Here is a 72,089-nt window from a genome sequence, read left to right as displayed (position 1 = left end):
ATAGGTAATAAACTAGCAAGTATTTTTTCAATTTATGGAATTGAATTGTCAATAATAGTTTGACGAGCAGCTACAAATAAACTTGATATTGTGGACTTATAAGATAGTAAAGAATCGGACAGAATTGAACGTTCCATAAGTGTTACCTAACCTATGCAGTCTCGGTATCAATGAATTGTTTTGTTGGTTGGAAGAAGTACTGGAGCAATGAAACAATAAAGTACTCCTAGTGTTGACAGCGGGTACTCTAAAATTAGTCAATTCAAGTATTTTTGGTAGTCAAAAAGAGAGTTTACAATTTTATACAGTACAATGAGATCATTAATAGCAATTTTATATGTATCTTATCTCAGTGATGTACAATGTACAAAAACATCAATAAACATATCTAACCAGCTCCAATAAATTTTTTATCTCTTTTACTTCATGGAATTTTACAAGGTTTAAAGAAATAATATGGAAATTCAAAGGGACAGATTGATCACTAAAACGAGGCAATCGTGGGTCGAATGCTCAGTAAATGTTGAGACATAAACCCTTCTATTTTGAAATATTATACTTTGCGCTTTTTACACTACAGCGTTCATTAATTGCTTAAGGAAATAAAAATATATGACAGACTATCGTGAAGATAAATCTGTTTTGAAATAATTTTCACTGATCAAGTTCAATCCTCGCGCTTCTAAATACCTTAAAATAATTTAAATTATGATTTAAATTTATTCAAACCATAAAGTTTATCAGCGGAGCCAAACAAACTGTTCTAATAAAACACTGATTAAGTGGTAGAAAGTTATATAAATTAAATTACCAGATACCTAATTTTCAACACAAGTTTTGGGAAAACTGAATTCAAGGCTAACATTTTAATCAGTAATGTATAAGTAATTTTAATAATTCATTAAATATTTTAATTGGGAGTCGTATAAGCAATTTTGTTTGTTATAAATTTGTAAATGAAGCACTAACTTGTGTGTGGTTTTTCATCGTTTACTTACATCAATTAATATAAAGATACTTTTTTAATCACTTATGTGACAACTTAAATAACTGAATTTGTTGTAACATAGGTGGGAAAAATATTTTTGAGATATTTATATGAAAATCTAGGCATTTACAAGGCTTTTGACCTATCATTGGCTCGGTTTGAGCGGCCACTTTACAGACGGTGTAACATTTATCATTTTGCTTATGTTTAAACATCCACATTTCCTTTATTATATCAAAATAATAATAAAAATATTGGCTTTTCGAGGGCGTTCAAAAAAATCTTATGATTTCCTTACTTTTATCAGACTTCAGCCTTAACCTATTCAGACCTGAAGTATTTTTAACTTATTCAACTTTTTGTACATAATGTTAATTGTACATTGGCGGGCTTATTGCCAAATGGCAATTTCTTCTAGCCAACCAATAAAATAAAATTTTCATTTTTATAATTACAGTTACGAAAAATTATCAATAGAAAATAAAAATAAAAAAGCTAAAGATACTCGTATATCAAAATAAAAATAAATGTATTTTGGTATAAATTATCTGAAATCAATACCATTACTCAATGGAAAAAGGAATAAAAGAGGAAACACGAAAGGAAGAGAGATAATGGAAGAGAAAGGAGATGTTTCTTCAAACGTAATTTAAATAGAGATACTGTAGTAACATCTTTGATGGTGGATATGAGATGATTCCACAGTTTGACCCTCATGGAAACAATATAAGTTAGAAAAGAAAGAGAAATTGTGGATGGGTATCAAGAGAGTGCTTTGAGAATTAGAACAAAGAGGTAAACCATTATTAAATGATAAGTGTTGAAATTTTTCACGGAGGCTTCATAGGATCGTTAGGACTATGAAGTACATTGAACAGGAGTGAGAGGGAGTGATAGTCTCTCCGCTGTCTAATTTTGAGCCATTTTAGTTGCCTACGATAATCAGAAATGAGGTAATATTTCCTAAGACCAAAAATATACCTTATACATGGATTCTGAAGTCATTTAAGTTTTTCGAGTTGCTCACAGCTTACATCAGTCATGGAAACATCAGCGTAATCTAGAATGGGTGGTGGTAATGCTTGGACGAGAGTGCATTTAGTACTAATGGGTGAGAATGTTTGCAACCTTCTACGTGAGTGTAGATTGAAAACTATTTTGCGGCTTTATTTATTGGTATGATCTCGCCAGCAAAGATGTTCATCCATTAGTATTCCTAATTTTTTTTATAGATTTCCTGTATTGGATATTGATACCGTTGACATTAAGTGGATTGAGTGAAGATACGTCTAACTTATTAAGCAATCTTTGACTACCCGCAAACAAAACTTGTGTTTATAAGTAAAACAAACCACTCCTGTGGATATGAAAAAAATCCGTGTGCACCAACGGATTTTTTTTTTATTTTCAATGTTTTATTTTCTTCAATAAATAAAATATTGTAAAAATTTATTTTTTATAAACAATGAGTCTCAAACTGATAATAGACCTACGCAATTAATTTAAAATTCGTTATTATCTTACAATATCTTAATTTGTAAAAAACTCTTAGTATAATTTAGCGTCATAACTTTCAATATATATATATACTTTTTTATCATGAATAAAACATATAATTCAAAAAGTACATATTATACACCCATGAGTTATTAGGGAAACTCACTTGGGACCGTACATAAGAAAATATTTTTTTTTGACAATACATAATATCATACATATTAACACATCCGAAATAGAAACAAAACATTATTACATTATTAATTATCACTATCAAAAAGATTAAAGAAATATTTTTAAATTGCGACATTTCTGGATTTTTTATTCAATTTTTCGTGTTTTAGCTCATTGGGCAGTTTATTATATTTGGAATGGTCAATATTTTCCAAAGACCTACTGCCGAACTTTGTTAAGCGAAACTTAGACGCATTAAGATTCCCTGAATAACGCGTATTGTATTTGTAAATATTATGACCAAATGTGTACTTTAAATTTGAGTGAGCAGAAAAGTTTATAATATTTAAAATAGTATTGAATAGAATTTAATTAAGCATGTCAATTTTAAGAAACGATTATCAATATAAACTTTTCTTTTACTTATTTGCGCGTGTTGTGTTCAGATATAATCGATGAACAATATCTAAACATATCAAATTGAAGACCTTGGCAGAAAAACAAGAAGTGATTAAAATTTTATCATACTGTTTAATTGCCTTAATATTATCTAGTGCCCACCCTCTTTCCGATACTAGTTTATAAATAAGGTCAAAACAACCAATACCCACTTAATCACCAGATAAAAATATCGTGTTTGTGGAAAAACTCACTCATTCTCATTTTATTAGTCCGGAAAAAAAAAATTCCCCGACAAATAACACTAAAGCCAGCACACACTGGCTTGGTACCTACGATAGCCGCCAATAAAACGATTTGATAAAATTGACAAAATATTTTATGAAAATTTAATAAGTGATAATGATGTGCAAGACGATATTGAAGTGGATAGTGAAGGTGTTAGCAATTTCAAATCTTTCGTTATACAATTTTTCTTTTTTCTCTTTTTTAATAATTTTGTTCTTTTAATAAATGTTCATCGTCCATGTAATACAAATCAATGTTTTATTCCTCCTCAATACATATCACAAGTAAAATGTAAATGCTTTATTAGATAAATTAAGCATTTTTCTAATTTTTTAACAAGATAAGGCATTTTTTATCCACCAATTTGGTGGAAAAACAACAAATGTGCCTAATTTTTGGAAAAAAACAAATGTCACACAATTATTTTCTTATGTATTTTAAATTTGAAAAGATATATTGATAAAATTGAAACTTTTTTTATGTTTTTATTGTGTTGCCTACATTTTACAATATCAACAGCAAAAAAAATCATGTGTCATTAGAAAATGAGAAGTTTTATTGCTATCCTGTAAAATTTTATGTATGTGACATTTGTCGTTTTTCCGCCAAAGTCTTCAATTGTAATTATTACACCAATGTCGTATTTATTATTTATAAACCATAATAAATTAAATAAATACATATTTACTCAATTAAATTAATAAAATTGTACTGAAATATGTTTAAAACATGCCATGCCATCATTTATACGGACGACAGGAGTTCGCTCCAAAACAAATAACCCAGCCAGCTGTCAAAGTTAAAAACGAACTTTTCTGTGTAATGCTGATTACCGACAAATACAAATAAAAAAGACGTACATAGGGGTTCCAGTAATCAAAAACTAAACTCACCACTGTTATTTTTTTTTTTGAAATTCGTGCTTATTTTTATTTACACTTGGGCTTAAAGAATTAACAACACTTCCAGAAAAAGGATAACTAGGTAAACCCTTTTATCAACCTTAAAACTTCGTGCCTAAGCAGTGTTGTCCCCTTTCTTAATATTTCATATTTATTTATTTATTATCATTATACTACATACACAAAATTATAATTTATGTAAAGTGGCTTTGACTGTCTAACTAGGGTTATTTACCCCGTTCTAAGGCAGTAAAAAAAATATAAAAAACAGAAATCAATTTATAGAAACAGTTATAAAGATACAGGATAAAGTGAAAAACAAAGTAAAAAATGGAGTAAAAACATGGTAAAAAATATAGTAAAAATATAGTAAAATGTAGTAAAAACATAGTAAAAATGTTGTAAAAAACGTAGCAAAAAAAACGAAATAATAAATGCAGTGAAAACATATATAAATACGTTTATAAAAATATTTTGAAATTCAGTAAAATGCGAAATAAAAACAGAATACATAGTAAGAAACATATTTAAAGTCATAATAAAAAAATGAATGTATGTTGTATAGCAAAAAGCATATTTAAATATTATTTTGTGGTTTGTGAAAACAATGAAATATATTTCATGTTTTTCCAAATAATCATCGTCATCTGCATCGTTTAACCAAATGCAGTGTATCCTGACCAACTGTTACGCGAAAATGAGGCGATCATTCTTCCGCTTGAGTACTCTTAAGTGGAACTATCAGGGCACCGTTTTCAGACATACTGTACCAACTTATCTGATTTTAAAATGGAATAAAGTCGCGAAGATAAATTTTATTCAAACCTATGCCAATACTTTTCCGGTTGCCGGGCAAGTGTTAAGTATTTACCAACTATTTTCACCTACGCGCTCTAATTTTTGCCCCTTTTTTCAGGGATGTAGCCTTAAACGCAACGATAAATTACATCCAACGGAAATGTTACTACACCCCTGGGATTCAAACCGGAAACACTGGATCTGTAAATTATCGGATCCCTCAGCTTAATCTTACTAGGGTTTTTTTTACCTGGATTTCAACCCCTACCAAAGATCCAGAACTAAGACCGCGGAATACGTATGTAGAAATACGAATAATATCTATTCCGAGCACATTAAAATAGCATATAAGGCTTGTCACGAATATTCGGCATTTATTTTTCTTATTCGGTCAAATTACGAAAAGTTAACATAAGTTGTGTTCGTTTTTTTTTCAAATTTATAAATGAGGACCAAAAGTAAAACAAAATGGTGAAGTAATAAAACAGTTTACATTTAAATGGTATGGAAATAAAAGAGTTTAAATTAAAATATAAAGTAATAACAAATGTATGAATTAAAGTATTGTTTTAATGTATGTAATAGAAAAAGACGTAAAATTCATATTTTATGAAGTTAAAAAACGGATAAATTATGATTTGTAGAGTTCCCTTTTATATGATTTATTATTTTATATTTGTATTTTAGTTTTTAAATCTCTTTCTTAATATAAAGTATAATAGAAAACTATCCAAATGGATACATTTTTTAGCGTAATTTCTATATTAGAACTTAAATATAACATAATTCAATTGAAATTCTACCGACTTTTAAACGTTTCCCCTTTTCCATAGAATAAATTGGTTGGTTGGAAGAAATTGCCATTTGGCAATAAGCCTGCCAATGTACCAATAACATTATGTACAAAAAGTTAAATAAATAAAATTCTTTCCCCCTATTTACGGGATTTGGTTGAATAATGTATCTTTTGAATATTTGTCGTACTAACTTAGTGAATCATCGTTATATTTTAGAGATATATAAATAAAAGTACTTTATTTAATGAATCACTTTTCACAATAAAATAAAAAGTGGTTCACAAAACGGAGTATTTTTTTTATACATCTCAAAAAAAGAACGAAAAAATGTATATGTATTATATATTAAGCCTACTGTATGATAATATGTTATAACAAAAAAACATAAATTGCTGTTAAACGATATAAGAATCAAGTAAATCAATAAATATGTGTAAAGCATGACGTAATGGATTCACATTGTCATTAAAATTAGTTATCATCCGCTATTGTTCTACAAAATATTTATTTAATAAGGTGTTTTAGCAGTAGGATATTTTGTAGTCCCTAGACTGGTACCTGGAGCGTAAAACTGATCCTTTTGCCTTTATGTGGCAAAAACGATCAAGATACACTGCGATTGGTGTACCAATGCAGTGCCCTGTGAACCATTAGGTGCGCAAAGGTAATGATGATGATTGTTTTTTATACATTGTAACAATGGTGATTGCACTCATTAAATTTCTTGTCTTTCTTTTTATCAGCCCCGTTTCCATTGCTGGATATAAGACTCTTCCAATTATTCCATGTTTTTCTGTCTTGGGTCCTCAGTTTCCACCCACGTCCCACGAGTTCGTCGATATCCTCAGGCTGTCTACTCTGTCGTCTCCCTACTTTCCTTTTATTTATGGTCTCCAATTTAGTATTCTGGGGGTCCACCTATCAAATTCTTATCATGCCACATGACCCGCTCTCTGCCATTTTTGTCTACCCACTCTTTCTGCAATAGAGGTCATCTTTGTACGGTGTCTTATCTCTTCTTTCCTTATTCGGTCTCTTAAGGAGACACCAACATTTGTCTTTCAAACAGCTCAGTGCACTTAATTTTGTGGCATTCAAATAGTAAAATTAATTAACCAAAATCAATCGCGATTTTTCCGGAGTACTATAGCCTTGAACATGACATGAATAGCTACTAACTACAGGAACCCATAACATATTTTTAAAAACAATAGGGTAACTATCTGATGGAAAATTGTAAGTTAAGGTAAGGACCAGAATTTGATAATGATGGTATTGAGATAAATATTTTTTTTTCTCATTTCTGATTTAACGGCGATTAAAATACAAAAGGTTTATATACAAGGCGGCGCTAAAGTTGTCACCCGATGTTATTTGACTGTATTGTTTTTTATTGATGAAAACAATTGATTCTGCTTTTGGAGTGTGTTTATTTTCAATCTTAACTTTTTTTCATTAAGTCCAGAAAATTACATCGGCTAAGGGGCCGCCGACAGAATCGGCCCAATTTATGGCATTTTTTTTCTCTCTTTCCTGAACTTCAAGCGCTTGGTTTTCGCATTTTTTACGTATATTCTCTTTGAGGGCTTCAAAAGTCTGAGATTTATTAACGTAGACTATTGACTTCAAGAAACCCCACCAAAAAAGTCACGAACGGTTAAATCGGGTGAAATTGCCGGCCAGTGCAAATCACTAAAACGAGAGATTAAGCGACCCGGAAATACAGCCATCAAAATATTGGTTGTGGCTCGTGCAGTATGTGCCATTGATCCATTTTGTTAGAACCACATGTTCTTCAATCCCGAAATTCTTTGTTAATACCGCTGATTGATGCCCAATTACGTGGCACGTCGTCTAGTTGATACTCCGGGATCCTCTGCGACATCTTCAGCCACAACCGGGATATTCTCAGCAGAACGACTGCTCCGGGGCCGGCCAGACCTGGCAGCGTCTCATGTTGTCCCATACACTTCTAGGCGAGTGGCTAAACGCCGTAGTTTTTATCAAATTGGTGTTTGACGACCGGGAAATCTGCGCTTAAATTCACGCTGCGCCAATACCACCGAAGAATTATTCCGCAAAAAAATCGAAACAATGTTTCCGCGTTCTTAGAGGAGTATAGCGATTCATGTCTTGTTGACATGTATTTTGCATCTGTTTACTTCACAAATGTCAAAGCAGAACTAACATTTGCCGCCATTTACAAAAGTTATGGCATTTTCCGTTAGGGCGATGACTTTTGCGCCACCTTATATATATATATATATATAGAGAATTTAATTATGTAAAAAAGTTATATCTTTAAAGTAATGTTTTAAAATTTCTTAATATCTTGAATCTGCAAAAAGTCGTAAAAGAATTTTCATTACCTCCGCTGAGAGGGAATTTCAATATATTAATCTTTTATATTAACCGTGGGTAGTCTCGTATACTGAACGGCACTTGCGGGACTTATTAAGGGATGATTGCCCCGTATAGAGGGGCAGTTGATTAAAGTCGAGCTAATACAGCATGTAACAGGGGTTGTTGGCCAAATACAATCAATAGCCTTGTGTTGTGTAGCGATTAGCCATAGTGGCAAAGTGTAAGAGAACGTTTAAATCAAGTGTGCTCATAGAAAAGTGTGTAAAAAAGTAGGTAAACTGTTATATTACCTACTTTAACTTTAAAACGAAGAATAATGTAAATTTATTTTATGTGTCATCGTTGAGCCGGCCATATATGTAAAATATTTTTTTTTTTTAATTAAAGAGATAATTTTTAAAATGTTCCTTTCTATGACAATTTTTAAAACATGTTTTTTACGAATAAAAAAATATCAAAATACTTGATTTTATTAAAAAAAATATTTTTTAAATTTAAAAAAAGAAATTTTGTCATCTTAATGAGAAATTAAAAACACATTTAAAAATAAAAATCCCTAAACAGGTATTGCCTGCGCAATGACGATATCCTAATTATCCTTAATTAAACTAAATTTAAAATTTACATATATGTATATATGCATGAATATGTAAATATGTATGTGTGTTTACATATGTTTATTTGTGTGAAAGTAAGTGTGCACACGTGTGTGTGTATGTATATGGAAATATATAAATAAACGTTTATGTTAGTCTGCCTCAGCACGGGTCTTCTCCTACTAGCCATTATTTTAAATATTATATTAATTATAATCTTTCTCTTACTGTCTCAAAAACATCCACGCGTTACAGTGGTGTGTTGCATTACACAAGCAAAGAATGAGATATTTGAAATCGGAAAAAATATAATATTCGTATGAAATGAATTAATTTATTTATAGTTAAAGTCAAAAGTGATAAAATATAATTTAATTGCTAAAAACATTGAAAATAATATTGTCTAAAGCTCGTAGCGCGGGCAAAAGAACCGCCCCTGACGAAAGTAGGATAGCTAATAACTAGCTCTGTGAGAAGTACTAGAAACTTCGCGCGTGTGACGCGTGAAATTATCTCCCTTGCTTGCGAATATACATGTATTATTGAGAGTGAGACAATTATATAAAATCAGGTTGTGGTCCCGTGGCTAGTGATCATGGATCAAAGATCTGAGGATCACACCCCACTCTACCATAACTTGATTTCCATTTGCTAAAAGTGAGTTATTTACAACTTGTTGATAATGGCCACCAAAAATGGAAATATTTGGGTAAATTCTGTTCCATTATTATAGTAAGCATTATTTATTAATCAACAAAATATTTTGACCGATTCGTAAATGCAAAACGAAGAAATACCGAATATCTTAATCCTTCTTCTTCTTCAGCCTTATTTTCTCCAATGCTGGATAAGGCCTCTTCTAAACGTTTTCATTCCATCCTATTGATTTTTAACTCTCCCTTCCCAGTTGTGTGTAGCTAGTACACATTGCATCTAATAACTTTAATATCTCCATAAATATAATAAATTATGGGCAAACAAAAGAAGTGTTGGAAGGCCAAAGAAAAGATGGGCCGATGACATTGCCTCGATAGCCGGTAAAACATGGATGATGAAAGCGGGCGATATCGCCTATATTAAAGTTATTAGATGCAATGTGTACTAGCTGCATATCACCGGGAAGGAAAAGTTTAAAATCAATGATTTTTAGCAGTTATTTTTCAAACTGTAATTGAACCGAAAATAACCAAAGAATCTATTTAATATCCATTGCAAGTCAAACTAGTCTTCATTTAATGGTTTTAATACTATGATAATGAAATATCAATTCGTATCAAATATTTTTTTTCAGGAGAATGTGTTTTTTTTTCTCCAGTAAAATCATTGATTTCATTCAATTTCAATTTAATTTTAATTTTGTTTAGTTATATATATTATGTACATTACAAAAAAACGTATATTAGTTAATATATATTGAAATAAAACAAATAAAAACTCACTAAAATAAGGTATATATAAAAATAACACGAAGGTATATGTGATATTTTGAGAATAATATGTTAAAAAAATAAGTGAATCTTGTAACAAAAAACACCCTTAGAGACGAGAAAAATGTTAGTGTCCAAATTAATATCATTCAACACAGAAATTGTTCTTCCAATAGGCATAACCATTGGCAGAATTCTCAGTACTTGTGTATGACCAAAAACTCTGGCAGTACGCAGAACGAATCCTAACATCTTTAACAAAATATTACAAACTGTTTTGATCTGATCATGAAATGTCAGGGAATTCACAAAAGTAATGCCCAGATATTTAACCTTCAAAGTCCGCATAAGATTCTAGTCATTCATTCTATTGCGGAAAAAAGTATTTTGTGGACCCCTGTGAAAGATTTAACTGCGCATTTTGAAATATTGAACAATAATTTATTTCGTCTTCCCTATTCAGATACGTTTATTATATCCGCCCGGAGACTACGAAAATCTTCCAAAGTTTTAACCCTCAAAAATAGATTCGATTCATCCGCAAATAATTTAAATCTTGAATTGACTACAATACTTTTAATATCATTAATAAAAATAGAGAACAGCAATGGGCCCAGGTTGGATTCTTGAGAGACATCTGAGTAGGTACTAATTTTTTTTTTATGCAAACAAGCCATGTGAAACGTATTGATTTCAACGTGAAGATTTAGGAATAGTGAAATGAAATAATTGATCGTATCTCTTTTGGCTTTCCTTCCTTATCTTACTCTTAGTAATTTTTATACATATTTTTATATTTTATTTTAATATCGCTTTAACCGTTATTTTGATACATTATTGAAAACTTTGCTACCACGCATTGCCAAATGCGGTAAATATAACAAAGCGGATTAACCCAATTAAAAAAATATATCTAAATAAGCATAATTGGATTGAAAATTTGATTTGAAATGTCAACATCACGCGATAATTATAAACTGTTTTTTTTTTCTTTGATCAAGAAAAACCGTTATATGTTTTTATACAGTTTTTTTCACTCAGACTCAGTAAAACATCAAAAACGTATCGGCTCTAAAATTGGATATAATGATTACATGTTTAGAAAATGAATTAACACAAATCTCTCGCTGTTGGTCTCGATGTTTGATGACGAAATTGATTTTAAAATCATATTTGAATGACATTAATGAACACAAAAACACGATTTATCATAAGCCATGGGATTAGCTAACGGTCAAAGGAACCGAACGAAATAAACATAATTATTAGCATGAATTCAAATAGATGGCTAATGGCTAAAGAAACAAATGAAGTTTTTAAGGGAACATAAAAGTTTGTCACAATATTGACAAAAAACAGAAATAAAAAAGCTTACTAGTTAACCCCCTAACGCGTAAAGGATTATACCGTTTAATGTAAAAATTTAGTGCTATTAAAAATAAATTTTAATTTGTGTTTTCTTTAACATTAATACAACAATGATACCCATGACGACGTATGCGAGTAAATTATGTTGATGGCCAACAAAGTAAACACTACGTAATATTTTTAATGACTGAGATGAGGTGCCGAAGGCGTATGCTAAGAATACCCCAGACAGCCTTTCGACTATATTCCTCGGATGAGTTCTCTGATATTCTGGTCACCTTACAAAGAGAGGAAAATATTTCCTGGAGAAACTTGTTGTGGTCGGCGGCGTAGAGGGAACATGAGGGCGAGGGAGGTCTCTCATACGCTGGTCGAACCAGATAAATACCGTAACAGGCATTTCGTTTGTGTCAGTTCTCCAAAATAATGGGGGTCGATACAAGTGAAGTACTGCAGTCTCGAGAATACGAAATGGTGATCACGATCCTCAGTCATGAGAGACCGACTAGGAAGAAGAAGATTCACACTTGAGAATTTCTCATCGATAACAGGAAATTATAATCCTCTATCTCTCATATCTCAACACGGATATTTTAGGACGTTCGTTTAGCGTTTTTAAGAAAAGAGTTTTACCTTTACTGCTGCCCCAGATCGTTCATTTATATTTTTACCATTTAATTTTATTTTGTTCCTATTTCGTCACCTCTTTTGTGAATATTTTGCTTTACATTTTTTTATTTAATTACTCCTTCTTATGATTATTTTAATCTGCCTGCTGTGAGCAATTACGAAATTTTGCTGGCCTTGTAAAATTTTGTTTTGTGTGTGTCTATGAATGTAAGAAGTAATCTGTTATTGGTCAAAAATAAATACTATAATGAACGTTCTCCTTCCAAAAAATATAAAAACTGTTTACTATGCAATCATACAGTCTATTCTGAAGCATGGAATATTTCATGGGGAGGAGTTTACAATAAAAAATTACGTCCACTTCTGATTGCCCGAAAAACCATTGTTAAAATGAAATTTGACATTTAAAGAACTAGATATACCTTCAATCGATAACATCTTTAGAAAAGCATTAATTATAAAAAACTTTAAGAGTAAAAAAACCTCTAATTTACGAAATTCTCGAAACGCTAGATTTCCATAAAATATAACTTTACAAAGTTGCAATACAATTGCAGCTTTCAATCATTATTAATATGTTGAAAAAAAAACTTTAGTGATCTTCCAGAAATCTTAAAATCAATAGCAAATATTAAAATATTTATATCTAAATTAAAAAAAACATATGAGACCCGCATTATCCTGAACTCCACAGTAGAAAACTGTTTGTCTTTTAAAATACAATTTTTTCATCATTCCCTTTCCGCACTGAATGATACATAGAGCACTGCATTGGTACACCAATTGGAGCATCTTTTGATTTTTCTTAAGTTACATGAAGATAGGATTATCAGTCTTACGCTTTAGGTACCAGTCCAGGGACTAAGAAATACTCTGGTCAGAAAACACCTTTTGAAATATTTTTTTATATCAAGTATGTCTGGAATCGAACCCGAGACCTCATGCTTGGAAGATTAACAAGCTAACCATTAAACCACGAGGCCAAACAGATAACAAAAGGTACGGACTAGAGAAAGCCTTCCAGTATATATATAATTTGTTCATTGCCGTGATTATAATTTTGAAATCTAACTTCGTTACACCAAGATATTTAATAATTTCTATATAGGTGCCTGAAATGTTAAACTGATGATCTAACCTTCATGCAACAAAAAAAAGATCAAGGCGGATGGCGGCCTCTGTGGCGTAATGAAAAAAAAAAAAAAAATTTTTTTTTTCAAACTTGGGTTTCCTACGATTTTATTTTAAATTTGCTTCCTTGTGCTTACTGTGGTGTAAATAAAAAAGGTTTAATGGGTACGGAAATGTAGAAATAAATTATGAATGAATAACAAGAAGGGAAGGGAAGGGAACTGGTAACAAGACAAACATAACAAGAATACAAAGACAACAAAATAAAATTCTTAAACAAACATACAACCTACCCTACCTGACCTCTACGACTGAACTGTACAAAAAAACACACCAGTTTGACATAAACTACTTGACTAAAATTGTGCACAAATTATCACTGGGAAATATACAAGACGACGACATAATATTAGTCAAAAATGCTGACATACACAAATATAACACCAGACAACAACAACACTATCATATTAAAAAAAACTAAGACAAACACAGGACAGTCAAAAATACTACATAATGGACTTAAACACTACGACTTACCTTACTACTTGAAAACTTTTACTGGAGACAAATTTAAAATCAATCTGAAAAAGCACATGATGACTCAACTAACTAGACTAGACGAGACACAAAATGACTAGACAATATTAAATTTCTAATGTAACCCTAACGGGTTTTTTAAAATTGTAAATAAATAAAAAATAAAAAAATTGCAAAAAGTTTTTTTTATGGCAATTTTTTTTAAAACATTCAATAAACATTCAAAAAGCATCATGTGGCAAGGGGTTAAGATAAACACTCGATACAATGGAATATGCCGCTTTGTTTAAACACAATAACGTTTTTCTTTACTGTTTGTTTTTTGGAAGACAATACGAAAAAAGAAATACGGAAGATAATTTCCACCTGTCACTCCTTATCATGTTTACAAAGGATCTCAAAACAATTGAAATATTTTCTCATTGATGTAAGGAAATATCTCAACTGAATAATCGGCAAATAGGAAACAAATGGAACTGGCTTTTCCCACAATTAGATGACACATTAACATTTCATAAGACGAGAAAAAATAATATTTCATCATATTTTATGATCAATTTTCCTTCATTTGAAAATATCGTTTATATGCACACTAATATTATAAATTTATTTATTTTTATTTATTTAATTTTACAATACGCCCAAGGGGTATTTACGAAAAATATACAGGTTAGTACAAACATAGCAAGTAAAAATTTAAAAGATAAACAACGCTTTTTTGTATACATGTAGAATCAATAAAAAGCATACTGCCATGCAAAATAAAAAGTGAAACTTTACATACCTGTTAAAAAAGAAAAAAAAATATGGATATAAGAAAAGTAATTGAATTAAAAAGCAAATTGTAAATAACTTGTAAAGAATTTAACAAAAAAAAATACATTTACATATTCTTATGCGTATAAAAAATTGTATTATCAAATTATTGTTAAAAACAAATAATAAACATTAGTTAACAGTACCTAAGTATATATAAGATAATAACATAATATCTGGTACACAAAAATATTTGATACATTAATTTCAGAAAAAGATAATAATTAATAATAATACACATCAAAACCAGAGAAAAAATTGTATGAAAAAGAAAGTTTTATTACGACATCAATAATTAGTTTCAAACAGTGCATTTAAGATCGTTTTATAATGGATAATTGTCGTATTAAAAATGTCTATTTCACAAGTAAATCTGTTGGCTAAGGAATGTAAACGCGAGTATGTGTTTGTTTGTTTCCTGTCCGTCTCAACGGAGCAACCGATTGATATAATTTTATGGAAAAGGATAGTCAGAGAGGTGAAAAGTAAAATAAAATACTTATTTTTCATATTTAAATTTATTTCAACAGAAAGGGAAAACATTTTCTCAAAAATGTTTTCCCTCTCTGATGAAATAAATTAAAATATGACCAACTCCCTAGGGAGGAAATCCAGCCAGTCTGCAAGCATTTGGACGTACTCAAACATTGTTGTACTTATTTTTCATCCAGAATAAAAAAAAGTGTAATATATCAACAAAGAGCAACATCATTTGAAAATTAGTAGGCTGTATGGTGAAACATATTACAACAGAAATGAAGATCATTTAAGAGAAGGTAATATAGAAGTATAGGCATCTACAGGGGTTATGACCTGTCAATGGCTGGTTTAATTGGCCGCTTTACACACTGTATAACATTCACCCCTCTGCCCATATTTGAACATCTATATTTTTTTCATTTCATTTTTTTTTTGCACCACAACAGACCAGAAGGCCCAATTACAGTGGTGAATTACATTACAGAACAACCAGGCTTGAGAAAAATCATATTTTAATTTTTGTGTTCTCACCGGGAATCGAACCCGGAACCTTCCGTGCGTGAGTCAAGCGTCTTGACCACTACACCACGGAGGCCGCCTTGTTATATTCCACCATATTCCCTAGTACATAGGTGAAATAATTCAATTAGATGAATCTCGCCCGCGTAAATAAAGGTTTCAGCTCTTTAACTTCACAAACATCAATAGATGAAAGAATTGAAGGAATATGAATGTTCAAATATGAGCAGAATGGCGAATGTTACACAGTGTGTAAAGTGACCTCTTAAACCAGCCATTGACAGGTCATAAGCCCTGTAGATGCCTAGACTTCCATATTACCTTCTTTTAAATGTTCTTCCAATCTGTTGTAATATGTTAATATAAACAGCTCCCCGGGGAGTTGAATCCAGTCCTAGTCTACAAAAATTTGGTCAAACTCAAAATATTGTATGGTGAAATGTAAAAAAAAATCATTTGAAATTAATTCTTAAATTTTTTACAACTTACTTGCTTGCTTTCTGTGGTTAGTTTGGTTTACTTTTTATTTTAGTGTGTTGTACTGTCTTTAAATGCTCTTCTTGATGCTTGGCAATCGCGATTGGAATCTTCCCATTCGGAGAGGGTTACCTTTCTTATTTTTCCTTCAATCCGTCAGCGCTTAAAATTTTTTTGGTTTATCCCCGATCACTGGACTATGCAGTTTTATCAAGTCATGATAAATTTAATCCATTTTTTTTTGTTTTTAATATTGTTGATTCCCCTTCGTTCTGCTGCGGATATCCTAACCAATCTTCTGAACACATCCTATGGTCTTGTCCCTTTCCTCCTCTCTATGATTACCGAATAGAGTTTCTCGCTGCTATCCGTGGCCCTTTTATAGGTCTTCGGATATACAGATCTGATGGCTTCCAAAAATAATTTCAAGGCTTTTAAAAAGTTTTGTAATCATTTCGGCAAATTGATCATGTCCAATCAATTTAATGCCAGTATGAAGAATTCACTCATCTCTCTTTTCAATCCAATGAAGTACATATTATGTACTTCTGGATTACTTTCTTTCAGCACAAAAAAGCTTAGGTTGCCAGATTACAGAAAGTTCCTTCGGGCAGTTTTTTTCGTTTGACGACGAGCGAATTTTCCGTGTATGTGGGCACCCACCGCCAAGGAGACTAAAGTCCTCAGATGCGGGGTGCGGTATGTGGTGGGCAAGCTGCTTTTCGTTTTGGTTTTGTAGTAAGATTTTTGATTTGTGAACAGAATAACGATGCAACGTCACCATAGACTAATAAATTATCGTACTTCTTTCATAGCAATAGTTAGAAAACCAAGCTACTTTCAATTCCGATAAAGTAAATCATTCCATCGGGAAAATTCTTATTGATAAACAGAATCTCTTATTGATAAACGGAATCTGTTATTGATAAACAAAATCTCTTATTGATAAGCGGAATCTCTTATTGATAAACGGAATCTCTTATTGATAAACGACACTACAAAATCATAACCTAAAAAATATATCCTAAATACTACGTTAACAAAGCCGCGGGGAAAAGCTAGTTATTATATAAACGCCTTCTTATAAACCATGTGTAACTAATATTTGTTTTACCGGCAGATTAATGTTGTTTAAATAGATAATCACTGTCTCTTTTCAACTCTTCAAACTTTAATGCGCGTCTTACTTAATGATCTTATTAGAATAAATCTCTTTCTCTCAAATATTTTACATCTCAGGAATTATAAAAATTACAAAAAAAATTACACAATAAAGCAAAAGTACCGAAACAAAAAAAAAACACAACGAAATAGCTCACCAAAAAAGGCGACCTCTTGAAATTGCTGTGGGATTATAATATCAATAGTTGAAGTACAAAATACACATAAATTACAAAAAATAAATAAAGACACTTAGATTTTTTAAAAATAAATAACTGCATGAATGTTTAATTTTAATTCGGATCAGGTTACTCAATATTTTGTCGGTTTGGGAGATTCTTATAGGCCAAAAATTTCATTAAAAAAATCTAATGCTCCTTAATATGTGATATAATTTTATCATTATGTGTTAAGGTTTACTTCAAGATTAAAAAAAAATGTGGTAATATTTAAAGTGGTTGCCGAGATATTAATTGATTAAATGCAATTTACAATCGCAGGAACGAGCTGTTTAAAAACAAGATTTTTATATAAAAAAGGCCAATTAAGTTTTTATAAATTCACGAAAGGATGGTTATATCAAATGTGATAAAAAAGCATTTCACTTAGGAAAAAATAATATGTATTCCATGAATGCAATCATTGAGAACACATGAAAATACCAAATGCTTACACTGTGTCATTTATACGCATACATGAACATACACGCATATATAAAACATACACGCACATGCATTAGAAACGGTACATATTATTGCTGGATTACAATACTCTCGAATCTCATAGTCGTATTTTATTTCTATAAGGGCTGTCCTTAAAATAAGGTCTCCAAGGTGCTGCTGTGGTCACGAGGAATGATTTTTCGTGAGATCTGGTAACAACGACTTGTAGTCTGGTTTCCTTACTCCAAATCTCTAGTACGCCGCACTTTCTGCGATGCTTAGTCTTGGCATGGCAGCCGTTCGGCATGAAGCTTTCACTCATCGCATCCGTCAGGTGTGAATTACGCTCTGTAATTCGTTTTAAGAGCGAAACCCCGGTAGACATTCATTCTCAGCTAGGCAAAGCGTACGGAAAACAGTGTATGAGCCCAAAAACCGTACGCCAATGGTGAAGAAAGTTTTTAAGCGTACCAGACGGTCATCGGTCTTAGACGAAATATTTGCCAAAGTGGAAAAAGCTTTGCCCCAAGTGACTATCATATTTATACGCCCTACGGGCTTTTACATTTATTGGTAATACGTTCAAGTGCAGCAGAGTAAAATATAAATTAAATTTTTTAATTTAAATTTGTAAGAATAACATAAGAAAAACTAAAAGAAACAATTATAAGTAAAAATAAGGAAATTTAATGTACATGAAACTAGCAGACCCGACAGACGTTGTCCTGTCCGAACGTTGGCAAAATACTTTCCATTGATAAGTAGGTACCTAGGTACTTGTTTGTGATTGGATTCCAAAACTAAAAATTGTTTATTTTGAATTCAAGTAGGTACCTAGGTTGAATTCCAAAACAAAAAAAATAAATTTTTTTCAATATGGCATTCTTTTTGCAAACGTCAAACTCCGGTTCTCACTAACAAAGGGGTGTACTTATGAAGGAATACGATTTTTAAAAATTGATACTCCTTTAGTTTTACCAAAAATCCAATAAAAATAAATAAATGCGTAGAAATTATAAGGAATTTAAGAAAAGAATCTGATTGAGATCCACAAAAAACAAATGCTATTTGCAAACAATCAAAAACAAACTTTTTTTTAAACAAAAAAAACAACATCTTTCCATTTTTTTGCAAATGCATTCTCCTCGAATACAACCCTGGTAGATTGATGATAAAACCTTTAAGCTCCTAACTTATTTTTTGCATATTCGATTGAAGATTTTAATATCTACGAACACGCACAGCGCAAAGATCTATAATTCTCTGAAAACCGCACGTAAATCGGTTAAGCCGTTTAGGAGGAGCACGGTGACATCACACGTACAGAGGAATTACATATATAAATATTTCTTCTCTGAATTGAAGAAACACCTGGGTGAAATGAATTTCAGTACCGACGAGGAGCTGATAGAAAATGTCGTGCGATACTTGCGCGACACGACGGGAAAGTCCTATGACAGGCATATAAAAGACACCGCATGCAAAAATGCAGTAATTGCAATGGTGACAATTTGTAGAATAAGAAAATTTCCCAAGCTTTCCAAAAATGTACGTATTAATGGATTTAAGCGTGTTGTACCCCATAAAAAATCATCAAAGACCTAATTTTACAGAGAGCCCTAGTTTATATCATTGATGCATGGAAAATAAAAATGGATCAAAATAGGTATTTCATGGCTGTGTTTTTAGATTTTAAACGAGCATTTTAAAAAATAGATCGAATACAATTATTAATAAAACGAGAAATATCAGGACTTTCAAATGATGCTATTAATTTATTTAAAGAATATCTTCAAGGAAGAAAACAATTTACCAAAATAGACAACAAAATATTTGAAATAATAGAATATAATTTAGGAGTTCCCCAAGGATCAGTTATAGGACCAATTTTATTTATCATATTCATAAACCACATAATCCCAATAAGAAAATTCTGCAAAGTGCAACAATTTGTTGATGACACATTAATCTATATAGCAGGTAAAGATTATGCAGAAACCATCAACAAATTGGATGACGACTTAAACAGAATATCAAAATGGCTTAGAATCAACAAACTAAAACTGAATATTGGAAAAACAAAATACATGGAAATTGGAAGAAAAAGACCAAGCTTAATGAATGTATATTTAGATGATAAAACTATTGAGAAAGTGAATGAAATGAATGCAAACTATTAACTATGAATGCAAACTTAGAGCATGTTTTAATAAAAATATACTTTCTCGGTAGATTGAGAAATAAATTACATAGAAATAGTGCAGAACTCACAAATAAAACTTTATTCATTTCAAGTGTATATTACTGGTCAACAGTTTTATTTTTAAATTTATTTCAACAGACAGGGAAAAAAATTTGAGAAGGAAATATGGAAGTCTAGGCATTTACAGGGCTTATGACCTGTCATTGGCTGGTTTAAGTGGCCACTTTACACACTGTGTAACATTCACCATTTCAGAAGAAGATAATACTTAATAATAATACACATCAAAAACAGAGAAAAAATTGAATGAAAAAGAAAGTTTTATTACGACATCAATAATTTGTTTCAAACAGTGCATTTAAGATCGTTTTAAAATGGATAATTGTCGTATTAAAAATGTCTATTTCACAAGTAAATTTGTTGGCTAAGGAATGTAAAGGCGAAAATGTGTTTGTTTGTTTCCTGTCCGTCTCAACGGAGCGACCGATTGATATAATTTTATGGAAAAGGAAAGTCGGAGAGGTGAAAAGTAAAATAAAATACTTCTTTTTCATATTTAAATTTATTTCAACAGAGAGGGAAAACATTTTTGAGAAAATGAAACAGAGAGGGAAAACATTTTTGAGAAAATGTTTTCCCTCTCTGATGAAATAAATTTAAATATGAACAACTCCCTAGGGAGGAAATCCAGCTAGTCTGCAAGCATTTGGACATAATCAAACATTGTTGAATTACTACCTGGTAAAAGAAGAAGTATAAAAATTGAAAAAATTTTTTCAGGCGTTGCCTAGTAGGTGATTTGGTTCAGCCGGATGAATATCACCCACGCGATAAAGGTTTCAGCTCTTTTACTTCACAAAAGTCAACAGATGGAAGAGTTGAGGAAATGTGGATGTTCAAACTTGGGCAGAATGGGGAATGTTACACAGTGTGTAAAGTGGCCACTTAAACCAGCCAATGACATGTCACAAGCCCTGTAAATGCCTAGACTTCCATATTTCCTTCTCAAAAATTTTTCCCTCTCTGTTGAAATAAATTTAAATATGAACAACTCCCTAGGGAGGAAATCCAGCCAGTCTGCAAGCATTTGGACATAATCAAACATTGTTAGTTTTATTTTTAGCCAATGACGGAAATTTAATTAAATTTGAAATACTTTCAAATAGAGCCACGAGAATAGTGCCAAATAAAAGTAGGTATAATAAAATGGAATAAAATGCGAGAAGATCTTAATTGGATAGCCATAAAAAAAATATTGATGTTTTTTTTTTCCTTTATTAGGGCCTACTACCAAAACTTGATAACATCGGCCAAAAACAAGTTACATTTATAAACATAAGAAAAACATAAACAGAAAAGAATAACAATATAGATACAAACAAAAGACTAGATAAATATAAGAACAAGAATAACATCAAAATATCAATTGTAATAATAAACACATATCCAAACCAACAAAAACTTCAACATAAATTGAAATTGTTATAAAATATGCTTGTTTTATTTTCAATTTTTTAAACAATCGAATGCTCAAATCTTCATTAATAAGATAATGCTAAATAAAAATGTTCATAATTATATTACTAGAAATAAGAAAAGAATAAATTTACCTTTTAAAAAAGAATGATCCCCAAAATTATATTATGTATAAAGGTTTGAAAATGTAAAGAAATGCCTAAATGTATCAAGAATGAATAAAGATTGAATGAATCTAAAAAGAAATGTTATGTGAGTTGTAAAATGATGTAAATACATATGTAAGTAAAAAAAGTCTAAATATTAAATAGTTTATGTACTTTGTATTGTAATATAAGCTAAGGTAAGAAAACAATAAAATATTAACAAAATCTATATGTACTCGTATAATTCAAATCTACTGAAATAGATCAGTTTGTATGTTCCCAATATCCATCCAGAAGTCGTACGAATAAAAGTCCATACATTGATAGGGCAATTTGCTTGCTTAATACGGCTTCTGCAGATAATATCGACCTGTTTTTTTGTATGTATTGGCAGTTTAGCAGCTATCTGCCTTTTACTCATTAACTTGTCATTCCCAATGTTGTTCTACCTTTTTTATAGTTTGCATTACGCAACGGGTTAAACAACCCGTAAAGTCATACATACGACAATTGCCAAGTAAACATATTTGACATTCTTCACATAAAGCACACAATATATTAATAAGATATTAAAGTGCTTGTCCTTCAATCACTGTGAATTATAATCGGAGTCTTTAGAGCTATAAACACTCGCACATCCTGCGAAAGATCAAGAAGGGATGTTCTCTGTTTACATAATAGATCATTAAGGGATAAGTGTATTATGAGCCGAGGTCACTCATTAAACAGAATCAAGGGGACTTGTCAAAGCCCTTTCTTCTCAATCTGTCAAAAGGGTCGTAATTTATAATATATAAGGCGAGATCATACCGGTCTGAATAAATTGTAATGGTACAAGTGTGTATTTACAAATTTGAAAAAAATATTTTGGATGTTTTTGTTAATAACAAAAACGTAATTTTTATTTTCATATATAAAGCCAACATATACTAGATAACACTAATGCTTATTTATTTAAATTTTACATTTTACATTTTAAAATATAACTTTCATTTCATTTCAATTGACCGGGTTGTTTTGTGCCGGGGGAAATATTAAAAATATACGTTTTTGGGTATGTAGAAGGATTGAAAAATTTCACTGTTAAAGCGTATGACTGATCACCTTGTCTTCAAAAATGTTTATCCTTACTATGCGAGTAAAAGTGATGCCAATGCCGCAATAAATCTGTTTTACTGTATAAGAAAGAGCACGAGAATATAACTTAAAATAAGGCAGACAGAGGCGCTGTTCTGTGGCCGGTGTTTGTGTGAAATAGATAAAAACAAGTGAAAGAAAATTGTTCAATCAGTTGGTTATTGGCAGCAGGCGGGAGTGCACACTAGTTATATTACCGGCGCATTTATGGTTTTGAATGTATTTTGAAATAAGAGACCTAAATTATATTATAATGTTTATAAATTATGGGAACGGAATTGTTTAACTGTTTGTTTCAACATTTTATTTTATAAAGGTCTGAATTTTAAGTTTTTTTTTTGAAGTAACACAACATGACATCACCGTGTGTTGAGGAGTTTTATACCGCAACCTTTAAAGAGTTTAAAACAATGGTCAACAAATTTCAAACATTTTTCTTTTGACCAGTCTGTTTTTTGGTTGCCTAGAAGCCGCCTGAGTGTACTTATTATTGTACTGTTTTGTAAATAAATATATGAATGCGTGTTCTTATTTTGATCTTTAGTAATTACAGCAATTCAAAATCAAACTTTGGTACTTGGGAAAACCTGTTGCAGTACGATGTAGTTGGTTAACTAACTCTGGGTCAAATAACTATTTTGTGTTATTGTTTTCATAGACCTAGAAAGGGCCTTTAATAAGGGCCAGTGGCTCTAGCACAGAAGGTGACGTAGAAGTTTTTGTTTAAAAAAATGTACTGAGCCGAAAACGCACGCAAATACAAATGTCTGGTACATAATATTTATATCAGGCATCGTTTCGCATAAGTCAAAAAGTTTGTTGGTGCCCCAAACACCTTTAAATAAGTAATATATGAACGACCAAAACTTAAACGACGCTAGTGTCTCTTTAATAAATGTTTTTGACGTGTCTGTAAGTCTTCCCAAAGTAAACTGTCATAATATTGGATACTTATTTAGCGGAATTCTCCTGGGTTTAAGTCTACTAACAACATTTCTAAACGCGTTATGTTTTTTTCCACCGCAGCAGTGGATTACATCATAAAACATCCAGGCTTGAGGAAACTAATATGAAATTTTCCTGTTATCACCGTGAATCGAACTCGGAACCTTTTGTGCGTGAGTCAAATATCCATTATACCATGAAGGCCGTTCTTTTGGTTAGTGTATAAACATTATTACTATTTGTACTTCAAATAATCAAGCACTGATCAAGTTAGTTCTCACGTTTGCCCCGAAAACCCGGGTGATGACAAAAGACATTGAAGGATCCATTCCAGCATTTGAGAGAAAGATCCTCAGAACATTTTATGGCCCTGTGAGAGATAAAAACGGTTGGCATCGTCGATATAATAAATATGCTATCAATGGAGAGCTCGATGTGACCAGTTCCATCGAGGTAGGGCGCAAGAAATGGGCTGGTTACGAAATCAAAATGGACGACAACGATATAAAATGCCGCATACTCACTGTATCATAGAGACGTAGAAGACCAAGAAGAATGGATTCTTTCAGCGCTGATACTACACTATTCGGGAAGACAATGACAGCAGACAGACAAGAATCGTGGAGACTTCTGGACTAAGCCTCGGCCCACCAAGGACTGTCAATTTTGTGATGATGAATATCCATACTTAAATAAACTAATCGACTGAGTTTTAAACAAGTGTGTTCTTTAAAAGAACATATTCTACATAGTTATTTCAATCTACTCTCAATACGATAAAATAAGAAATCAAATCAAATAAAGTGATAGGCTCGAATTCCAAATATTATAACCGCTTTTCATATTTAATTTCACTTAGTCATGATCGTTATGTTGTTTGTCTTGTTTGCCTACCATGTAAAAGGTATCGGGTTTGATTAACGACATGGATAAAATGAAATATTTATGAAAAAGAGTATTTTTACACTATAATATTTTGTAGTCCCTGGACTGGCACCTGAAGCGTAAGACTGATCAAATTACCTTTATGATGTAAAAATGATCAAGATACGCTGCAGTTTGTGTACCAATGCAGTTACCCAGTACGATTATATTCGGTAAGGGAATGATGATGAAGGTACGACCGAATCTTCGTTAAACCAAGAAAAAAGAAGTTTTTTTGGATATACGAAATTTCAAACCGTGCTTATAAGCATCAAATATAACATTTTGCTTCATGTTTTTAAAATTGTTTCCCTTTCTACATCCAGTAATGCAAAAGATACTGCATTCGAGCAACAAATGCAACCTATCTTGGGAAGCTGTTACATGAAGGTAAGGGGATCAATTTTTACCAATGTAGCAATTGAATCAAAAACACCTGTCCAGGGTTCTGGTTCTTTTTGATATACAGAACGGCATTCTGCTATTATCCACCTGGACACAAAATAAAAAAAAAAACGAATAATGCATATGAGAATCAAATACGATATTTCGTTTAATGAGAATCAAATACGATATTTCGTTTCGTTTAAACCTTCGTTCGATTGAAGTCGTGCATTGTGCTTGGCAGCCAAGTTTAATTGTTGAACCGAAACGTTCGTTTTTGAACTTTGTGGATTTCAAACGTGATACGATTGGAATTAAATAATAGGGTAGACATTGTGATTAAGGACGCGTGCCCCCAAAATTAATTGGCGAAAACTTTACACTTAACGATTAGAATAACATTTAAAGTAGGTACTTTGACCGTCGTAAATTATTTTTTGCAAAAGTCTATAGATGTAAAAATTGCAGACATATGGATGGTTGAACATCAGAATTGTAAATGAAATCATTTAAACCGACCAATGATGGGTCGATAATCCCGTGATGCTTAGACGTCCATATTTTTTTTTCGTACAAGTGACAAAACGTAAGCTGTTTCACGACAACGGGTACATAAGGTTTTGTAAATGCCACAGCGCAAATGAATAATAAGAAAATGGAGTGATAGAACTGACTTTTTATTCCTCTGCTTAAGTGACAAAACTCCATACTATAATATCTTCATTTGCTTGGTCACAGCAAATTCATTTTTCTTTATTATAAATTATAATTTATGTTTTGCCATGCGTTTTTGTACCGAAAATCAATTAAAGATTAAACATGTACTTCTATAGAGTTTAAAGGGGGCACTAAATTCAAATCACAAAACTGTTCATTTGTTTTTCAAAATCTTCATATTGGTCCATAAGAGACAAGATTGAATTTGGCGATAGAAAAGAAGACAGGTATAGGAATTAATTTACGTTGTAATACATTATCAAAAACGGCCTACCCACATGGTGTTATATAATTTTTTCATATATAGTCTATTCAACAGCCTAACAAGAGGGATGAATCTTTTCCATTCTGGGATTACCAGTCTTAGACTCTTCCTCTGTAACTATGTAATATGATTTACATTTGTGATTTTTTTGTAGATATTTTATTTCTTAACATTAAAACTGCTTTATTTGAATTAAATGTCAAAGTTGTCTTTATTTGTTTAAAAAACTATGGATTGATTGTTGTACCTTAAAAATCTAAAACCTACTTCCACTATCTATTAAAACAATTAGTAACGAGAAAATGTTTTAAAAGGCTATAAAAATGGATAGTGGAGCTAGGTAGAAGTAAAATGGATTGTCTCATTCGCTCAAAACAATATTTTGAATTTGTCCAAATTTTTATAGACAAAAATTGGATTAAACTCCCTGGGGAGCTGTTAGTATCAACATATTACAGCGAAAAAAAGATTTTCAGGCGTTGCCGGGTATGTAGGTGAAATAATTCAATAAGATGAATCTCACCTGCATAAATAAAGTTTTCAGCTCTTTAACTTCACAAAAATCAACAGATGAAAGAGTTTAAAGAATATACGAGTAGATGTTCAAATATAGGCAAAATGGTAAATGTTACAAAGTGTGTAAAATGGCCGCTTAAACCAGCCAATGACGGGTCATAAGCCCTGTAGATGTCTAGACTTCTATATTACCTTCTCTAAAATGTTCTTCATCTATTTTGTAATATGTTCACATTTCAAGGTATTGCATTTGGCCCCGGGTTTTTTTAAACTTGTTAAACCCTGACATATAAAAAGTCATATAAGTTGAAATGCATAAAAGAAGATGGTGAGGAGATGGATAAAAAGTAGACGCCCTGTGAATAATTTTTTTATCGACATAATATAAATCTCGTATTTAAAAAAAAAAAATTGTAATTTATCATATAGTTTCAATTTGTTTTATTATTTTTCATTGCTTTTTTTTATTATTTATCTGTAAATGATGAAAATATATAATAATGCTTTACCTTGTGCAGCATAAATAAATGTCTTTGGAAAATGTTTTTGTTTCTTTAATAATTTCTAATAAGATGGTCTGTGTGATTAAATATTCAAAGCAATCGTAAAAAGTTTAACGTTTCAAGTTTTTACTTCAGCGGTAAAAGTTAAGCACTAAGATTTCTCAGTAATGGCCAAATGTATGAAATTCGTAACACTGCATTGAAATTAATTAAACCCTCGGCTAAGGCTTTCGCTGACAGCTGAAATTCGAAATATTTCAGGCTGAAAGTTATCCTGAAAAGTGCTGAAAACTGGGCCGAGTTCCATAATTCGAATATAAAGCCAGAACCTATTTTAAAATATTTTTCAGTCGCATTTATGTTTAAATTGAAGTATTTTATGTTAGAACGTTGGCACAACTCTACATTTAAGATTGATAGAAATTACAACAGGCACGGATAAGGTTTTTTAAAGAGAAATACGGAAATAAATGCGTTTATAGAGCCCATGATATAGCATTTCCTACTTTACGTGATCACTTTACACACTGTATAACATTCACTATTCTACCTGTGTTATTTTATGGGGTTTATTAATTTGTTGACAAAGGCAGTTTATAGGCAAAAGGAGATGGAATTATAATATAATTAATTAGCATTAAATAATTGTTTAAAAAAATTAAAAACTATTAGAAACAATACATAAAATACTAATAAAATATGCTTCGAAATACAACTAGCAATGTAAGTTATCAAAATTATTGTTTTGTAAAAATGGACATATTGATATAATGTGTGTGTGCGGACCAACGACTGCTTTACACAATTATGACAGGAATAGTAACTGTAAAGAACTACTTAGTTTAATAACAATACATACGCCAGCCAGGATTTGTAGATAGTACCACCTGTTTTATGTACCAATAAGTAAAACATCGTATTTTTAAAATGCTTTTTTCGTAGGACTTTTTTAGTGTACAATACAAAATTTAAAGCTATAGATTACACACACATCACTCTGTCAGATGTAAAATTTACACTAAAAAAGCATTATGTAACTTAGTAGACATTATAATAATAAATATGTACATCTCCCTTTCCCTCTTCCTCCTCTCTTCAAGCATTCTTGTCCTAATCCCGCCCAATTTACAATAACTTACTGCTCTAAAAAAAATATAAAAAAATCTTTGATCATTAAACAATATTTACGAGTACCTGAAAATAACATTTTTATATGTACAAACTTATTTGTATTTATTTAGTATGTAATATATTTTCTTCACTACCTTTGGATACTTGGTGGAAATTTATTATTAGTTCTGAGTTTATACACTATATCTGTTTGTTTACTATAAATATGTATGTAGAACTGTTGATTTCCTAAATAAAATAAAATAAAATAAAATAAAATAATATTAAAAATAATTATTAATCTTTCTTAGTGTGTAAATTGAGTTTTTTTTATTTAATATTATTAATAAAATATATAATATATATAGTACATCTTATATTCCCAGGAATTATTTAAAAAAAACTCATTTGGGACCGTTCATAAGCAAATACATTTTTGTGACAATACATAATATCATACGTAGTTAATACATCCGAAATAGTAAGAAAACATTACATAAGAAACATAAAACACAGAACTTTACACCATCTTTTCAATCTACATTAATAACTATCACTATCAACAAGATTTAAGTGATATTTTCTAATTGCGACACTTTTGGATTTTCTATTCGACTTTTCGTATTTAAGCTCATTGTTCCAGAGACCTCCTGTCGACCTTTGTTGAGCAAAACTGAGACGCATGAAGATTACTTGAGTAACGAGTATTAAAATTGTAAATATCGTTTATTTTATTTATTTATTAGTGTATACACGGCACAAATGCCTTTTATAAACATAAACATAAATACAATTAACATACAGTGTTCTATTACAAAATTATGAAATAATATAATAACAATATTTCTATACATATTACACAGTTGTTTTATAAATGTTCTATATAATAACTCTGGGATTTTAATACTTAACATACTGAGGTAGAAAAATAATAAAAATAAAGATTACGCGGTATATTCGAAATAGCAAAAATCATAAATCATTGATTTGTTGGTTTGTTGCAATGTATATTGAATGCCCTAGAAATAATACTTACTATCTCCTGATAAGAGCTCAGGCGTTCTAAACCGTTTTTATAATAAAATATGAAAAGGAACAAACTAATAAACCTTTTTAAAAAATTAAATATTAAAAATTTAAAAAATAAATAAATTTGAAAAACTAAAAAAAAAACAAATATCTAGTCGTACGTTTATAAATATATTTGATGATGACCTAATGTGTATTTTTAATTTGTGTGAGCATAAAAGTTTTTGATATTAAAAATAGTATTGGTTATGTCATGCAGTGGCATCACCTTTAATACTTGAACCGACCAATGACACATCATAAGCCATATAAATGACTTATCGTCTATATCTTTAAAGAGTCTCGAAAAATCTCAAGAACCACACCCTTTTAACAATTATCATCGAAATACATTATAATTAATGGGTTCTCAACTGAGTAAAAAACCTCTATTAGAAGGTTATATTAATGTCACCGAGTACAAATGAATGAAATATGTAACATTTCCGTATACGGACGGAATGAGGAATACGGATATGTGTTTAAAAATAGAACCAGAATCCAGAACGAGTGCTTTCAACTCGATGGAAACACTCTTGAGGTCCCGGGTTCAATTTCTGGCAAAATGTCTGTATAACTCTTGTGCGGCTGTGATGTCACACTAGACTACTCACGATAAAAGATTTTATTTATCTCTCTTATTTTATTGAATTATAAATTTGTGTTTTTCGTAATCTTCAAATTGACATTTTAACACCGAATTTGGAAATTTGTGTCACTATGCTGAATTTTAATACAAAAAAACATTTGAAAGTAGTTATGCAGAAAGCAGCCAGCCATAGAAAAGTGAAACTGAGATTATAGCACTTTTGTGGAAAGAGTGAATAATCTAATCTACACCACAGTTGGAAGGTTTTTGACTTTAACAAATGATAAACAATGAATACATTTGTTTTTTTTTTATACGGCATACAATATTATAATTATATATTTGACCAGTTTTAATGATTTTTAAAATACCGTAAGATTTTTCTAATGCTGTGGGTGTTTTTTGCAAATTGAGAAATTAAGTTTTTGTGATCGACACCATTTTAAGAAGATGATAATAACCACAGTTTTTGTATGAAAATGGTCTGGCTGTTTTTAGCAGTACATACAATTAACCTTACTGCACTCGATAACATCAAATCTTATTTTTAAAATTGTGGATTGGCTGCTTTTTGCATAACTACGTCTATTTATCCTTGCTACGCGAATAATGAATGTGACGTAAATACAGCAATAATTCTGTATGAGAGAGTGCACGAAGTTAAAACTCATAACAAGGAGGAGAGAGAGGCTGTTTTGCGGCTGGTGTTTGTGTGAAATAGATTCAGTCGATTATCGACAGCGCCCGGGAATGCACGCATGTAAGACTTGGTGAGGTTTCTGTTACTATCAGGTGTATTTTTTTATGTATCTTAATTTTTATTATTGTGTTATTATACAATTAAATAAATAAATAAAATAAAATGTGAATATCAGTATATATAACCACATACCAACTTTTTACATCTACCTGTTTAAAGACATACCCGTTTTTTGTCAGGACACTCTCTACACCAACATGCAAACATTAAAATACACAATCCACATTTACCATCACCGCAGTATACATGGTATTCAGGAAAAATTATAAATTACATAAGTTAAAGGGAGATACTATCACCACCGTGTCCGAACATACACTAACAATTAGGTTTAAAATATTTAGTGGTATGTTGGAGAATGGAAAGGGTGGCGTTTCCAGAAGGGGAGGGGCTAAGGGGTTAGGTTGAACGTTATACGATTAGTTTATTTTTAAATGAAAAAGTCGGCTGTATTAAAAATATATTTGATTGTTTATATATAATTTTATATAAGATTTTATTTAATTTTATATATAAGATAAATAATTTTTAAAAGATTTTTTTATGTGAAACTTTACTTTAACTTTGACATAAATGTAAAATGTTAACTCATGTATCATTTTTAAAATCGTGAATTAATTTTATGAGATGATTGACAAACATAAAAAAAAATATTAATATTTATTTCTCATGTGTTCTTCAATGCAAATATTAAAGCTACGCGAGGTTCTTATATATTCGAGGGTTGTACTTATTGATGTTGGTACAACCCTGGGCACGTCTCGAAACCGGTAGACATGAAAGTGAGTAGAAATAATATTTACTAACATTAGTTGAAATGTTTGACCACAAAGTCAATGCTTTGATCGGGTTGTGGTCCTGTGGCTAGTGTCTCGGACTCACGGACCAAAGGTCTGTGGTTCGAATCCCACTCTACCCCAACTTGATTCCATTTTCTAATAGTGAGTTATTTACAACTCGTTGAAAATGGCCCTCAAAATTAAATATTTGGGTAAATCATAAGAACGCAAATATTTCTTTTTATAAAAAAAAAAAAAAAAAAAAAAAAAAAACATAAATAGTGTTGCGGACTCACGGATCAGAGAACCGAGAACCCCTACTATACTACTACTATACCCCTACTATATTTGTAATAAAGAGTCATTTACAACTCGTTTGCTTCCAACACTAAAATATTTCGATAAATCATAAGAACGCTGATACTTCTCATTTAATAAAAACTTTTAAAGCTAAATCCCAGTCAGCACAGAAAGTGATTTGCGGATTTTAAACTTCAGTAAAGAATTCGTGGTGGTAAAAAACCCACTTTAAAACAAGGAAAACTGGCCGCCATTAGGGCAATTTATCACGTAAAGGAAGTAAATGAATTATCTCGGCTTCTACGTAAAGTGTTTACGTGGAAGATTTTTACTCTCTACACAAATTGGTGCCTTTCGATTCTATTCGAGTCACGTTACTTCAAGAGTGGTTCCTGATCAACGCTACCTCACCCCTAGAATCACAACTATTTTTATTAGATATAAGGGTCCATTCGACCCCTATTTAAGAAACGACCGTGTCGTTTGTGCGATAAACTGCAAACACACTTTTTGTCATGCCGGTTAAGCTTAACTTACCGTGTCTGCGCAATCTATTAGAGTAAAAGTTAACTGAAATATGTCACATACGCCAGAATATAAGTACACGAATTTATGTATTGTTTTTAAATTTACATGATATTTTATTCTCATATCTACAAATGTTTCTTTAATTTTTTTATATTTTGACAAAACTTAAGTAATATTTTAAGTAATGTCAGAGTTGAAAATAGAAAGACTACAAAACGCACCTAAGAAGCAGTAATATGATGCATCCACAAAAAAATACATTGGGTTATTAAACTAATGACTAATGATTTAATGATTAGTGTTGTATTTATTATTTATTGATAAATCTGGAATTAGGGCAAACAGAGGCATACTTTCACGTATGCTCTAATAATAATAATATTATATAAACATAAGTCTCTTGTGACTTAAAGTCTGAATTTTGATATGATACGATTCAGGTTTATGACTATACAATTTTATTTAAATTCATAACTCTTTACCTAATTTCTTTGTTTTTTTTATTATTTTACATTATGCTTAAATTTAATCACCCTTTTAATATTAATTATAAAAGTGGGAAGACTAACAAAAAGGATAAAACAAAATTTTAAATGGATAATATTTATGATAAAATAACATTATTCTGAAAAAACTATTTACTCTCTTATCTTAAAACTGGGAAGTTATCCCTAGTAAGGCAGTTTAGATTTGTCACCAGCAAAAACCAAAAAAATTGTTTAAAAAAAAAAAGCTATGTCCTTTTTTCAAAATAAAAAGAACGAACAGATAAAGTACAACAAAGTCTATTATGTATTTTCCCTATTTGATTACTCATTAATTTATTCCCTCGATTGAACGCAAAAACTCACTCACTTTCGTCCACTTGACATTCCATTTTGAAGGTCATTCTAACTACCCAAATAAAATAATAAACGCGATGTAAAAGAAACCAAAAAATCTTGTAGAGCAGAACTTTAAAAAAAAATAACATATAACCTTTACCATTTTATTTTACTTACGATGTTCATTTTTAAATTGAAAAAAAACGGACAAAGCGTATGTAAACATTTAATGTATTTAAAAAATGTACACATGTGCTTTTGTATTTTTATGTTGGAACTATTGAAATAAAAAGAGTAATAAATAAATTGGGGTTCGAACCGTCAGTAGGGTTGCAGAGAGTCACATCTTGCTGGAGGGTGTGATTCTATTAAATGCTGCGAATGCCCAGTTTCATTCCACCTGCAATATTAGTAACTAGTCCAACTCGTTAGCGTCAACGTCGCGAACCCCGTGCAATGAGTCACACTCGAAACTGTGTGATCGTGGCAGATAACGACAGGATGAAAGGTGAGTTTCTGGCGCCTTCAAACCAGAACCAACCAGCTAAGGGAAGGTAAGCCCGACAAAAAAAATTACCAGAGAAGGCAACGGGAAAGCACTCTTGTCATATTTTCCCAGGATTCACAATGGCGAGTACATCCAACAAGCATTTGCCCTGCCTTCGGTATAGCGTAGTACCGAAATGCTTTCACTGTAGTGATCGCCAACGTCGGGGACCTGATAAGGCACCACATACAGAAGAAGAATAAAAAACACCCGGGACGAATTGGTGAAAAATAGTCGTTTCAGCGAATTGATACTGTTAAATCAAATCAATACCGATCAGTGTATTTAGAATTAATCAGTTAATTTACTACTCCTTTGTTCTTAATTTAACTAAATGCAGATGAAAAACTTATGAATTACCTTTTCCTTTAAAAAGTCTAGTATTAGATTAGATACCAAGGTCAAGGCTTTCAAGTAGCTTTTCTCGTGCAGTAGCAAGCAGTTTTTCTTCGAATGCGGGTTTGTTCAAAGCGACTCAGTTCTTCAAGTGCTGTGTGCGAAATGTGAAAGGCAAGCTTCTATAGATTTCTTACCGAAAATAATTCAGCGTGTAAGACCCAATACACAATAAATTCGTGCGCAAGATGGCGTGTCCTCCCTACAAACCTTGGGCAATAGTTGAGTTAACGTACGCCTTTGTTCTTATGTAAGGAAGATTTCTATGTTAATTTTACCGAGGAAATAAATTACCACTGGAAGTTTTCCATCACGTAAAGAGAACAGCTAAAAGGAAAGTTTTATCTTACCGTCTAATTGAATAATACTCTACGTAGAACGAGGTTACGCGGCTCTTCTTGTGTATTTTAATCAGGGCTGGCCCCTAACATTATGAACTCGATAACGACCCACTTTAAATATATTATCGGATTAATTAACAACTGCGACAGAGCGCAATATGTTAAAGTTTCAGCGAAGGAAAATAATTAAGCAAAAGGACATTCCTCTTCAGCTGTACTTAAAGACCTATTTAAGCGGCACTTTCATACCTTTGTTTGTGAGTAGAATCTTAGCCCGAACTAATAACGTTATTCTAAGAGGGACTTCAAATACAAAGTTCAATTGATTTGTAGAGTGAATTAAAATGTCTGCCTTTTGGTAAAATGACTAGCGAATTTGGGTTTTAGGATCGGTTCTATGATATGTGGGGCCATTGTCCATTGATTGATGACACACACGTGCTTAATGATTTCACCTTGACAGAGCAATGACTCCGAGCAGAAACTGAGCGTTTTCTATAGGATACAACACATTTTATTCTGGAAGACTGAAAGTATTATACATAATACGTCCATCTACATTAAGTCAACGTCCCACAGTACATTCATTTCATTACACACTTCATTCCCGCCATGGAGACATTAAAAACAAAGAAACGCTGCCTGTAAAAAGACCACAGGGCGTGGTAACGCCTAATCAGCCTAACAAGTCAGCCCAATAAGTCAACCCAACAAGTCAACCCAACAAGTCAGCCCAACCAAGTCAGCCCATGGCAGCCACTCAGTTCCAGCATGTACTCGTAGTTCAAGTGCAGTCAGCTCATCACATCATCGCCGTTACGCTCGTGCTTCAGTTCCGTATAATAAATTCGCATTAAACATCAACATCATATCTTCTGTATATCCCCAACTGGGAAAGGAGCTCCAACCCCCTTCAACTTCAATCCCACAAATACATTTCTTATTATTTACTCCCCTTTTTCCACATCCACTCAAGTAGAGCACGTGGATATCACCAGATGCCCCCAGAACACCCTAACCGACCAAGCTAACCAGCACTTTCACCTCCTCCCTCATCAATCCGGCGTCCCTAAGTTCCACCAAATAAAGCCGAAAGATCGCTATCAACGGTCTTTTAAATACTTGTTTTTATACCAGTTGTGAAATGTAAAATCCAGCCTTGTCTACAAACATTTTTATTCATTTATTAATAAATACGGCACGCGGGGCTTTTAACCTTACTAAAATACATACTAAGTAGAATATAAACACTTCAATATAATGCGAAAAATAAAAAAAAGACAAAAAAATATTATTTAACATAAATAAATTCATATATACCTATATTTATATGATACAGTTTATTCAAATAAAATTATTAAACAATGCGTGCATTTGAAATAGAAAATTTTTAAAACATTTTTTTTCTTTTTTAAAAAAGGTATATAACATAAGTATAACTAATTCAAAATATTGTTAAAAAAATACATCTTTGTAGATTGGTTAACATTTTCAAGTTGCAAGTTAAGTCAATGTCGAGTCTAAGTAAGTGTAGACTGAATGAATTCAAATATTAGTGCAAAAAGTAGGATTTCAATTTCGATTGCAGCCGATTTAGCAGACGGGCAATGCAATTCCATTCCTAAAACGAGATTTCCCGGAAGAGTTTGCAAGATAAGCTTGTTCCGTTTGACTTTTCTTAGGACTCGAAATTTCCACTTAAGTCGGAGCTAATATTGTATGTTTTATCTTTCCTTTTCATTTATTAATTTAAATTATACATGCGATGAACTTGAGAGGTTAATTTTAATTTATTTTCTGTGTCCAAGTCGAGTTTTATCACTATAACTATTTTGCCTATTTATCAATCCAACAGCAGAATATCTCAATTGTTCATATCATCACTATGCAGATGATTTACAACTGCAGACCTGAAAGCACCATTGAAGCAATGTAATCAATTAACATATTACAACAGAGATGAAGAACATTTAAGAGAAGGTAATATCATCTACAGCATCTAGCATCTAGCATCTACAGGGCTTATGACCTGTCATTGGCTGGTTTAAGTGGCCATTTTACACACTGCGAAACATTCTATATCGCTTCAATTTTTTCATCTGTTGATGTTTGTGAAGTTGAAGAGCTGAAACCTTTATATATGCGTATGAGATTCGATCGATTGAATTCACCTACATTCTAGGCAACGCCTGATAATTTTATTTTTTCAATTTTTTTACTTCTTCATGGAACAGGTGCATAGCAAAACATGTGTTACACTCGTTCTGCTGCTGAAATTGGAAACTTTCTGTTAAACATATCGATTTAAGTTTGAACTCCGTGCTACTAATGCAAGCATAAAGTCAATCTTAACGAAATAACAGCAATATTTTGAGTTTGTCCAAATTTTTGTAGACATAAACTGGATTCAACTCCCTGGGAAGCTGTTGATATTAACCTATTACTACGGAGATGAAGAACATTTTAGAGAAGGTAATATAGAAGTCTAGGCATCTAAATGCCTTATGACCTGTCATTGGCTGGTTTAAGTGTCCACTTTACTCACTGTGTAACATTTACCAGTCCATGTCCACAAAAAATTGTACAAACTCAAAATATTGTCAATATAATCCATGTTGGATAAACTAAATAGTTTGTCCAATTTGTCCAAATCACGTCTAAAAAAACATCTCCTTTCTCTTCCTTAATCTATACTCTTTTCCCATCTTCTGTTTATTCTCTTTTTCCATTGATTATTAGGATTGATTTAAGGTAGTTTAAATTCATATTCAATTATTTATATCTTTAGACATTTATTTTATTTTCTATGGAATACGTTTCGTTACTAAAATTATATGAATAAAACTCTTATTTTAATGGTTGGTTCGAAAAAAATCCCATTTGAAAGTAAGCCCGCCAATATACAATTAACATTATGTGGACCAAATAAATAAATATAAAAAACAATGCATTTCTGAGAGTGAAAAATAATCAAAACTCTTGACACGCGTTTTTGACTCAATGATTTCTCTCAGACAAAAATCCTGAAATAACTCCTAGTTGTGCAGTAGTTGGCGCGTTTGCCCACAATTCTTGTAGATCCTGAGTTCGATTCCTGGCAGCACGGACGTGAAATATTGGATTAAAGGGTGATTCTATACTGTAATTTTTAATGTTTCTAGAAAACGAAAGGAACGGTATACTCTCTTAATGCTATTCTGAATTAACTCGCATGTACTCGGCAATAACTATTCCGGCATTGGTGATATTTTTTAAATCAACTATTTTTAATCATTTCATCATCATCACATTTTTGTTAAAATATGCAAAAATTAGTTGTTGTATTTGACTTTTTCATGCAAACTTTTTTGTACATTTTGATAAAACCGCAACAATTATTTAACTTTAAACTTTATTAACTTACCTTTTTGATGCAACTGGCCCTTAGAAAAGAGAGGTTAAAACTTTTTTATGTGTGTTAAATATTTTTTTAAATATTTAAATCACACCATCATATTGAATCGGGTCGTGGTTCCGAGGTAGTATTGTGGACTCACGGTCCAAAAGTCACAGGCTCAAATCCCACTACCACAACTCGATTTCCATTTTTTCAGCACAAGTCATTTACGACTTTAAGGAAATGGTCTGAAAAGTTTGAAGAGTAAATAATAAGAACTCTTATATATTTTTAGTTTGCTTTCTTGAAAGACTACGAAATATTTTAGTGTATAAACACCCTTTTTAATAACTATTCCATATCAACCATCTCGGGAATCGAACCCAAAATCTCTCGCATGGTAGGCAAACGCACTGACCGTTATACTCTTTTTTTCGCTACAAAATGAATGACCAGAGTCTGATACGAACATCGAATGTTAAGGATCCGGGCGTTAGATTTGTGAGCACTCTGACATTTCATGAACACATAGAGACAATCAGTGGTAATGCATTGAAGATGTTAGGATTTGTTCTGCGTACTACCAGGGTTTTCGAAAATACCCGCGTACTGAGAACTCTTTACAAGTCCTTGGTGCGAATTAGACTCGAGAGTGGCGCGATGATTTGGGGACCACATGAACTGAAGTACTCTCCTATGATAGAGAAAATCCAAAAGAAGTTTCTGAGATATCTCTACATGAGAGAGCGCGGGTATTATCCTTGGCTCCACCTGACCGAGTTTCTCCAGGGTATGCTTGGCTACAGCAGTTTAGAGACAAGAAGGCATGTGTATTGGACTACACATTTTGAATAGAATTTGTACGTTTAAATAATGAAATTTATACCTTTAATGTGGATTTCACTACAAACTGAACCTTAAACGGTCATTCATTGGTGCTTTTACCCTATACTTTCTGCTGTTAAAGCGTTGCTTCTGCAACATGTATAGTAAAACTCAAATTATCCGGATTAATTGGTGCCAGATGTTATCCAGATATGCAGAAATCCGGATAATTGAATTAATTATTGAACTAAGGCAATATTTTGAAAGACAATGCAAAATTTAATCTAATCGCTTTATTTTTGCTTTTGAAAGAATAAAACGGATTGAAATCACATTAAAAACTAACTTAAACATGTCCTGAAAAGTGAATTTATTGTTCATATTTGTTATTATTACATCTACTTCATTCTTTATTTCCTGATAACGGGCCAGATATTTGGTAATCCGGATGACTGGAGTTCAGATAAAGAGAGTTTTACTGTAAATGAACATACTTTTAATGAATGTCTGATAGAAAGGACACTTAGCTATCTCGTTAAGCGGGTGGAGCTTTTAAGTGTTCTAGATGATGTCATTATATTTTTACGAAATATTCGAGTATCCTTTCAAAATTCGAGATACGGGACGTTCCATCCCATCCTTGTTTTATTAAGGTTTATTTTAGTGACTCGAAACTGGTTGATGAAAATCTACGATTATTTCACAATCGGTTTTGGGATGAAAACTGGTGGTTCATAAAGCACTGTATCCGAACACTAAATACATCTTATCTTGATATTTTTTACCAAAACTAAGGTGATAAGTCTTACGCTTCAGGTACCAGTCCAGATTTATTGAAATATTACATGAAGGGAAAGCCCATAATCCACCAGCAGCTGTCATAGAGTCCTGAGGGACTCTCTGTCAGCAGGGCATAGAGGAAAGTTAGCAAAATTATTCCTAAGAAATACAAACTTAATTCAAATTAATAAGGGGGGAGGCGGAAGAATTGACAGAGACGATAGTGTCGCCCCCACCCCTCGGACCCACTCCTTAGTTCTGCTTTTTTATTGAATAATAAAACACTTACTAAATTTATAAACAACAAATTGAACATAATATGTATTTACACAAATAATTACTAAAGACAAAGTTTAAAAGAATTATACACAATAATGAAACAAAAATAATAAATAAAACAAATTGTAATTTAATAATATGCGTGCTTCCACTTTCCATTATGTTGTATTCCAACTCAACACAGGGCTGTAGTCTTCATAGCGTTAGGGATATTTATTATTTCCTTGCAGTATGTATTTTTTATAAATAAATTTTAAAAAAATGATTCTAATAAGGTTTAATGTTGTAATTAATTCTAAATTTGGACATGAAATGTTCTTTTACAATTTAAAAATATTTCATTAAATTTTGTTAAATATTTGTATATAACCACTTACCGACTTTTCTATGTCTATCGACTTCGAGACGTACCCGTCTCTTCGTCAGGACTTTTTAAATATTTTTATAATAGGTATCACAATACTTTTTTAAGGGAGTTATTAAACAATATGACCCCATATTGTTTCTTTTCCCTATATTAATTGTTATTTACGCAAACTTAATTATAAGCTAATTATGATAACACCATTTACATCTAAGAAAACATGTCAAAGTAGTGTTTTTCAATAAATAAAAAAAACATAAACAGATTTAATTTTAATAACACGTCTTGCAACTACAGAGCACATGAGCGGTTGTGAAACGGATACTTTATGTTTTGTTTAAGTAAGAAATATTTTTATTCTTAATTTTATTTATTTATCTATAATTTTTATTTCGAATCTTGAAATAGTGCATTCAAAAACATATAATTATGTTTGCTTTTATTGTAACAATGGACATATTTTTCATTTTAAAGTTATTCAACATATATTTTTAAACCTTCTGTGTGTTTTTGTTTTCTCAATTTTTTTTTCCATTCATTATATTTTTTTACTGCATTATATAAAATGGCATTTTATGACTACGCCTTTTTCTAAATGGATGACTGATTTAGATCTTTTCTCTGGTATTCATGTAATGATTTATTATTGTAATTATTATTATTGATTTGAATTGTTTTATCAAATGAAAAAACGCAGGTCACAAAAACTTCCTGTCAAAACAGAAAACTCCTAACAATAAAGAACATAAAACAAAAAACTTTTTTGTATCGCAAAAACAGTGAAAATATAATTAAAATAAATCAAATTTATGTAACTGCCGATATGTTTTATTCTTAGCAAAGATAATATGCGATCTTGGTTGCAGAATTTATCGGAATATATCGTGGGTATAAAGGAAAACCGGCTAACTGCAAAAAGCCAGTTTTGCGAAAATTGAATTTTAAAGTTTGGTTGTTCATAAAAAATCAAGTTTTGTTTTTTTTTATACTTATTGCTTATTATTTATGAAACATATTTTTATACATTACAGAATTTATATGAAATAAAAAGCAACAGAATTTTGAGAAAAAAATAATTAAGTAAGATAAGAAAAATAAAATCCGCTTTAGCTGATTTTCTTTGTGAAGAAATTTGTGCTGGTTGAGTTAGCTGGCGACATTGTCTAGCTGAATTTGAGTTGTATCAAATTCGACACTGTTTTCATCTTTAGATAAAGCATCTATCACATAAGCAGAATTGGAAAGACTGTTTTACCAATGATGCAATTTCTCGGGAATGATATCCTGTTTTGCATAACTTAAACAAGTCTTTTTTAACACAGTTTTTCGCTGTAGTAAGGTTTCATTAAGGCAGATATTTTTACTTCAATGAAAACTAGCTAAACTCACATCTTAGTTGTTTTTACTTGTAATAAAAACTTTGGATGAATTATTGTTTTAGTAAAAAAAACCAGACAAAGACACTTAACCGTTTTTTACTTGTATATTCATTATTAAAAACATAAACTTCAATTGAAAATAAATCACTTTAAATCATTTAAGTGATTTTCTTTGTAAAGATTTGAGAAGAAATTCTCTTTATACGTTTTTACTCGCTTTACAATTGTCTGAAACTCATTTAACGGTGGTAATATCATTTGACGGATTATACCTGTAGATAGAGTAAAAATGTGAAGTTATTTATTTATTCATTCAAAATTACACTAGTTCAAATATTAATGAACTTATAAAAGCTTTTTAGGCTATGCCCGTGTCAAGCCATAATTATTTACAATAAAAATACCGAGTCAAGTTAATTAAATCAAATTATAATGACATGTGATGCAATAGAATAACAATCTAAAAAAGATATAAGTAATAAATTATAAAATTCCAAAGAACACAATGCAAAAAAGATAATAAGAAATCATTTTTAAAATTATAAATTATACAAATTAAGATTCACATATAATCAAATATACAAAATAATGGTATCATTAAAATCAACAAAATAATAGTAAAATACAGTATAAAAAAAACAAAATAAAGTTATCATTTAAATCAACAGAAAAAGAATTTATCTAGTTAATGGTATTCTTACCTCAAATATGCCAAAAACGTAGTTGACCGGTTTTCTTTGTACACAATATACCAAACAATGGTATTGAAATATTTTAATATATGTACAAAATAATGGTATTATTAAAATCAACAAAAGGCTAGTAAAATATAGTTGTATTAAAAAAACAAAATAAGAGTATCATTGAAATCGACAGAAAAATAATTTTGATAGTTGATGGTATTCATACGTCAAATATGCCAAAAACGTAGTTAACCGGTTTTTCTTGTACACCCACGATAAACCAAACAATGGTATTGAAATATAAACATGTATGTCCAAAATAAGGGTATCATTAAAATCAACAAAATAATGGTAAAATATAGTAGTATTAAAAAAACAAAATAAGAGTATCATTGAAATCAACAGAAAAAGAATTTATATAGTTAATGGTATTCATACACACGATATACCAAACAATGGTATTGAAATATAAACATGTATGTACAAAATAATGGTATCATTTAAATCAACAAAATAATGGTAAAATATAGTAGTATTAAAAAAACAAAATAAGAGTATCATTGAAATCAACAGAAAAAGAATTTATATAGTTAATGGTATTCATACCTCTAATATGCTAAAAACGTAGTTTACCAGTTTTCCTTGTACACCCACGATATACCAAACAATGGTATTGAAATATTAAAATGTATGTTTATACCGCGGCTAGCACTTGTAATACCATATACGTCTCTCTGGGGTGATATTTAGTTCGGCTTGTGGGATGCTCCTGCATCTTACGAATGATTTATCCATCCAGCTAGTTTGTTAGGAGATGAAATATTTACGGCTTCAGCAAACGGCGTCCGGACTCAGATGGTAGCCACTGCTGAACGTAAAGAAAACATCAGGTCAAATCGATTCCAGATAATAATTTAAATATATGAAGTAATTTCTCAGAGACTGCAGCGATATGGGTGTTTTGTTCGATTTGAAACTATTATTTAAAGAGGACATTATTAAAATGTCTAACAAAGCTGTAAAATTATTAGGATTTGTACTTAGAACCGGAAAAAAATTTAAGAATATAAACACATAAAAATATAAAAATTACATTTGAGGCACTAACTTTGTGGTTATTCATTATAATAAAATAAATAAAACAACTTTGTTTTTAACCACTAATTTTTATTTTTCACCGACCGGTTTCAGAGCAAACAAGCTTATTTGTCAAGGTTTACGTAACTAATGAATTGATATCTTTTTATTTTATTTCTATCATGTTCACTAAATACTACACGTGGACCCAATAAATCAAGTGTTTTTTTTTCTTACACGGGTGGTAATTTGATATCATTATTTTCGAAGTAAGCCAGGAGAGGACTAAAAGAAATATTGTTTATTTGGTTATTAATTATTGTTTTCTTATTATGAATCGCTTTTTTAATTTCTAAGTTGTCTAATTTTAATATTTTATTTTCAACATGGAGTACTTTTAATCCAGTGTCTTTATTGAAGTTATGATTATTTTCTATGAGATAATTTGCGAATTCAGAAAAATTATTATTATTTAAGCATTTTAAGTGTTCTTTTACTCTAATATTAAAGTTTCTTTTAGTTTTTCCAATGTAGATTGAATCGCAATCGTTACAATTTATTTGGTATATTCCAGATTTATTATATTTATGGACTTTGTCTTTGTGATTTTTTACAATGTTCCAATATTATTAGTTGTGTAGAAAGCCGGTTTAATGTTTGATGGTAGGGAATTTGATAATTGTTTTGAAAAAATATAAAAAGAATCCGCCTCCATCGTTTACGTGGGTTTGCTGGAGTCGAATATAAATATTTTTGTTTATAAGTTTGCGTTTTTGTTTTTGATTTAATATTTTATCAATTAAGTTCTCATTATATACATTATTATTAGCAATCTGTTTTATTGTATTAAGTTCTTTTTTTAAATTAATATCATCTAGTGGAACGTTAATAACCCTATGTATCATTGAATGGAATGTAGAATGTTTATGGGCAATTGGATGGTTTGAATAATTATGAATAAATGTGTCTGTATATGTTGGTATATATGTTGGCTTGGTGTATATGTTGGCTTACTTTGAAAATAATGATATCAGATTACCACCCGTGTAAAAAAAAACACACTTGATTTATTGGGTCCACGTGTAGTATTTAGTGAACATGATAGAAATAAAATAAAAAGGAATCAATTCATTAGTTACGTAAACCTTGACAAAGAAGCTTGTTTGCTTTGAAACCGGTCGGTGAAACATAAAAATTAGTGGTTAAAAACAAAGTTGTTTTATTTATTTTATTGCATTAAAATATCTTTAGACATCTCTAGTTAGAAGCCAACTAAATTTTAATTCTCCAATGTGGTCACCTTATCAAATCACTTTCTCAGATTCTATTGAGAGAATTCAGAATACGTTTTTTAGATGTATTAATTTTAAGATGGGTTTTTCTACTAATCAATAAAATTATGAAAAAAATTTAGACTCTCTTAAATTAACTAAATTTCAAGAACAAAGAACATCGACTGATCTTACGACGTCATATAAAATAATAAAACCAATGTTTGATACCCCTGATCTACTGAAATTTATTTCATTCCATGTACCACCTAGGTTAAGCAGAACATCTACAATGTTTTAGTGTCAAAATTCTCTTACGGTAGCTCAATATAACTCACCTATTGTTAGATTACAGAATACCGGGAATGAATATGCATCATATTTTAATATATTTAGTTTATCTCTGCCTAACTTAAGAAATAAAGTGACCAACATATTTTTATCAAAAAGAGCAAATCATCTTCAGGAGATTGGGCTGGAATAATTATAATTTGATTGATGAATGTATTTTGTTATTGTATAATTTCTTTGAAATATATTTGTATTCCAAGTAATTTATAATGTGTACAGTACGAGTATATTAATATTTCATACTCGATATTTTTATATTTTTATTTTTGAGCACTCTTTATACCACATATATGTAAATGGCAGAAATGCCGAATATAAATAAATAAATAAACATGCTCGTACTTATATTGCACAGAAAGTGTTTATTAAAAGACAACCAATTTTATTGAAAAAAGATTCTTGATTTAATTTTCCCGAAGGAGAGGGATTTGAGTGATAAAATCTTTACTTCCAACTTTCTATGCTTATCAGTTTTGAGACATACCCGTCTCTTCATTACACTCTCCTCGGACACTAATTACACTAACATGCGAATCCCTCTAAACACCTTCACCATAGTTGTTGCACAAAAATATAAAACTATCCTGTGGATAGTATACGTGATACTAGAACCTAACACCAAATTGCACTGATTGTAATAAGCAATGATTTATAATTTTTTATTTTATTTCTTATTTCATTTTATTTCATTGGAAAGCCAACAGACATTTATACATTTATAAGAATCAATTATATCATAAATACATATCATACAGTCTAATTAGAGGCTTCTACATAATATAGTTATTGTAAATGTAGTCACATAAAAATTATACATAACATAAAATAACTAACTAATCATACAAAACTTATAATATTACTAGAAATGTAAATGAATATTGGTCACACAGTTGCACATTACAATAAATAATACAACTATAGTTGACCATACAGTGTTCATTTATTATGTGCCTACATACAGAACTGCACATAACCTGCATAAAGTAGGCTGCGGATTCAAGGCGCAACATCATAACTTGAATTATTTTTGGAAATTTCACTTTTAAAGGAAGTAAAAGATATGTTATTAATATCAATACAATTTAATTTCTGATTACACATATGGCAGGTTCTATTTACAAATGAATTTTGAAAAGATTTAGTTGAACATTTAGAAAGTTTAAAAAGAGTTTGCTTCTGGTCTGCGTTACTGGGACTCTAAAATTAATAAGTGACAGAATCTTAGGGCAATCTATCATGTTATTTAAAGTTTTATACATAAAAATGGCATCAGACATGTTCCTTCGAGTTTGGAGAGTTTGGATTTTAGGTAAGTTTATAGATTCATCTGGACCTGTATTCTGAGTCAACCGTCTAAAATTGCAATACGATAAAAATTTTGATAAAAATTGCAATACGATAATAATAAGACATTCAAACTTTTTATTAACCACTTATTTTCATTTTTTCTTCAAACTGGTTTTAATGCTACACAAGCTTCTTTATCAAAGTATAATGAACAAGTTAATGAATTCTATCCTATTTTATTTTAATAACTGTTATTATGTATGGCTAAATATTACATCAAAATATAACGAGCGAATAACTCTAGTCTTTTTGTTACGTTTTTCTTGTAAATATTAAGTGTGAAGTAAGATGAAGTTTATTTGGTAAAATAATTTAGTGTGATATTAATCGAACTAAGTAAATAACAACAAAGTTTTTGCTTTAAATATACATTTTGTATTATGTATTATATTTAAAAAACTGTCTAGAAATTATTTTCGAAAGCGTACAATACGAACAAGGTTTGGCTTTTAGTTTCTTACTAAGCTAAATATAATATGGGTTTCCTGCAAAAAGTTGACGCTTCATTACAAAGACAAATGACTTAAGCTTGGTCAGTCTTTGCAAACGATAAATCTTACTAAACGCCATCATATTGTTGCCTGGCAGACAATGCAATTGTAACCTTAGAAATAAATAAACGTATTTAGTTTGAGTAAGGCTTGTCAGTGCTAAACAGGAGCGCCCGTTTCGGTTTCCAAAGAAAGGATAGTAATGAATATTATATGTATAGTGGAATCTCTCATAACGAGAATAATTTGTTTTAGAATCTCTCTTTTTGTGAAACACTCGTTAAGCTAAACAATTTTTCCTATATAAATCAATGTAAAATACGATAATGCGTTTCGTGCCGAAAAAAATATGTTTACGCAATGCCGAATGTCCTAAGTAAATAACAGTTAACAGTTATGTGAAGAAACATGTATTAGAAACTGAACAAAAAGATCACAAAACTATGTAGAAAAGACAAACAAGGGCAATAAAACAAAGGTGTACAATATATTCAAGAACATGATCAACACATAAGATTTCGAGATAACCCATGTCAATCCATCTGTATCCCACACTGTGTATTAACACCATTAGGCAATGAGATCTACTGGTCGATTTACTAGAGCTGGCGCGTTCGCAAAACTTACACAAACGCATTTAAAATCTATTCGATGGATGATTTTAAAAAGGTTATATAAATAATTAGTCATTGAGTTAGGAATGTCGAAGGGTACAGATTGACGAGTTCTACGGACAGCAGCTGATTATTTTATACATTTACATGGTATAAAATAATCAACTGCTTACTTCCACTTACTATTCGTAACTAAAATATTGAAAAAACGTTGTATAAACTTCCAACCCTTTTTAGGTAAAAGAAATGATAGCGGACTTCTTAAAATGTATATTAATAAAACATTAACAGGACATGAATTCATGGAATTTTGAAGACAAAGGTTTTTGAAATATTTGCTCTCGCATTTGTGCATCAAAAACAGTATATAAGCTACAAGTTACAATAAAAAATTTGTTTATTTATAAACAGTTCCATAATTAAATCCAGTTTTCTTGTTTGTTTTTATCGAACTTATTTGCCAATTTGCTTAAGTAGAAATACAATTCAATTACTTCGATGACTTACTAGGGTGTCAAAATGTTTAAAATATTATTCCTCCTTAATTTCCATTTCAGATAAACATTTCGAGGAATCGAAAAGCGAGATCAATCACCCTAACGACATTTCCGAAACAAAATTAGGATAATTATTTTCCGATAAATAATATCAAAAGAAAATTATCTTTTGTTTTCTTTTCGAGCTTTCTAGAAATTTGAATAAACCGAGAGATTTTCAAGGCGTACAAATACTCATTTGCAAGTTAATAGGATGCTGTGAGCATAAGTTATCCTCTGGATTTTGGGATCATTTTTCAGGAAAAGATTGGCCTGAGTGGCTTGTGCTGTGAATTCAACTTTTAATAAGGGATAACCAGCTTCTCCACCGAACTAAGTCTCCCCAATGTTAAACTTCGTCTTGGTAATTCAGTCAGGCTTAAAAGTCGGCTGAAAATTTTGAATTGAATTTTTAAAACTAACTTAGACTTTTTTTAAAAATCATAATAATATAAGCAAAAAAAAAATATATTCCCCTAACAAGTAATCAAATAAAGTTTCAATATAACCAACCTTTTTATTTTAAATTTAACCAATCGTGTATCGTTCAACCTCCTAGCCCCTCCCCTTGCCAAACTCTCACCCCTAATCATGCTCCAATATACGACTTAAGTGTATTTCAGTATTTGTATGTTGGTGTAGTCAGTGTCCTGACGAAGAAAAGGGTACGTCTCGAAACCAGTATACATAAAAAGTCGGTATAAGGTTAAATAATTAAATTAGTTAAATATGTATTTATTTATAATTAACATGGCTGGACCGCATACAGCGGATGTCTCCCGAGAGTGTTAACCAAGCTTTTCTGCTTAATATTATTTATTCCATAAATAACCAGGTTTTCGGGATGCAAATCCGACATTGAAGCTAGTAATGTGTAATAAAAAATTATTCCAATGTAGAAAATCAGTGTTTTTTTTATTATTTTTATTTATTGAAAGACTGTTAAACTAAGCCAATTTTTTTATTTTTTTTTTATTTATCGTATTATCAGCGCTATGATTAATAAAAGTTTTAAATTTCTGAAACCACTCCAAGTGTGACGTTCTAAGTTCTCTTCCGCTTCTTTTTGGTCAGTTTTTCGGACAGATTGTTCAGTTGGCTTACCTTAAACCAGAAATCTTTCACACCTTGCTAATCATTGGTTGATTCATACGAACTAGTGATGTCGTTCAAAGTAGTTCGTTTTTATGAAAATATTTTTAAGCAGCTTTGCCCTTTAATTAAACTATTTTATTCCCCGTAGGGCTGGATTTCCTAATTGAAGAAATGTTGCTCATCTCTGTTGTTATATTCAATAACTTTATTTACCGAGGCGGGTTAAGAATAAAATTATGTGCGTAAAATAGAAACAGAATCATGTCCCAAGTTTGGCACCTAAAGCATAAGACAAATCATCGTACCTTCATGTTAAAGATGATCAATATACGCTGAATTTAGTGTACCAATTCGGTGCCTTATACACCACCAGATCCGGATAGGGATATAACACTGATGATGATGGATTTACCAAGCGTATTTTCCTTACCAAATGATCGAAATAATTCATAATAATAACTATGACGAAAACGCCTTTACAATTATGCAAAAAGCGACTAAAGTTAAATGCGTCTATTTCATTTATAAAATTAGCAATTTAAAAGCGGCCGAAATACGAAATAATCCGAAAGGGTGCACTGTAATTTGCGCATTACTATTCTGTCCCATTGTCATATAAACATTGAGGCATGGAATACAGCGTAGGACCAAAGCGCGTACAAAATAGGGCCTCGCTCGCTTCAACAAACCAGTTCAAAAGGGTTTTCGCTCCTTAAAAAATAAAAGTTTATCAACAAGTTACTAGTATTTCACGGATTTTGTTTAAGCACTTTATATACACATGCATAAGGGCGGGCATATAATCTTAAGGCACTTTCTTCCTACTTACCCAAGCCGTTCAATTGCGGAAAATCAGTGTTATATGAACACATTGTCGGTAAATGATAATATTTTCATTATGACATAAAACATTGAGCACTGTAGGATTTAGATTGTGGGTTGAATTTTCAATAAAATCTTTTTCCAGTTTGAAAAAATGGGTCAGTGTGAACCCATCCCTTCTAAGTTGAAAATAGTTGGTCCCAAGCATGTCTAAGAAGAATGCGGTGGGATAGAATCTCTTGTAGAGATTTTTTTTCCGAACCCTCTCCAACATAAGGGAATATTTCGCCCCGTGCAAAAAGTCGTGTTAAATAAAAGGCACAAATTTAACGTGACAACTAACGACTCTCACCGGCCGAAAGCTGAATCAAACTCAAACTCAAATTTATACCTCGAATTCATTCATTAGACGTACCTGTAGAAATTATAACGGACTCAGTATTGATGTAGACATTTTTAACTGCACGTTGCATTTGTACAGAAAATTTCTTCATGGGGTCGATTATTTGGGATAGTTGCTGAATGTACATCTTGAGTGGTTTATGCTATGTATATGTGCCGCATGTAATGTATATGAATGTGTATGTTTTATATGTGCGTTCATGTGTGTGCGTGGATGGCTCGGAGTGTACATTCGGTATTTTTATTTATTTTAATTTATTACCTCCATGGAAAACGCAAATGTCAACAATTATCCTTTTTTCACTTAAAATTCTTATTTATTTTTTATTTTTTGTCACATTTAATGTTTATATCTTTTTAATCTATGAAAACTTAATTGGTCTTTTTATGTTGAAAAATTGTTGTTTTTAGTACTTATTTTGTATGACTGTATGTTTTCTGAATAAAATAAAATAATAATAAAAACTAAAGGTGGGTCAAACAACAGGTCATGCGGCCGAGTCATGGGCCATAAGACGCACTTGAGTACAGCCGGACGTAATCTGACACCTCCCGACGCCAATTTTTCGAAACCGAAACTTCGGTTGGTCACTATAAATTTTAATGTTTACATCAAAAACAAAATTTTACGATGCTCACAAAATCAATATTGTACTTTTTTGATTCGTTTTGGAATCATATTAAAAAATATTTTTGGAAATTCCTCCTTCATAGCCTAAATATTTTTTCAACGCCGTTTTTACGTTTATTGCTTTTGAGTAGATCCAAACTTAAAATGTCACGTTAAAAAAGTTGATGACGCTCCCGCAAAATAAACTTTATGTGCATCGACAGTTGACAGCATAAAAAAAAAACGTTGAGAAAAAAGTCTTCGTTATCTTGAAACCTTTATCCACCCTGAAAGTGCATAGGGTGCTGCATTAAAAAAGTAAAAGCAACGTTAGGCGATTATCTGTTACATAATGAACTACACAAAAGTATTTAAGAAAAATAATGCAATTGGATGCTGCACATTGATATGGACGAGATCGTTAAAAGTTCGAAACTAGTACAAATTTTCAATTCTGATTTTCTCCCAAACTTTTATTTACCAATTAATATATTGTCGTTGCGCCGGCATTATATGTAAAGTGATTTTAAAAGAAAAAGTATTTTTAACTTCTCATTAAGATTAAACAATTTTGTTTCAACAATATACAGTTAAACATTTTGTCAAAATAAAATGACGTATTTTTCCCCTTTGTCACCAACAAAAATGTATTTAAAAATATCATCCATCAATAAAAAACATACTGTTTAATTCTCCCCTTAAAAAAAATTCGACATGTCACTTAACAGATTATATAGGCAGACAATATTTTAATGTTTTTTCTTATACTGATTTAGCATTATTTAATTAGGTACTCACCGTTTTATGGAATATTATTAATTTATTTAGAATCTTACTCTATAAACCAGATCTCAATTGTTATTTAAATAAGGTTTTTTATATTTTTTTCAATTGATTTCAACGATTCTATCATTTTGTTTATTTTATTATATTTGTAATTAAATGGGTATAATTTATATTTTATAATAATAATAATAATCATGGTTATTTCACAAAAACAACAATTACTTTATCTACTACATACACAGTTAGGTAACAGATTTCTCTGGATCATGTCTAGTCTGCCTATCTAGGTAAAATCTATTTTAAGGATATTAGATCGTATTTTTTGTAGAACGTTTTCAGTGTACAATACCAAATTTAATGACATTGACTACACGAATATTACTGTGTCAGATTTTAAATTGATACCTGAAATGTATTTTGTAACTTGTAAGACATTATAATAATAAATATGTAAATCTCCCTTCCCTCGTTATCCTCTCTTTATCCATTCCTACCCTAATTCCAACCCGTTAACAATAACTGAAAAAAAAATAAAAGAACATTTTTAGATATATTAACTATGAGTTTATTTGTTTTATATTTTCTTAACTAATTTAGTTCGATTTGTAGAAACCTGTTATTGATTCTGAGTTTATACAATATTTCTGATGTTTCCTATAAATATATTTGTATAACTGTTGGTTTTCCAAACAAAATACAATTTCTAAGAACACCTGATTATTTTTTATGCTTTTTTTTTTATTTGAAAATATTTTTTAAAAAAACTTTTAATTTTACAAAAGTTATCCATAAGATACAAATACAAAAAAAAACTGTTACATTTACACAAAAAAAAACATCACAAAAGCATGGCCAGTGTGTGGGTATACATTCTGTTTTAAATTTAAATAATGTCTACTGGAAGAATACTAAAGATTTTAAAAAGTTAAAAAATAAGTCTTTATTTTAGAACTCAATTTTTTTGTAGCTAAAAATGAGAAAATTGAAATTAAAGTACATTCTATTCATTAAAAAAAATAAGTTATTAAAATCTGCATTTTTTATTCTTAATTTCAACAAAAATTTAAATCGAAACGAATTCAATTAATGAACCTCTATCATATATTGTCTCTATGAAATGCAATGAACAGTTTTAGAGCTAAGAAAAATTAATTGGTATTTCCCGAGTCTGGATTAACAATAAGGGATTTCAAGTTAACTATTATATCTTTGCCTAGATCTATAAATTTAAAAAAAAAAAAATTTTGGCTCATAAAAACGTATTTTAGACATTGCTGGCAATAAATTTCTTCATTGGAATTTTATTATTTTTCATTTATACTTTATTTTTCTGAATTGTAATTCTATTGCTTCACATGTTATTACAATTAAACTTTTTTTAACTTTATTATTTTTATTCTTGTAAATTATTGTGGCTTAACCCGGGCAAAACCAAAGACGCAATAATAAGTTCAAGTAAAGTAAGTGAATATGTAAACGAGTATAATTTTGAATGAATAAATAAAGGTAAAGTCTTGCGCTTCATGTGCCAGTCCAGGGACTGTAAAATATTGCAGTGTAAAAATATCTTAACAACAAATATTTTTTTAAAAAAAGTAATAACCTGCTAAGCCTCTATTCAGAGGCTTGTCGGTAGGTTGGATAGAAAAGATATTAAAAGAGGCAATGAAAAATACAACACAACACCCAGACCAATTGAAAAAAATTGTTTCTTGAATTTTTTCTCGCAACTGACCGGAATCGAACCCGCGACGCCAGTTTCACAGTTGGCCGTATAACCAACTGCGCCACGGCGCCTCATACGCACGGTCTATTTATATCGACCTTCCCAGGAAATGTAATTGGTCCCTCAAGCGGCAACCATCGCACTATGAGGCGGACTTTTCATCACTCGATTCAGAATTTTTAACTGAGAGTAGCAGGGAGTAGTTAGAGAGTAGTGGCAGAGAGTAGTTAAAGAGTAGTAGTAGAGAGTAGTTAAATAACTCACACGAGAAGTAGTATCATATATGGTCAATATAGTGCAGGCAAATAATCGAACATATTAAGAATAAATTAACGAATTTACTTTTTTAAAACTATAAGAAATATAATTAGCCTAAAAGAACTTGTAAAAGTATATAATGCAATAAGTCAATAAGTTTTGAAATGTGAAATAATTGGATGGGGATGTGCAAACAACACACTGATCAAACAAATAATTATTACACAAAAAGCTTTCATAAAATTTTTATTAAGAGTCCCAATCAGAACTAGCTCCCTCGGTTTATTCGAAAATCTTAACGTAAATTCTATAAAACAACTTTATGTAAAACCTCTGTTACTTTATGCACACGAACATTATTTTCTACCTTCCATAAATCCTTCTGCAAATACAAGAGTTACTAGATACTCCACCCTGATGCTAAAAAATATTAAAAATTAATACAACCTTCGGTCAAAGAGGGTTGGCCTACTACTCGGTTAAAGTGTACAATCTACTATCATTATCCATAAGGACAATTAGTTAGTACTCACAATATAAAATTGCTATTAAGAAATAGATAGTGGAGGTGGGTTGCGAACGGATCGATGAGTGGATCAAGCCAAATAGGTAAAATGTGTGTACTGTTTATGAAATTTGGTCTATATAAATTGATTTTGTTTTTTATAATTGTTTAAGCGTACATTGTTTATTATCTTGATGATAATTAGGTTAATAAGATTAATTACATTTATTATAATTATTATTATGTTAACTTTGTTAAACAACTAATTGAAAGCATGTTTCTCATTTTGTAAAATGTTTTCCTCGGGACACCCCCAGTGAGGGAACAATATTCAGTATAAAAAAAGAATACAAACAATGCAAAAGTATAAATAAATTGGTAAAATAAACCAAAGTAGGGAACAAAATGCTGAACACTCTTCTAGTGGAACGGAAGGCCTGTTGACTACTGTCAACAGGCCGGCTTCTCCTAAAGAGTTTTAAGTGGTTTCCTCTTCACATGAGCAAATGTTGAGAAGTTCCTGATTGGCCCACATTAGCATATCCCCCCTGATTCCAACAGTTAAGATAAATTTTAAGAGTTTTTTGGGGACAAGTCCACTTTAGAAATATAAACCTTGTATATTATAGGCAAGGTAAATAATAAAGCAGCTCTCTTATAAAAAAAAATATTTAAAAAACTGAGAGTTGCTGTTGAGTCAAAAACGATCGTCCAGGATTCTGGTTCTATTTTACATTCACAATTGTATTTTTCATCCGCCCGGACACGGAGAAAAGTGTGGGTCCACGATTAATTTATTGATTGGCAACCCTTATCCTGCGGAGTAGTCGCGCATAAATAAGGGCCCGGCGGACGCCCTTGCCCGGCGCGTCGCGGCGCCTAGCAATACCTAGCCTAACAAATTCATTCCCAACACAATGCATCATTATACCGAGCCGCACGATCCCCATTGGCGGAGAGATATGAGATAAGGCAACTGTGTAATCTAAATAATTTATTTCCCGCCATAAAAATATTTAATTTGCTACGCACTTAAAAAAAGAATATCCTTCATTTTCATTGTTCCTTTATGTTTGTGGTTGTTAGGATTTTTTTATTAAGTAGATTAAAAAAAAATTATCAAATACTACGAATACCGATAAAAATATGTTAAATTGTTTTAGAAAATTAATTTTATTTTAAAAATCAATGTGAAATATTTTCGTACATCATAATTAAAATGGAATTATTAAAAAATACCATTTTACAAAAACGCAACATATTAGGCCTTGGCAATTGTGACGTCAAGATTTGAAACGATGTTCTATTTTAATTTAAACCAATGACCATTTAAATTTAAATGTTTGTGACACAGTTTAAAATTTAACCAAATCGTTACGTATTAGGGGTGACGTAAATATTTCATGTAAACCATGTTGGGAATCGAACCTCTTGCATAGTAGGTAAATTGCGCTGACTACTAAACCACGGGGTCGACATTTATACTACTTAAGTACAAAAAGTTTTTTTTAACTCGACAGTATTTCATAGACCCTTATTTTATTATTATTTTTTTAAGCTTGAGATTTTGCTACTATTAATATTTTAAGCATCAACTTTTTAATCAAATGCTTTATTAATCGTTTATTTATATATATATATATATATATATATATGGTTTACATACATATACTTACATAAGGGCGGGAATATTGCCTTTAAGCAATCTCTTCCTACCTACCCAAACGGTTAAATTTGAGAAAATTTGTGGTATATTAACATATTGAGGGTAAATTATAATATTTTCAGTATAAAACATAACCCTGACACATATATAAATTTATAAATATATGTGTATGTTTATATTTATATTGAGAATAAAAATAGACTAAATATCTTCACTACACTATGAAGAGAGGAAGAGGTAAAGAGGGAAGGAAAGAGGGAAAAGAAAGGAAAAACTCAAATACTCAAGAAATAACATTTCAATTGTGATTTGAATGTGAATAAAGAAAGGACGTCTACGACATTTTCGGGTAGATTATTTCACAATTGAGCAGCTAGTATTGTGAAAGAGAAGGCAAACAAATTAAAGCGACGAATGGGTATTGAAAGGGTTAGTAGGGTAAATAATTATAACGGATGTTGAACGTAAGTGAAAAATCATTATATTGTAAAACCTACTGTCGATTTTTCTGCACTTACCGGTTTTGAGGCGTTCTCATATCTTCTTCAGGACGCTAATGACACTAATATGCAAAACACACAATCCACCTTCACCTATACTATTACTACTGCATGGGTCGCCACACACGCCTGTCCTGGCATATATTCCTAGCTTCTTCCAATAAAATGAAATAAGAATGTAAATTTGAAAACAAACCATAAATAATAAAAATTACACATGAAAAAGTGGTTTTATATAAATATAATAAAAATAATAACAATTAAATTGGAATAATTTTATGTTCGAAATTCATCTTCTGCTGGCAAAAAATCCTCATCAAGTTTCTTGTCTTCTAACGGAATTCCGTTTGCACAAGTTCCCTGACAGTTGCCACAGACTAAAGAGCATTTTATCCCAGTCTTTTGACATCCACATCGTCAATTACAGCCAGACGCACACAGTAATTTTTTGCTTAGTTTAGAAGATCGCCGTCTACTATTAGACATGGGGGTCCTTCATGACATACTTAGTGGACGCCTTGATAAACTGGCTCTTATGTCGGAGTTATCATTAAATGTCCCTGGCTACCGCACCCGTCACACGTTGAGCTCTCTATTTCATGTGACAGCAGTTCGTACGAACTGTACAGATAACTCTCCACTTATACGTTTTGCTCGTGAATATTATTTGAACTTTCCTCTTATTGGTCCCTTTGTTACTACCAAATTAACATTTAAAATGCGCGTTTTTAAACACACTTTTTTGTCTTATACTTAGTTCTATAATTTAATCACATTTTATCTATAATTATTAATATTTTATAAATTTTTATATTTTTAACACTAGTGCAATGATATTTACACACATATCCACCCTCATTCTTTTATAACACCCACTCACACACCCTCTCACACACTTACACCCACACAAACAGTCTAACATGTATGTATTGTACGATAGGATGGGCCGATATTTTTTTTTCCGAATTTTGAAATGATAGAGGTCTAAATAATTGCCTTTTGGATTACTTGCAATGCAAAAAATATTTTAAAAAAAATTGATACTACTTTTGGCCCTCAACCAGAGCTTTAAGTTTTTGAAAAAGTCGATTTTTTGCACTAAATCGGCCGTCGTTTTGTATTTAAGTAAGAAAAGCAGTCCAATTAAATTTTGTAAGCATCTAAGGGCGTGAGTAACACTTAGTTTTGTAATAAATGGGTAGCATTGTTTTAATGAGCCATTGTTTTCGTCAATATTCGCAGGGCGCGCGATGGAATCAGTTGCGCGGAGTGTAAACTTTTTGCGTTTCGGTAGTTTTAAAACGTGTTCGAATTTGTGATGTGATTCAATTATATCTTTACCAACAAAAGAAATATATTATCAATTTAGATAATGAACAAAATGTTCAGACAGTTATAAACTTGAAACCTCGGTTGAGAGCCAAAAGTAGTATGGAATATTTTTTTTAATAATTTTCACGTTCAATGTGATCCAAAATGCAACTTTTTAGACGCCTTTCACTTTCATGTCCAATAAAATAAAAAACTTCATACATCATCGGCCCACTCTATTGTACGAGTATTTAATGTATTTCTGTGAATATCTGTTATTGATTTTATTATCTGAATGTTTTTTTAATTTGTTATATTTTTTTTACATGTATTACTGTTGATATCCCTAATAAATAAAATTAAAAAAACAGTGTTCAAAAATGAGTCAGATGCTACACAGTCTTTTGTTCATAGGGGCTCCAGTGTTCCATCGTTACTTTGTAGTCACTCTAACTTTTCAGGTGCCAGTTGGTTATTTAACCTCTGCTGTACTTGCAAAAATACTCTAAAAGCGTGCTACTGGGAAAAACCTTTCGCAGGTGGCAGTAACGGAGAATCAGGTTTAAGGACAACGAGATATTTGACAATTAAAACATACACAATTTTCAATCATAGAAATAATGTATAGCGTAGATAAAATTATAAAACCCATCTGCTGGCGCCTCGCCGCCCGTGTCTTCCATCGAATTTCGAAATACTTTATCCCGTTGTCTATGCACGGAATCCAAACATAAATTAACCAGTGTTCCTGGCTCTTTGTTTTTTAACACTTGAGTTCTCCTACCTGGGTCGGAGGAGGGAGCGGGCATTGTATACACGAACATGTCCGAGGAAACAATGAGTTTGGGCCGCACCTGAAATAATAGCGTATCTGCGAAAAGAGAAAACACCTTCCCAGTTAACCGCGAACCGCCGGCCGACGCTTCCAATCTTTTAACCATCGCGTGGCGGTTACGGTTAACCGGAAATTGCACAATTGCCGGGCAGTTTAGCGGCCCAGTTTACCGAAAATCTATGAAAAAGTAGAAGAATGTGCTGCTGAGATTTATCGTCCGGTATTGAATATTTTATCGCCTAGAAAATTCGCTTTAAGTGTGGAGTAACTGTCGGTTTCTTAAAAATACTTTTATTTAAATTTTGCAGTACGCATTTTCACGAACAGTATAATAGGATTTTTTTTAAGCTGTCGCAAGTAAAAACAAATTAGAGTTGCGTCTATTTTTTTATTATGAATTCAACATATACCTATATAATATGTACATAACCTATGTAATAAATTTAAATATCGAAATTAATTCCTGTATTTTATGTAACAAAAAACCTTTTTTTCCTTGTGCGTGGCAGAACTAATCTTTATTATAATAGCAATCTAAAGAATTACTTAAATTCGAAAATAATGAGAATTTAATGACTTTAGTAAAAAATGGGTTTTGCGTCTTTCTGCCCCACCTCCGGGGCACTTTGATACATTGAATGAGGTAGGTACTTTGATACATAGTGTAAATTGTATGAAAAAAGTAACATTCAACAAAAAATAATTGTTTTTAGATAGATCATAATCAGCATTACAATTCGTTAATTAAAGTCTTAAATACAATTCAAAACTACAAGTGTTTCACACTAGACTTTTAAAACTTATATTACTTTTTTAAAAAGCTCCGAACTCAACTTTTCTTTGCCGTTTTAAATTATTTAGACTTCTGCTTCCTCAAATAATTTCACTAAAATTAACAAATTGATGAATTTAAGAAATGTAAGTGTTCAAACATGGTGTATATTCTTCTTCTCTGTCGTTCCTCAGTTCTGAGGGTCGTGATTATTGGTACTCTCATCAGCCATTCCATTGACAAAGCGTCTTCACTCTTCATTACTCTGCGTCCTCTCCACAGCTCCATATAGGGTTACCCGTGAAGTTGTTTTCACATGGTCGATCCATAGAGCTGCAGCTCTGCCTTCACTTCTTCGTCCTGGCACACTGCCCGTGATTATTATTTTTTCCAGATTTTCTGGGTCACGTCTAGCTATGTGACCGAAGAAATGCAGAATACGTTGGCAGCATATGGCCGATAGGCGAACTTGTATGTTGAGTTCTTCCAGTATAGAGACATTTGTTCTTCTGGCTGTCCATGGTATTCTCAGCATTCGACGCCAACACCACATCTCGAAGGCATCTTTTATCTCCTGCTCACGAGCTTTTATTTTCCACGTTTCTGCGTTATACAAGAACATTGGGAACACAAGTGTACGGACTATGAATATTTTAGTTTTTTTCAAGTCGAGTCGTGGCATTTTTTGCTATTAGGATACGTCTTTTAATTTTGAAAGTGCATGCACCGCCCGCAGAGATAGATGAGCCTAAATAAACAAAATCCTGCACTTTTTCAAGTTTTTGGAGTCTAGTTTATGGTTGTAGTATATTGGCTCTGTCAACAATCATGTGCTTCGTTTTAGTTCTGTTTATTTTCAACCCAAATTTGTGACTTTCTGCTGCTACCCGAGCCAATATATCTACCATTTCCAGCTCGTCTTTAGCAAGTAACGTGGCATCATCTGCAAATTTGAGGTTGTTGATTAAGCAAACAACAATTTTGAAACCTCCTTTCCAACCTTCAGTGCTCTTCTCATTATGTGTTCCCTGTACAAGTTGAATAAAGATGGAGATGGAATACATCCTTGACGGACTCCCTTTTTTGAGCTGAAACTTGTCGACAGGGAGTTGTCCACTTTCACTTTAGCTGTTTTGTTCACATATAAATTATTGATCGGCGACATTAAGTGAGTTGGAACTACCATATCTCTGAGGGTTTCCCATAAGCACTTCCACCGCACACAGTCAAAGGCCTTTTTGCAGTCTATAAAATACAACACAACAGGGGTATTAAACTCTCTGCTTTTTTCGATAATCTGTCGTACATTCATTATCTGTTCACGAGTGCCTTTACCCTTTACGAATCTCATGAATATTACACAGTGTCTAAAGCGGCCACTTAAACCAGCCAATGACAGGTTGTAAGCCCTGTAAATGACTAGGTTTCCATATTTCCTTTTTTTAAATGTTCTTCATCTCCGTTATTATTTGTCAATAAACTTTATATTCTCGTTCCTTCTCTTCGATGTAACTTCAAATATTATAACAGTCATTACGTCCCTCTCCTCAATACTTCTTCTATTAGTTTTACGTTGGGACCATTTCCTGCAAAAGACAACAACTAGTTTAGAGATTTTGTCGTTCATTTAGGCACTATTGTACACAATTCGGGCCTTTTGATACGTACCAATGTGCCCCATATCATAGTGCATCAATGTGCCCCAATGGATATTTTCGCAAAATTTATAATCATTATTAAAACCGATTGAGGTTGTTTAAAAATCACGTGAAATACTAGTTTAAAAATTAGAATAACTCAACATTTTTATATTTCACGTAATTTTTTAGTTGACAGCGCTAAAACCAACCTACTCTTGTCAAATACCAACGGCTACCCAATGAACAAGTGATGTTTACAAGTGGTATATTCAAGTATGCAAAGACACGTTTTAATGATGTAGCGACATAAATAAAGTTTGCGGATTTGAAAATATTGTAAGTGTATCAATGTGCGCCTTGCATCAAAGTGTCCCCCATTCTCCTTATGCATGTTTTTCTTTTAGTTCTTTATTCCTTTTTTTCTTTTTAATATAATAAACAATCGTCCCGGTTTTCAGCCTAGAAGCAGGACTCGGAAAATATTTTGATATCTATCTAAAATACTATATTGTAAATAACAATAAATTTTGGAATAAGCTATCTTGTCATATGAACATAACACTTTCCTTGATATCATGAAAATGCTTCGGAAACGCCTGAAGCATTTTCATGTTATCTTAGAACCTTAACCTCCCTTAAAAATATTTTTAAAAAAATGAATTAAAATTTTTCTAACTGAGTCCCTTCAAACTTATTTATTTATATTACACTTTACATACATTTCCAATATTTATATACATATAAGGGCGGGCATATTGCCTTAAGGCAATTTCTTCCTACCTACCCTAATCATTCAGTTTGAGAAAATTATAAATTTTATTTAATTAATTTATTTATTTAATCCGATATAAAATACAAATACAAAGTTCACAAAAATGTTTATACAATAAGTAGGGACATTCAATACATATATATATATATACATATATATATATATATATTTATGGATATAGCCACTCCACTGGCCCACAGGCACGTTCCGGAGTGTCAGTGCATTATTTATTTATACATAATTGTACATAATTTCACATCAATTGTGTAAAAATTCAAAAGAAATAAAAAAAAATTAAAAAAACCTACATCAATAAAACGAAAAAGTATTTTCAAGAAACTAAAATTATATTCTTAAATATGAAACATATTCCTCAGCTTCCTGTCTAGTCTTTTTAGTAATCCATTTATGTACTCTAGCTTTGAAAATATTGTTTTTAATTTTGTTCGCCAATATGTCCTTGCTTAAAAAGTTGTATAGCTTAGGGGCCAGAAAAGTATAATGCCTTTGTCCGTAATTTGTTTTTTTCTTTGGGAGCAGAAGTATTGTCTTTTGTCTTTGCCTAGTGTCGTTAATTTGCTATCCGGACACGGATATATTGAATCTTACAATTTTATACAAAAATTAAAAATATTTTTTTTTTTAAATTAACACTTTACTATGAAGAGAGGAGAGGGGATGGGAAGTACCTAATCAAACTTAATACCCGATCCTACATTCTTCATTGTATAGATAATGTATATAACATAAGTATTTTTTATTAAAAAGTATATATACGGAAGTATATTTGCGCACTAAAAAACAGCTGTGAACAAAAACAATTTATACACCCAATTACAACGATTTTTCTAATTAGACTTGTTAAATTTGTTTATAATATGTAACTTAGAATTGAATCATTTTCTGTTGAATTTATGAAACAACAATCATATTACAATGTGGTTTATCAGTTACTTAGAAAACTTCGTTTTTGTAACTTTTTGGAAAATAAAATAATTTATTTATGAAATCATCAATTATTTTAAATGATCGGATGTGTTCTTTAATTTGGGGTAAAACTTTTCTTTTTCCGGGAACTTTTTGCCTTTAAAACTTTTGAGAAATCTTTAAACCTGCGGAGGTTAATTACGATCATTCTGTAGAAAAGTAGTTGAAACTTTGGCGTTCACAGGTATACCAATTAGCATAATAATGATCGTTCAGCGGCCATCATTCATTTTAACTCCCTGAAGTTGGTATCACAGAAATCTCGGGCAACTTTTCAAGTGCCGGGCAAATGTGCCTAAAACGTACTAATTTCCTTGGAGTGGTTATCAGTGATTCAGAACTTCAAATACCAAGTGATAGTTGTTTAAACACTATGCATATCTGTATAATGATACTTCATTGCAACTTAAACCGCTATTTTAACTTAATGTTGTCGTTGTTCTACTAATAAAGTTTGACGCTAGGAAAATCTGGCGTGACGTATATGATTTTAAGATCTACATTTTGAAACCAACTAGAAAAACACAATGAAATATTTTGAATGAGGAGTTAAAAAATTTTATGTAATTATTTTTAATTTAAAGAATTAGTTTAATTTTTTTTATATTAGACATCTCATCTTAACGTCTAATCATTTTTAAATAATTTTGTTCAATGTTGATAAAATGTGCTCTTTTTAATTTTGTCCTTGTACTCGTAATAAAAGCAAAAATAACATCCAAATCTCTACTACTACTACTACTACTACTTCTACCATCATTGCCATTTCCCCATAAGGGGAGGCAGAGAGAATGGACCGCCAAACACGTCAATCCTGGCATACATTCCTAGCTTCTTTCACATTCATACATCTTGTCATACATGCCCTTTGGTTCTATGTGCTTTTGATATGACCAGACTTAAGATTGTTTATCTGATCATACCACGTTTTCCTTGGTCGTCCTCGTCTCACGTTACCGTTCATTTTCGCCATATATACTTGTTTTACTATTCTTTCGTCGTCCATTCGTTCTACGTGACCAAACCATCTCGGAGACCCTGTCTTAATCTTATCAATTAAACTTGATTCAGATTTACACTCTCGCCTGATTTCATCATTCATAACCTTGTGATACATTGATTTCCCACACATTTGTCTAAGAGATCTCATTTCAACCGCGTTCACTCGGCTTTCATCCTTCCTCTACCAGTTCCACGTTTCACTTCCATACATAAGTGTTGGGACTAAAACTCCGTTGTGCACTGCCAGTTTAGCTTCGATTGACATATTTTTATTAGAAATTACTGTGCTTAGTGCTCCGTTCATTTTGTTGCCCGCATTCACTCTTCTTTCAACATCTTTTTCTATTCTTCTATCTCTTGAAAACATGCTTCCCAGATACACAAATTAATTGAGTATGTCCAAATGCTTGCAAACTGGCTGGATTATCTCCCAAGGGAGCTGTTCATATTTAAATTTGTTGCAACAGAGAGGAAAAACATTTTTGAGAAGATGATGCCGGATGAATCCCACCCACATGATAAAGGTTTCAGCTCTTTTACTTCACAAAACTCAACAGCTGAAAGAGTTGAGGAAATGTGGATGTTCAAACATAGGCAGAATGGTGAATGTTACACAGTGTGTAAAGTGTCCACTTAAACCAGCCGATGACAGGCCTAGATTCCCATATTCCCTTCTCAAAAATGCTTTGCCTCTCTGTTGCAACAAATTTAAATATGAACAATTCTCTAGGGAGAAAATCCAGCCAGTTTGCAAGCATTTCGACATACTCAAAACATTGTTGAATTAACTACCTCGTAAAAGAAGAAGAATACAAAATTGGAGAATTGTTTTCAGGCGTTGCCTACTAGTAGGTGAGAATTGGTTCAGCCGGATAAACCTCACCCACATGTTAAAAGTTTCAGCTCTTTTACTTTACAAAAGTCAACAGATGGAAGAATTGAGGAAATGTGGATGTCCAAACATGGGCAGAATAGTGAATGTTACACAGTGTGTAAAATGGCCACTTAAACCAGCCATTGACATGTCATAAGCCCTGTAGATGCCTAGACTTCTATATTACCTTCTCTTAAATGTTCTTTATCTCTGTTGTAATATGTTAATATAAACATCTCCCCAGGGAGTTGAATCCAGTCCTTGTCTACAGAAATTTGGACAAACTCAAAATATTGTTGATAAAAATATTCCTTATTTTTAAAGGACAGCAAAGCATATATTAGAAAAAAAGAGTTAATATCTTTAGTTTGAATCCAGGATAGTGCGTGTTTTTTAAAAGAACGAAAATTTTAAAAGTTTGGGATCAACGAAATATTATCAGTAAAAAAATTATTAAAAATTTTCGGGCCTATAAAATATGCATGTCTTTGTGCTAACCTCGTTTTACAATTATTTTGATATATTAAGAAAAGTTATGTAAATTTTCTTTAATGGAAAAATATGTATGCTGTATAAATGTGGGACAAAAACGGTTTAGTAAATAAAACAGGCTGAAATATAAAACGTGAGAAACAGAAATAAGCGTTATTTTATCGTTTTGCGTTTAACCGCTTGTCTGCGGAAATCCGATGCACTTTTTCCGTGCATTTTCCCTACCAGTGAAAATACCAGACCACACGTGCCGGACATTGTATTAAAACTAAGCGGGATTCGAAATCTGGGTGAAAATATTATCAGACACCGGAAATTAAACGGCATGAAGGCATGGCGGGAAATCGTGAATATTTTTTTCTTGCGTCGCCATCTTGTGCAGCGGAGTTTCACGAATGTGTGCAATTTTATTATTTATCGTTCACGTTAAAGCAACTGCATTGTCATACTGTTCATTGTTTTGTAAAGTAAACATTTTGTTTTTTGCTTGTCACACCTGAGTCTCAATTTTAATTTTATAATGGAAAAATCCGAGATAATTTATTTTGTTTTTTAGAAACATCAAACAACGTAGGTACGCGATTAATAATATTGCTTGGAAAAAAATTATTAAAGTTACAATTATAATAAACAATGATTAAAATTGTAGAAAAAATAGTCGAAAAGCGAGAGGGAAAGATGAGAGATGTATAAAGTAAATTTTGATTTTTAAAGTTTTTCTACAATGCTATTTAGCAAAACTTAAAAATAAAATACAATAATTAACACTCTCTCGCACTGTGATTCCCTAATAAACACTTCTCGCAATTCTGTAAAATAAATCATTTGAGCTATTAAACATGAATGTGAAATAGTTTTTTGTTCAACGTGAATGGCTCCATATTTCAACCCTTTAACCGTAGATCACTGATACAAAACAAACCACAATTATTAGCCGGTTACCATTATGCATTCGTACACGCCATTTGTCTATTGGACAAGGGTGTGATAGGGTTGTCAAATCATATACATTACATCCTATTTCACATTATTTATGGAGTTGGTAATTCGTTATTAGGGAATTCCAATCAAACGGTTGATTATGGAAACAATTTAGTTTATTTTATATATACAATAGGTGCTCACATTATTATCATCGTCATGTACCTATCTGCACACAGTGCTGCAAAGGGCACCGAATTAATACACCAAATGTGGGTTGGCACTAGAACTCCATTGTGAACAGCTGGTTTTACCCCCTGCGACAAACATTTGTTTGCCAAGGTACATTTTACCTTTGTAAAAAAAACACTTATTTAATATCTTAAATAAAGTAATATTTTATTTAACATATTACAACAGACACGAAAAACTTTTTGGAGAAGGGAAAATATAGGTCTAGGCATTCACAGGGCTAATGACCTGTCATTGGCTGGTTTAAGTGGCAAATAAGGTAAAGTTTTTATGATCCTCACAAGTATTTAACATCTCATGTATTTAAGATCTCGAATAAGGTAGTGTATTTAAGATTCTAAATAAGGTCGTGTATTTAAGATCTCGTATAAAGTAATGTAAATAAAATTAAAATAAATATCCTCCTACCTTTTCATCGGATTTATTGTTTAAAGAGGCCAAAGTCCTTTCAATTAGACAAATCATGTCTGATCAACTTTTGGACCACAAGTAGTAAACAAAGAAGACAACAGGAAATAATTACAATGTATTCCTCAAAAGTTAATTAATACGTACCACACAGTATAACAACTTTGGCTAAGAGACATTTCTCTGTGGTAGGTCCAAGAATTTTTAATTTACTAGATCATTTAACAAAGGAATCTGAGTCATTTTCGAAATTCAAATCTGGTTGGAGTAACTGGTTTGCTCGAACGGAAATGGATTTCTGCGATCAAATGTGGACTAACTGGTAAATGATTGATGTGTATTTATAAATGTAAAATGTAATAATGTATAAAGTATCAATAATGTGTATTAACTTAATATATATGTATATGTATGTATGAAATATAATAAAAATATGTATGTGCGAATATATATGTATATATGTGTGTAAATGTATGGTTATGAATGCATTACAAGTGCCCAGACTCAACACAGATTTTCTAGCGAGTCGGAACAAGTTCACAGACATGGGTCGTTCATGATCGTGTCGCTATGAACTGTGTCTCTGTCCTTAACAAATGTATTTATAATGTAATTAATAATTAAATAAATGTTTAATTATGAAATAAAAGCTTTGTTTATAGTTTTAAATGTTTATTTTATTAAAATAACCAAACAACAGTTTGGGATAAGACCTATCACCCAACCAAAAAACTCGTAGATGAGAGGAGTGCTTTTCCGAGACTGCAATTAAGTTATTTTAATAGGATTTTTTTATTTTTTATTTTGTAATAACTAAGAATAGAATGCCGATTCAATCAACTAAAATAAGGTAGGGTATTAAACATCAAATAACAAAATGTATGTAACATATTGAACAAGGCAATAAATATTTTTTTTACTATATATATTAAAATCGGGAGTAACCCTTATAACAGAGGGTAATTTATTGGCGGTATAATCAAAACTGCAATCACTTTAGTTCCTAAGTATTCCAATAGTGTGTAGTTCGCAGACAATAACAGATGGCTCGCGGATAATGGGTTATTGATGGGATTGACCGCGTATGGAGGCCGATAGACCATTATTGGAATTTTCAATAATTTAAGATTTATTGGTTAACGAGTTTTAAACTTCGCTACGTTGGCGTCAGCGTGATTCAATTCACAATATTTCGATTAAGTCCAAATGTTTGTACACAAGGATGGATCATAACTCTTATTATTTTGAATGGGGGTCAGTGCTTTATAAGTTGCTGACGTCACTGCAACCTATGCAGATCTAATGTGACGGGTCCCAGTGAATTTATTATTGTCCTCTTAGCCCAGTTCTTTATATAGCCTGGCTACTACGTGGATGGCAAGAGTTCTCATTTTGCTAAACCTCCCCCTCCAATCCTAGATCAACCAAGTATTGGGGTAGTAGGTATGTGGCGAGCCTTAGGTTTAACCAGTGTTCCCCCGAAGATGCGACTTCTTTTCTAATACAAAGCGTCTCATTACTCTTTAGGGCTTAGGGAGTTATCAAGATGAACTTTGATTGCAACGGAGAGGGAAAACATTTTTGAGAAATGAATATTTGAGACAAACCTTGTTAATTCCTAAATTTCCATATTCAATTCTCAAAATTGTTTTTCGGCTTTTTTACAGTAGTAATGACAAATGGGCCAGTTGTTTTTAAAGATAATACATACCAGAATTAGACTGAGGAGCTATCGAAATTTGGATGACACTCATTTTGGGTTCAGAAATGGCTTTGATACCTGTGAAGCGCTGACAGTAATAAATATATTGTTAAAAAACTGTTTTGACCGAAGAAAAAATATATATGCTGGTTTTTGATTACAAAAAAGTATTTGACTCAGTAAAACACACAAATTTGATAAAAATGCTACTTAGATACAATATAGAAGAGAAGAATGTGAGAATAATGAAATACCTGTATTAATACCAAAATGCTATTATTGAACCGGAAAATGGAAACACTTCACAAGGTATTCTCATTCTGCAAAGGATCCGACCTGGTTGTGTTCTCTCGCCTCCTTTGTTCAACCTTTACTTTGACTTGGTTTTCGAAGAAGCGCTGACTGATACAAATCTTGGTATGAAGGTAAATGGTGTAGCCATAAATAATATTAGATATGCAGATGACACCGTTATAAAAACAGAAAATATATAAGACCTTCAAAAACTGGTTGGTAAGATTTACTCCGTCAGTGAAAGTTTTGGTTTAAATATCAATGACATAAACTGAAATAATAAGATTACCAGTAAGTCGGAACAAAACAATCACAAAGCTAAATTGGTCGTTTTAATACAATGAATAAAATCGACTCAATCAGCTTTCGGTCACTGTATGTTTATCTGCGTTGCGTCCTTCACGCAGCAATATAAACACAGCACTAATAAATAGCGCCGCTTCCGTACTGATACGGAACCTAAATTCTCTGATAGTAACAAAGAGACCGATGTAACCGTTTTGTCCTTTTCCCACCGAATATTGCATTTTTTAAATGCAGAAAGATAGATAGTGTTAATTACAGTCGTTTTATGATCTTAAATCATTTTGAATATTGTTTTAGTTAAGTCGTTTTCGCTCTAAAGGTGCGTTAGGGTCTTTCTTACTGTGTGGTGTAGAGGCGTAGACTCTGAAAGTTAATATTTTAAACCGCCTTGAAGCATTTGAAATATGTATCCTCCGTACAATGTTAAGAATACCTTGGACTGATTTGATAACCAACAATAAAGAATTTCGTAGAGCCAATACGAATAGAAAACTATTCACCACCGTTAAGTTCCGTAAAGCTCGGGTTTCCTAGGACAGCGGTGCACGTATTTTAACGGCCGTAGTGAACATTAATGCGGTTCACAGCCGTCGTAACGGTGACTAGAGAGTGGTTTCCTATAAAAATGGTGTTGATAACACCGTTAAAAAATAAAACCACTCTCTAGTCACCACTACGACGGCTGTCCACCGCATCACCGTTCACTACGGCCGTTAAGATACGGGCACCGCTGTCCTAGGAAACCCTAGCTTAAGATATCGTATTTTGGCCATATGTTGTAATGAATTAATTCATATGCGTAGGTATGATATGTCAATGAGCGCCGTTATTTGTCGCTCACTTATTTATTTATGCTTTATTAAGTTAGTTCATAACATCTTAAGAACTAATATAAACTTTTAAAAACATTTCAATTTTTTTATCAAAATTTCTCAATGACATATTTGTTCAAATTTATGTTAAATATTTCAATATTTTCTATCTCCTTTATTTCTTCAGGTAACTCATTGTACAGCTTCAATCCCTTGTACAATGAGTTTTGAGATGCTGTTTTTCTCTTCATTGGTAATCTTATCTTTTTTTTATCCCCTGTTTCATATGTTTGACATTGTTGGTTAAATTTTATTATTCTTTTAATTTTATTCATCTTCTTAATTTTATGTATAAAAATTGCTACATTCTATTTAATTTGCTGCTTTACTGGGAGCAAGCCAATTTTTTTGTGCATTATTTCTACATTAGAATAGATATTTTTTTTTAGTATAATCTCTATTGCCTTATTTTAAAGGTTTTTTTTTTTTTTAATTTCTCTTTCATTACATAAAAAAATAATACAAAAACAGTAATTGAATGTAGTTATGCAAAAAGCAGCCAGCTATAGAAAAGTAAAACCGAGATAATAGCACCTCTGTGAAATGAGTGAATAAACAAATCTACACAACAGTTGGAATGTTTTTGGCTTTAACAAATGATAAACAATGAATATATTAGTTTTTTTTTTTATAACAAACAAGAATCTTGTCATATATTTGGCCAGATTCAATAATTTATAAAATTCGTTAAGATTTTTCTAGTGCTGTGGGTGTTTTCAGCAAATTAAAAAATGCCGTTTTTGTGATGGATACCATTTTCAGAAGGTGAATTTAACAATTTTTTGTATGAAAGCGGTCTTGTTGTTTTAAGCAAGACATAGAATTGACCTTACTGCACCCGATAACATAAATATCTCACTTTTTCAAAATTGTGGACTGGCTGCTTTCTGCTTAACTACGTTTAATTTATGTGCGGACATATGATTGTTTTATAAATAAGAACATTACTCTTTATATCAATTACATTTCGCAATCTTCCCATGAATGATTTTTTTTTTGTTACGTATTGGGAATGTGTTTTGAAATTCAAATATCAATCCGAGGAAACCCCGAGATATTTTATTTCGTCGACAGAATTTATATTTAAATTATCAATATTAAAATTGTATCCCTTGCAATGTCGTCAGAACTGCTTTTTCTGAGCTAAGGTTATACAACTTAACGGGACAATTTATCCTCTCTCAAAAATCCGTCGACGACGGAGTTCATATTTCCAGGTGTGATTTTTTAATCTTTAACGAAACGTGGCTGACTGAGATGTAAGTCTACACCAACCCGTGGGGAGTCAAAACTTGACGTAAGTCCTCGTTGTTTTATTTTTTTTCAAAATCGATTTTTTTCCATTTTTATGTTATTTTTTATTTAAAAAGTCCCCACTCGACTACGTGAAATCCTAACCTCAACCTTTATATTGTATTATTTACTCCTCCATATATTTTCATTTCCAAGATTAAACCATATTTAATTTACTCAGCGAGATGCCGGGAGGCATTTCTCGCTCTGCAATTGACAAAATGACAACCCAAAACCTTCAAACTTGACAGTCAAAAGTTCATTCTAAGATAGTGTCAAATATTCTACAAGAAATAATATTTGCATAAAAAAAATCACATGCTGACCATCTCCGCTTAATATTTCAGACGTTTTAGAAAGCAATCCGTTTAACTAATAATTTTACCCAGGAAACGTGGAAGAAGTCATTTTACAGCAGTGGTCCCCAACACCCGGGCCGCGCAAGGGCCTGCTTAAAAATCAAAATTACTTCGAACTTCAAAAATCGAACATACCTTTAAAATTTGTCATAGTGACTAAAAATTAATCCCTATTGCCATTTCCAACATCCTATCTATGTGAAACGGGGTTTTCTGCAGTGACAGCAACCAAAACAAAACACAAAAGTAAACTGGACTTAAGCGAGACACTTTGGGTGTCACAATCTCCTATTACCCCCAGATGGAACCACCTCCTTTCAATAAAGCAAGCTCAGGGTTCTCATTTATTAAGCATTAAATCAAAACACATAATACTTTAATATTAAAACTTTTGAAGATAATAGATAAATAACTTTCAACTTAATATATCTGCAAGATATCAGAATATTATGTGTTATGTTACTGTATATACTCCACTGTAAATACTTACGTATGTATGTAATGTAAAAGGTACTGTTAATTCTTGAAAAATAAAATTAAAAAATAAAAATAGAATAACATTAAAATCCCGATATTAAAGTATGAGCATTTTCACAATTATTTTCTCTATCTTGAAAAAAAAAACTTTGAACCTTCCGTTGAACCTTAAAAATATTAAAAATCCCCATGAACCCAAAAGAGAATTAAAAAATGATCTGTAACTGAATAATCCTTCATTGTAATTTTATATATTTTTTCTTAATTTTTCAAACAAACCTTGTGTTTTCTCTACTATTATTTGTCGC

The sequence above is a fragment of the Micrasema longulum genome, unplaced genomic scaffold, assembly GCF_059751315.1.
Source record: "Micrasema longulum isolate JH-2025_06_02 unplaced genomic scaffold, ASM5975131v1 h1tg000260l, whole genome shotgun sequence".
In the NCBI taxonomy this organism is placed as follows: Eukaryota; Metazoa; Arthropoda; class Insecta; order Trichoptera; family Brachycentridae; genus Micrasema; species Micrasema longulum.
Note: the sequence above shows the minus strand (reverse complement) of the source record.